The sequence below is a fragment of the Zea mays genome, chromosome 5, assembly GCF_902167145.1.
Source record: "Zea mays cultivar B73 chromosome 5, Zm-B73-REFERENCE-NAM-5.0, whole genome shotgun sequence".
NCBI classification, from domain to species: domain Eukaryota; kingdom Viridiplantae; phylum Streptophyta; class Magnoliopsida; order Poales; family Poaceae; genus Zea; species Zea mays.
The window spans coordinates 8,993,496-9,049,797 of NC_050100.1; the positions used below are offsets into that span (position 1 = coordinate 8,993,496).

Consider the following 56,302-nt stretch of genomic DNA (forward strand, 5'->3'; position numbering starts at 1 on the left):
CAATAGTAACTCCTTCAGTGTGAGCAACTATCCCCAGGTTAAGTCTTTTAAAATCCTCAACAATCTCATCGGGCAGCTGGGCAACAACAGCTGAATGAACATGCTCCTTTCGGCTCAAGGCATCTGCAACCAAATTTGCCTTGCCCGGGTGATAGTGAATCTCCAAATCATAATCCTTAATAAGCTCCAACCAACGGCGTTGCCTAAGGTTGAGATTCTTCTGAGTGAATATATACTTCAAACGCTTATGGTCCATGCATACTTGACACTTGTTTCCCATAATATAATGTCTCCAAATCTTAAGCGCATGCACAACGGCTGCTAGTTCTAAGTCATGAGTGGGGTAGTTCAACTCTTGTTTCCGCAACTGACGAGATGCGTAGGCAATCACATGTCCTTCTTGCATGAGCACGCATCCCAATCCTTGGCCACATGCATCACAATAAATGTCAAATCCCTTCTATAGGTCTGGCATATCCAACACTGGTGGCGACATCAATTTCAACTTTAGTTGGTTAAAACTATCTTGGTACTTCTCATCCCACTTGAACTCTGTTCCCTTCTCCAGAAGCGAGGTCATGGGCTTAGCAATCTTAGAAAATCCTTCAATAAATCTCCGATAATATCCTGCTAGTCCCAAGAAACTCCGAATCTCAGTAACTGTAGTGTGTACGCTCCGCACCACTATCTCCTTGACTTTAGCAGGATCCACTGATATTCCTCCATTAGAAATGATATGTCCAAGTAAGGGCGCCTCGCTAATCCAAAACTCGCACTTGTTGAACTTGGCATATAGTTGGTTATCTCGTAGCTTCTGTAGCACCAATCTTAGATGTTCCTCGTGATCACTATCACTCTTGGAATAAATAAGAATATCGTCGATGAATACCCCGACGAATCTGTCCAAATACTCCATAAATACCTTGTTCATCAAATTCATAAAGTAAGTTGGTGCATTGGTTAATCCAAATGACATAACAGTGAACTCATATAATCCATATCGAGTCGAGAAAGTCGTCTTAGGAATATCCGATGGTCTAATCCTCATCTGATGGTAACCCGATCGGAGATCAATCTTCGAGAATACTCTTGCACCTCTCATCCGATTAAATAAATCTTCAATGCGGGGTAATGGATACTTGTTCTTCATAGTGACACCATTAAGGGACCTTTAATCCACACACATCCCTTGCAATCCATCTTTCTTCTGTACAAACAAAACTGGTGCTCTCCAAGGTGAGGAACTCGAACGAATGTACCCAGCCTCTTGTAACTCCGTTAAGTGCTTCTTGAGTTCTTTTAACTCTTCTACAGACATCCTATATGGCCGTTTAGAAATAGGGGCAGTCCCAGGTAAGGGATCAATGACAAACTCAACTTCCGTATCTAGTGGCATCCCTGGTAACTCCTCTAAAAGACATCCGGAAAATCCTTAACCACACGGATGTTGTCACCAACAAACTTCCCATCGACCAAGCATGCCGCTAGTTTGGTGGCGGTAGTTACTGCAATTCCAACTTCAAATCTTTCTCCTTTGGAACTGGTGAGTTCTATGGTTCCTTTAGCACATTGTATAAACTGCCTTTGCCTTTCTTAACCACGACATACCAAGGATCAAGTCTATACTGCTCTCTTCTAACAGTATACGGGTAGCCCATCTGGGTTAGAACACAGGTTAAGAAAGAAAGAATTGTAGACAAGGTGAGTAATTACGAGGAATGTTACTGCGGGGGATTTATTAGCTAAGTAGATTAATATTTTACCTACCATAGCTAATTTATTACCTTATGGTGGTACATACTAAGATGCCCGTCTATACTATTTCAATCAATCAAAGAAGCAAATCAGGCATTGATCATCAGAACAATCAACCAACATTTTTAAAATAGAGAAAATAATTTTATTTTCGTCTTAGGTTCTCTATCTCTTAAAAATGTCATAAGGGTAGGGATTCCAAGGTGTGAAATCCATCTTGTCTTAGAGTAGAAAAGATAAGATTAACCAGAGTAGATTAGCATAAGGTGAGACAAGATCAAGATGAGATGAGTATAGAATGAGTCAGAGTAAGGTAAGTAGGAAAGGGTTTGTCCATCTCTATCTAGGTCTCGTCCTACAGTCAACATTTCCTCTGATACCACTTCTGTAACACCCGGCTTTAAGGAACAAAGCCAGGTGCATCTCATACATGCGCCAAGAAGACAACATATATAATAACAGAGTGTATAGAGATAAATGTCATAAAACATCAGAGAATTTATTACATAGCGGAAGACTTATTACAAAATAACATAATAAAGATAAAACGAACTAAGGATCGTCGGCGCCAATGTCGACTGGGAAACGCCACCTAGATCAGATCGAACTCCTCAGTGTTAGGCGGCTCCTCCTGAACCACCTGATCATCTCCTGTGGGGGGGGGGGGGTGTGAGACAGCAAGGGTGAGCTCACACATGATCATCGCTCAACAAGTTGTGGGGAATAATGTGACATGAACTCACCAAAGGTGGGAGCTCATGTGAAGTGTAAGGCTGATCAATGATAGGGGTTAAAGCTGAGCATTGCTTTTAAGTAGTTGGTCAAAATTTTATTAGCAGTTACTAAGTGTAAGTAAATACCAAACCATAAGTAAAGTAATGGAACAAAATTAATAACAAACCCATGCAATGCAAATGACAAAATTGAATTTAAGTTCCATAATTTAAACATCAGAGAGTCCTGAGCTGCTCATGACCGTGAGCTCGGCTAGTATACCAGTTTTACACTCTGCAGAGGTTGTACCCTTTACCCACAAGTCATGTTACCCATCTGCCAAGGGGTCATGAATCCCATACACCTCTACCTAGGAAGCGCGGCAGGGCAACACTACGAGGCCTTTACAAAGTTCCACTAGCTTCCGAAAACCCGCTACAGTTTATGGGAAGATCCAGTACAGGGTTCCTGGCTGACCGCCATCGCAGCAAAATCAACCAGGGACCTCCCCGCACTGACCTCTCCCCTACTGCCCTTGCCCCTTTCGGGTAAGGTAGTCTTCCACTAGATTTCCTAATTAGTCAGCCAAGGGCGTCCCATTAAACCCTTGTGGTGGCACGTGGTTCTCAAGTTAAGCTCTATGTTCCAATTAACATTAATGATCTCAACATGAACATAAATAGAATAACAAAAATAACTGGAACATAGAGGTAATAAATGATTATCCCAAAACCATGTAAAGCAATAGCAAACTACCCAAGTGATTCAGGGGTAAACAAGGTAATGAGATAAACAAATCTAGGGTGACATATTGGGTCCCATCAAAATTAACCTATGCATGAATAAGTGATATTAAGAAACATTATTGGGTAAGAAGTGGTCAAGGGCACAACTTGCCTTCAATGAGCTCCTGCTCAGCTACTTCAACCTGCTGCTCACCAGGATCCTCAGCAACGGGCTCTTCTACTCGCCACGATACAAACAAGCACAGAATATAGGGAAAATTAACATTACACCAAGCATGTCAACAAAATACACAGTAATAATCTACATGTTAAAATAAAAACCTAGGAACTGGAATCATAATTTTCTGAGTTATAGATTTTAAGTTATGCATTTTCAAAGGTTTAATGTGCTTTAAATAGGATTAAGTGATAAATAAATTCCTTACTGTTTTCATGACATAACAGAGGCTCTAGGTGACAGAGAATTAAATTACAAAATTTTAGGAACTGGAATGGACTAATTTGGAGTTAGTATGAATTTTCTATGAATTTACAAAGTTCTAGTAATTATTTTCATATTAAATATTCAATTTCTAATTTATTTATACACTTTATCCTGCCACAGGACTAGGCCTCAATTAATGTGAAACGCAGGGGGCTCGGGGTAAGTATCCAGAGACACAGTGCATAGTGACTAATGGACGGCGGGTTCTATTTCGAATAAACAGAGGGGTTCAAGTGTAAATCGCGCAGCCGAAGGGGTATGGGCAGATCTAAGCCGTCCGATCGTGGACCGAAGGCTCAGATTAGATTAGGACTTATAATGATTCGGGATGAAACCGAGACCGACCGATCTCAAATGAACGGCCCGGATTAATTTTAACATATAGCGAACCGGTATGCTACCAGAACCACAGGATCCAGATCCCACGGCCCATGATTGATCCGCAAGCATAAACATGAGGATACGATCTCACCCGTTCACGCACCGATCAACGGCTCCGGTTAACCAGCGCGAAAAGGGTATCTCACTTCTAATCTGGAGCCTTCATTTTGGATCCTACGGCTGACCCGCATCCAACCCAATCCCCCCATCGCCCAGAGGACCGCCGGAGACGACATCGGCCACGGCGGTGTGCTCATCGGAGTTCACAATACCGAGACCCTGGGGTTGTATTTCACCTAAGGGCAAGCGCTATACCAACTACGGAACCAGGCGAGATGACTAGGATACACCATACCAGCGTTGGAGCGCCCTGACGAGCTGGCCACGACGCACTGCGGGGCCGCGGCGGCGCTAGGTCGACGACGAGAAATTGAGGGCCAGCCCGGCCACCACCGCACGATTCGGCGAGCACGCAACGATGCCCAGATTCCGCCAGAGCCCCAGGGGCGACGATCCCGGCCGTGGCACTCGCAAAAACGTGGATTTGCTGGCGGCGGCACACTCAGTCACCGTGCGGGGATCTCAGAGCGTGGAACACATCGGTGTGGTTCAAGATGGGGGCGTGGCTAGGATGGGCGGCTAGGGTTATGGGCGCCGCGCTTTATAGTAGCCACGGCGATTGGTTGAGGCGCCTGCGCGGATTCCGCGCCCATGGCGCACCCCGCCATTCTCGCGAGATCTGTTGGAAGGGGAGGGAGCTGACCCGGGGGGTCCACCAGCCAGCGGCAGAGGGCGTGAGCTCGCGTGAAGCCGAGCCGTTGACAAGCGGGCCCCATTTGCCAGAGCCGTGCGCGCAGTGGAGGTGATTTTGGGCCGCGCGGAGGGATTGGCCACATGGGCCGAATAGGTGGTAGCTGGCCCATTCTGGAATAGTTATGTTTTTCTTTTTTTTCCCTGTTTTCTTTAATTGTTTTGAATTCAAATTTGAATTTGAATGTGAATTTATCCTTTGAGTCCATTATACAAATTCACACTCTAATGTTGGAATAGTATATTTTCATTTACTTATTTTTATCCTCACCATTTTTTTTATTATTACTTTCTCTTTTCTAGATTCAAGAATTTCTTTTAGGATTTAATTTTCCCTTTTTGGTCTTTAATATTTTCTTGTTACAAAATGCACACCACAAATAAAATATTCAGCATGATGCAAGGATTTAGTAGCATATCTTTTTATTAATTGTTCTTGGACATGGTGTTCACATGTGATGATGCACACAGGTTAAATCCACATAAGGAGAAATTGTTTTCTCTATTGGTATTCTTTCTAGCAAATTACAAAGTGGGTGTTACAGACAGAAGATGTGTTGTGGATCTCAGCTCGTCGATTTGTACATTAACGATCGCATACAGGACACAGATCCGAACAAGTCGCAAGAACCAAGACCAATTTCTCTATTCTCCCTCTCCACCAAAGCAAATGCCAAAAAGAACCAATGCGTTGTCTGCGTCACATGATATGGCAACCAACAATGTGCCCTTATACTTCCCAAGCAGAAAAAGTACCATCAATAGGTAGCACGGGACGACAATGCCTGAAGGCCTCTACGCACTGCGAGAAACACCAGAAAGCACGAAAGAAGATCTCTCTGTCGTTCCTCCATTCATTAGGTTTAGGGATGTACTCGTAATGCATGCATGGGTTTTTTTTGCCTTGATTGCATTGAACAATGCTGGTAACTTCTCATAACCTTCCTCCCAATCCCCGTATATCATCTTCCATGCTCGCTACTTTGCCCTCCATGCTTTCCCATACTTGATACTGTAACCAAACAGCTCCGAAGTCATGGTCATAATTGACTTCACCTTCAAGTTTGGCTGACCCTTCAATGTCCCCAATAGCCTTTTCGCAACTACGGTAGATGTCAACTGACGATGCTTAGAGCTCAGCTTTGTCTGGGCACAAGTGTGTGGACCTACAATTTTGGTGATCTTAAACTTTCCGGTTTCCTCCTGCCTTCGGACACATACCCTCCAATTACATTCCGACACCTCGCACACAACCGTGTAACAACGTTGTGCATATGAGTGTCTCACCTTGAACGACCTCTTGCGGTTCACAAAATATTCCTGTAGCCATCGTCTCAGTGTAGGCATGTCCTTGAAAAGTAAGCCTACCTTAATCTCAATGCTATCGGTGTTATCCGGAGCCTTTAACAGTTCATCATCACGTCCTTCTGTGTATGCACCGGTGGACTGACTTAGACTGCTAAATTCATGTACTGCAGGGTCACGCTCCGGACACAAACGTCTTATGAGTTCAATTTCTTGCTCGGTCATTTCTTGAACCGGACGGTCATCATCAGAATCTAAGGCCCGTGCAGCCTCATATGGCTCCTCCTCATCCTCAATCTGAACATCAACACTATTTGATGCCCTACATAGTTGTACATATTGTATGATACGAGCACATCAAGATAAGCACCATTATCTAGATGTGGAGATCCTACATCGCGTCGAAGGAGGAAATACTACATTAAAAAGTATAATCAAACGAAACAACGATGTATATGAACAACGTGTTAAAGACACTTACTAGGAGTCTAGGATGATCCTGAATTGGATCCTTGGTCAATGGGATCTCCCGGGAGTACCACCGGATTAAAAGCCCCACAAAACGCCGCGAACAGGACGAGAAATCTCATACTCGTTCGGGCCCGATTGAGCATCGGGCACAACAACCACTTCTTCCGGAAGCTCGGGCAAATGAACTTCAATACGAGATGCATTTGGCATTTGTGGAGACAACCCGAATGGAACATCACAATGACTAAAATATAACTTTCGAACAACCACATCCAAACATGGTGGAAGAATCGTCTTCACAATTCTGACATATCTCACCCATTCATCTTCTGAGGCAATGGAGATCAACCGGTAGACAACTGTCTCAGATGCAATATGGAACAACAAACCCTGAATTGATATTCTAGGGTTGTTTAAATTGAAACTAATCTCCTCACAAGCTCGAGCGAAAATCTGGCCAAAAGAGGGTCTTTCATCGAACATCATGGTCACGTTCTTCATACCATAAAAACTAACATTCCCATAAACATCTGTCTCCACGCTTCCTCCATGTATAGTGTCACTAGGGTGTCCATATATTGCAAACATGGATTACTAACTCAATAATGCCTAGGTACTTAAGCCTAAATAGTTACTAAGTAATAAATAAATAATAACTACTTATTAACTAATAACTATATAGTAAATATTAAATGATCACATCAAACAAAATTACATAATCTATGAATAATGTACGAAAACAATGTATACCTGAGATCGCGTACGAGTCAAGCTAACAGTGGCAAAGGTCAAGTCGGAATGACACCTATGTAAAAAAAGTACTTCTGCCAGTAAAAAATTCGACAACACCTCCCCTATACAGTGAGGTTTCTAAAACCTGCAAAGAAACAACAACACGATGGCTACCAACACAGAAAACTACACGATAGGTACATAATAAACAACTAGGTATGTGGTCGTGCATTGCAACGTCACACAAAACATTCAGCAAAATATTAATGCACAACAATTACAAGGAAACAAACAACACTTATATTATCACCAACTTTAATATCTTTAAAATTGTTTTCTATCAAATACAATGTTACCCTTATATGATTAGTGGCAGCGACATGAACACATCTGAGAGTAGCCATGATGTAAAACTATTTTGGTAGTTCTATCGCAAAGATAGAAATATCAGAAGTTGTGTAATCTGAAATGACAGGTAACACGACCCTTGATAAAAGATGAACCGAAACATGATCCTGAAAGGGAAATGTGCCCTTGGGCCATTTCTAAGTATTTTGGTGATTGAGTGCAAACACAAGTGCTTAATGTGAAAATATGCCCATTGATGTACAAAGTGCAAATCACAAGTTAAGGTATGTTTCTAAGCCTTAGTACATTGGTTTTGTGTACTAATATATTTGTCTAAGTGTTAGAAACAGATAAAAGAAGAGAAGAGAAGACTTGGCTGTGTACAGCCAAGGGGCTGTTTCGGTCTGGGGCACCGGACTGTCCGGTGGTGCACCGGACAGTGTCCGGTGGTGCACCGGACAGTGTCCGGTGCGCCAGGCTGCCTCGGCCGAAGAGGCCGCTCTCGGGTTTTTCTCCGGCGACTTCGGTTAAAATTCACCGGACTGTCCGGTGTGCACCGGACTGTCCGGTGAGCCAACGGTCGGCCGGGCCAACGGTCGGCCGCGCGATCAGCGCGCGACACGTGGCCGAGCCAACGGTCGGAAGGGAGCACCGGACTGTCCGGTGTGCACCGGACTGTCCGGTGCGCCAGATCTGCAACGGTCGGCAACGGTCGGCTTCGCTTTTTATGGAAACAAATCGGGCACCGGACAGTGTCCGGTGTGCACCGGACTGTCCGGTGCGCCCGACGACAGAAGGCAAGAATAGCCTTCCAGATGTGCTCTCAACGGCTCCTAGCTGCCTTGGGGCTATAAAAGGGACCCCTAGGCGCATGGAGGAAAATACCAAGCATTCCTTGAGCACTCTTGATCACTCACACATCAATCTTGCGCACTTGTTCGACATTCTAGTGATTTGAGCTCCGTTCTAGTGTGCTAGTCTTTTGAGCTCAAGTCTGGGTCTTGTGTGTGCGTATTCGCTGTGATCTTTGTGTCGTGTGTGAGTTGCTAATCCCTCCCTTGCTCTGTGATTCTCTGTGAACATCTTTTGTAAGGGCGAGAGGCTCCAAGTTGTGGAGATTCCTCGCAAACGGGATTGAGAAAAGAAAAGCAAGAACACCGTGGTATTCAAGTTGATCATTGGATCACTTGAGAGGAGTTGAGTGCAACTCTCGTCCGTTGGGACGCCACAACGTGGAGTAGGCAAGTTTTGTACTTGGCCGAACCACGGGATAACCACTGTGTCATCTCTGTGATTGAATTCTTGTGGTTATTGTGTTTTGACTCCTCTCTAGCCACTTGGCATAAACTGTGCTAACGCCTAATCAAGTTTTGGGGCTTAAAGTTTTGAAGTTTTACAGGATCACCTATTCACCCCCCCCTCTAGGTGCTCTCAATTGGTATCAGAGCCATTCTCTTCAAGAAAGGGACTAACTGCCCGAAGAGATGGATCCTAAGGGGAAGGGAATTGTGATCAATGACAAGGAGAAGGAGTCCTTCGTCAACGAGCCAAGGGATGACAAGTCCAATGACTCGGGCTCGGGCCACAAGCGAAAAGATGGGAAGAAGAAGAAGACAAGACGCATCAAGGAGATCGTCTACTACGACAGCGATGAGTCCTCTTCTTCCCAAAAGGACGACGACCACGACTATAAAAAGACGGTCAATTCGAACTTTTCATTTGATTATTCTCGTATTCAACATAGTTCGAATTCGCATTTGCTTTCCATTCCTCTTGGCAAACCCCCACACTTTGATGGGGAGGACTACGGATTTTGGAGTCACAAAATGCGTAGTCACTTATTCTCTCTCCATCCAAGCATATGGGACATTGTGGAGAATGGAATGAAATTTGATAGCTCGGATAACCCTATGCTTATAAATGAACAAATTCATAGAAATGCACAAGCTACTACTGTTCTCTTAGCATCTTTGTGCAGGGAAGAATACAATAAGGTGAGTGGCTTGGACAATGCCAAGCAGATATGGGACACCCTCAAGATCTCTCACGAGGGGAACGACATCACCATGCTCACCAAGATGGAGTTGGTGGAGGGCGAGCTTGGACGATTCGCCATGATAAGGGGAGAGGAGCCAACTCAAACCTACAACCGGCTCAAGACCCTTATCAACAAAATAAGGAGCTACGGAAGCACGCGTTGGACGGATCACGACGTCGTCCGCCTAATGCTCAGGTCCTTTACCGTTCTTGATCCTCATCTCGTGAACAATATTCGTGAGAATCCCAGGTACACGATGATGACGCCCGAGGAAGTGCTTGGAAAATTCGTGAGCGGGCGGATGATGATCAAGGAGGCAAGATACGTTGACGACGCATTGAACGGTCCACTCCACGAGCCTCAACCCATTGCTCTAAAGGCAACGAGGAGCAAGGAGTCGCTTCCTAGCAAGGTGGCGCAAATTGAGGCGGCCGGTCTTAATGAAGAAGAAATGGCCCTCATTATCAAGAGATTCAAGATGGTGCTAAAGGGTCGCAATGGACAGCCGAGCAAGACTAAGACCAAGGGGAAGCGATCATGCTTCAAATGCGGTAAGCTTGGTCATTTTATTGCTAACTGTCCCGATAATGATAGTGACCAGGAAAAGGGAAACAAGAGGGAAAAGAAGAAGCATTACAAGAAGGCAAAGGGCGAGGCGCATCTAGGCAAGGAGTGGGACTCGGATTGCTCCTCGTCCGACTCCGACAATGAAGGACTCGCCGCCACCGCCTTCAACAAATCGGCTCTGTTCCCCAACGAGCATCACACTTGCCTCATGGCAAGGGAAAAGAAGGTAATCACTCGTAATGCTAATACTTATGATTCTTCTAGTGGTGATGAATCTAGTGAGGATGAAATTGATTACTCTAGTTTATTCAAGGGATTGGATAGAACTAAGATAGCTAAGATTAATGAGTTGATTGATGCCTTAAATGAAAAGGATAGAACCTTAGAGAAACAAGAAGATCTCTTATATGAAGAACATGATAAATTTGTTAGTGCTCAAAATTCACTTGCTCTAGAAGTTAAAAGAAATGGAATACTTTCTTGTGAACTTTCTACTTGTAATGAAACCATTTCTTCTTTAAAAGGTGAAATTAAAGATTTAACTACTAAACTAGAAATAGCAAGTAACTCGTATGTTGAAAATATTACAATTTGCACTAGGTGTAAGGATTTTGATGTTAATGCTTGTAGTGAACACTTAGTTTCCATTTCAAAATTAAGTGATGAAGTGGCTAGTCTTAATGCTCAACTTAAGACTAGCAAAAGTGATTTTGAAAAACTAAAATTTGCTAGGGATGCCTACACGGTTGGTAGACACCCCTCAATTAAGGATGGACTTGGCTTCAAGAGGGAAGCCAAGAACTTAACAAGCCATAAGGCTCCCATTCCCGCCAAGGAGAAAGGGAAGGCCCCTATGGCTACTAGTGCTAAGAGGAACCATGCCTTTTTGTATCATGAAAGAAGACAAACTAGAAATGTAAGTCATGATGCTTTTGATTCATATGTTCATGATTCTCATGCCATGTTTGCTCCTAGTTCCTCTAATGTGTATGATAGAAATGTTACTAGGAGAAATGTTGTTCCTAAAAGAAATGCTATTCATCATGTGCCTAGAAGGAGTGTTGTTCATAATGCTCCTAGGAAAGTAGTAAATGAATTTTCTACAATATATCATGCTTTGAATGCTTCCTTTGCAATTTGTAGAAAGAATAGAAAGATAATTGCTAGGAAGTTAGGGGCTAAATGCAAAGGTGATAAAACTTGCATTTGGGTCCCTAAGAAGATTTGTGCTAACCTTGTAGGACCCAACATAAGTTGGGTACCTAAGACCCAAGCCTAAATTTGCCTTGCAGGTTTATGCATCCGGGGGTTCAAGCTGGATTATCGACAGCGGATGCACAAACCATATGACGGGGGAGAAGAAAATGTTCACCTCCTACGTCAAGAATAAAGATTCCCAAGATTCAATCATATTCGGTGATGGGAATCAAGGCAAGGTAAAAGGGTTAGGTAAAATTGCAATTTCCAATGAGCATTCTATTTCCAATGTGTTTTTAGTAGAGTCTCTTGGTTACAATTTACTATCTGTTAGTCAATTGTGCAGCATGGGGTATAATTGTCTATTCACTAATGTAGATGTGTCTGTCTTTAGAAGAAGTGATGGTTCACTAGCTTTTAAGGGTGTATTAGACGGCAAACTTTATTTAGTAGATTTTGCAAAAGAAGAGGCCGGTCTAGATGCATGCTTAATGGCTAAGACTTGCATGGGCTGGCTGTGGCATCGCCGCTTGGCACATGTGGGGATGAAGAATCTTCACAAACTTCTAAAGGGAGAACACGTGATAGGACTAACTAATGTTCAATTCGAAAAAGATAGACCTTGTGCAGCTTGTCAAGCAGGGAAACAGGTGGGAGGCTCTCATCACACCAAAAATGTGATGACGACATCAAGACCCTTGGAGATGCTGCATATGGACCTTTTTGGACCCGTCGCCTATCTGAGCATAGGAGGAAGTAAGTATGGTTTAGTTATTGTTGATGACTTTTCCCGCTTCACTTGGGTGTTCTTTTTGCAGGAAAAGTCCGAAACCCAAGGGACTCTCAAACGCTTCCTCAGGAGAGCTCAAAATGAGTTTGAGCTCAAAGTGAAGAAGATAAGGAGCGACAACGGATCCGAGTTCAAGAACCTTCAAGTGGAGGAGTTCCTTGAAGAAGAGGGGATCAAGCACGAGTTCTCCGCTCCCTACACACCACAACAAAATGGTGTGGTAGAGAGGAAGAACAGGACGCTCATCGATATGGCAAGGACGATGCTAGGAGAGTTCAAGACCCCCGAATGCTTTTGGACGGAAGCCGTTAACACTGCTTGCCACGCCATCAACAGGGTCTACCTTCATCGCCTCCTCAAGAAGACGTCGTATGAGCTACTAACCGGTAACAAACCCAATGTATCGTACTTTCGTGTATTTGGGAGTAAATGCTACATTCTAGTGAAGAAGGGTAGAAATTCTAAGTTTGCTCCCAAAGCTGTAGAAGGGTTTTTGTTAGGTTATGACTCAAATACAAAGGCATATAGAGTCTTCAACAAATCATCGGGTTTGATTGAAGTCTCTAGCGACGTTGTATTTGATGAGACTAATGGCTCTCCAAGAGAGCAAGTTGTTGATCTTGATGATGTAGATGAAGAAGATGTTCCGACGGCCGCTATACGAACCATGGCGATTGGTGATGTGCGACCACAGGAACAAGAAGAGCAAGATCAACCTTCTTCCTCAACTATGGTGCATCCCCCAACCGAAGATGACGAACAGGTACCTCAAGTGGAGGCACTTGGTCAAGGGGGAGCGCAAGATGAGCAAGTGATGGAGGAAGAAGCGCAACCGGCACCTCCAACCCAAGTTCGAGCGATGATTCAAAGGGATCATCCCGTCGATCAAATTCTGGGTGACATTAGCAAGGGAGTAACTACTCGATCTCGATTAGTTAATTTTTGTGAACATTACTCCTTTGTCTCTTCTATTGAGCCTTTCAGGGTAGAAGAGGCCTTGCTAGATCCGGATTGGGTGTTGGCCATGCAAGAGGAGTTAAACAACTTCAAGCGCAATGAAGTTTGGACACTGGTGCCTCGTCCCAAGCAAAATGTTGTGGGAACCAAGTGGGTGTTCCGCAACAAACAAGACGAGCACGGGGTGGTGACGAGAAACAAGGCTCGACTTGTGGCAAAAGGTTATGCCCAAGTCGCAGGTTTGGATTTCGAGGAGACTTTTGCTCCTGTGGCTAGGCTAGAATCAATTCGTATCTTGCTAGCATATGCCGCTCACCATTCTTTCAGGTTGTTCCAAATGGATGTGAAGAGCGCTTTCCTCAACGGGCCAATCAAGGAGGAGGTGTACGTGGAGCAACCCCCTGGCTTCGAGGATGAACGGTACCCCGACCATGTGTGTAAGCTCTCTAAGGCGCTCTATGGACTTAAGCAAGCCCCAAGAGCATGGTATGAATGCCTTAGAGATTTCTTAATTGCTAATGCTTTCAAGGTTGGGAAAGCCGATCCAACTCTTTTTACCAAGACTTGTGATGGTGATTTGTTTGTGTGCCAAATTTATGTCGATGACATAATATTTGGTTCTACTAACCAAAAGTCTTGTGAAGAGTTTAGCAGGGTGATGACGCAGAAATTCGAGATGTCGATGATGGGCGAGTTGAACTACTTCCTTGGGTTCCAAGTGAAGCAACTCAAGGACGGCACCTTCATCTCCCAAACGAAGTACACGCAAGATCTGCTAAAGCGGTTTGGGATGAAGGACGCCAAGCCCGCAAAGACTCCGATGGGGACCGACGGACACACCGACCTCAACAAAGGAGGTAAGTCTGTTGATCAAAAAGCATACCGGTCAATGATAGGTTCTTTGCTTTACTTATGTGCTAGTAGACCGGATATTATGCTTAGCGTATGCATGTGTGCTAGATTTCAATCCGATCCTAAGGAATGTCACTTAGTGGCGGTGAAGCGAATTCTTAGATATTTGGTTGCTACGCCTTGCTTCGGGCTCTGGTATCCAAAGGGGTCTACCTTTGACTTAGTTGGATACTCAGACTCCGACTATGCTGGATGTAAGGTCGATAGGAAGAGTACATCGGGGACGTGCCAATTCTTAGGAAGGTCCCTTGTGTCATGGAACTCTAAGAAACAGACATCCGTTGCCCTATCCACCGCTGAGGCCGAGTACGTTGCCGCAGGTCAGTGTTGCGCGCAACTACTTTGGATGAGGCAAACCCTCCGGGACTTTGGCTACAATCTGAGCAAAGTCCCACTCCTATGTGATAATGAGAGTGCTATCCGCATGGCGGAAAATCCTGTTGAACACAGCCGCACAAAGCACATAGACATCCGGCATCACTTTTTGAGAGACCACCAGCAAAAGGGGGATATCGAAGTGTTTCATGTTAGCACCGAGAACCAGCTAGCCGATATCTTTACCAAGCCTTTAGATGAGAAGACCTTTTGCAGGCTGCGTAGTGAGCTAAATGTCTTAGATTCGCGAAACTTGGATTGAATTGTAGCATACATGTGTTTATGCCTTTGATCATGTTCATTTTGCATTTTGTTGTTTATTGTGGTGCTCAAGTTGTACAAACACTCCCTGGACCTCACAAGTCCGTTGCAAAGTGATGCACAGTTTTAGGGGGAGATGTGTTACAACTTGACCCTTTGAGACTAACCATATGCTTGAGTTTGTTTGACTTAGTCTCGAAGGAGAATTGAAAGGGAAAAGGTGGACTTGGACCATGAAAGACTTCCACTGCACTCCGATGAGAGGGTAACTAATTCCAAGTTCATCTCATGAACTCTTATTGCCATTTGATCTTAATTGAAGATTTTTGTGAGGCAATGGGGTTATGGGGCCAAGATTGATCCCGTTTTGGTGCTTGATGCCAAAGGGGGAGAAAATAAAGGCCAAAGTGATAAATGGATCAGCTACCACTTGAGAAATTTTGAAAATAGTAGAATAGAGTTTTTGTTTTGTCAAAAGCTTTTATTGTCTCTTATTGTCTCTATGTTCAAAAGTTGGCTTCTTGTGGGGAGAAGTGTTGATTATGGGGGAGTTTTTGAAATCTTTGATCAATCTCTTTTGGAATGACTCTTTTTATGCTTCAACATGTGTTTGACTTAGAGATAGAGATGTGAGTTTGATTTGCAAAAACGAACCAAGCGGTGGCAAAAGATGATCCATATATGCCAAAATTGAATAAAACTCAAAGTCAGTTTTTATTTGAAGTGATTTTGCACTTGTTCTAGTTGCTTTATGTTGTGTTGGCATAAATCACCAAAAAGGGGGAGATTGAAAGGGAAATGTGCCCTTGGGCCATTTCTAAGTATTTTGGTGATTGAGTGCAAACACAAGTGCTTAATGTGAAAATATGCCCATTGATGTACAAAGTGCAAATCACAAGTTAAGGTATGTTTCTAAGCCTTAGTACATTGGTTTTGTGTACTAATATATTTGTCTAAGTGTTAGAAACAGATAAAAGAAGAGAAGAGAAGACTTGGCTGTGTACAGCCAAGGGGCTGTTTCGGTCTGGGGCACCGGACAGTGTCCGGTGCGCCAGGCTGCCTCGGCCGAAGAGGCCGCTCTCGGGTTTTTCTCCGGCGACTTCGGTTAAAATTCACCGGACTGTCCGGTGTGCACCGGACTGTCCGGTGAGCCAACGGTCGGCCGGGCCAACGGTCGGCCGCGCGATCAGCGCGCGACACGTGGCCGAGCCAACGGTCGGAAGGGAGCACCGGACTGTCCGGTGTGCACCGGACTGTCCGGTGCGCCAGATCTGCAACGGTCGGCAACGGTCGGCTTCGCTTTTTATGGAAACAAATCGGGCACCGGACAGTGTCCGGTGTGCACCGGACTGTCCGGTGCGCCCGACGACAGAAGGCAAGAATAGCCTTCCAGATGTGCTCTCAACGGCTCCTAGCTGCCTTGGGGCTATAAAAGGGACCCCTAGGCGCATGGAGGAAAATACCAAGCATTCCTTGAGCACTCTTGATCACTCACACATCAATCTTGCGCACTTGTTCGACATTCTAGTGATTTGAGCTCCGTTCTAGTGTGCTAGTCTTTTGAGCTCAAGTCTGGGTCTTGTGTGTGCGTATTCGCTGTGATCTTTGTGTCGTGTGTGAGTTGCTAATCCCTCCCTTGCTCTGTGATTCTCTGTGAACATCTTTTGTAAGGGCGAGAGGCTCCAAGTTGTGGAGATTCCTCGCAAACGGGATTGAGAAAAGAAAAGCAAGAACACCGTGGTATTCAAGTTGATCATTGGATCACTTGAGAGGAGTTGAGTGCAACTCTCGTCCGTTGGGACGCCACAACGTGGAGTAGGCAAGTTTTGTACTTGGCCGAACCACGGGATAACCACTGTGTCATCTCTGTGATTGAATTCTTGTGGTTATTGTGTTTTGACTCCTCTCTAGCCACTTGGCATAAACTGTGCTAACGCCTAATCAAGTTTTGGGGCTTAAAGTTTTGAAGTTTTACAGGATCACCTATTCACCCCCCCCTCTAGGTGCTCTCAGATCCCCCGCAAGCCAAGCACACTCTTTCTCCTTCAGCACGAGCAGAGTCAATCCCATATAGATCCACCAGTAGAGTCAATCCCATATAGATCCAGTCGATCTCTTGATGACACCGGAAAATATACAAACGAGTCACAACTCAACATTCGTCTTCTATTTGAAACCTTTTTTCAGCAAATTAAAGTAGTATGATAACAACAAGATGTGCCACTGTTCTTTTTTTGTGACAAAGCACAATGACTTGTGTGCTAAACTATGATACCTTTTGAACAATGACAATTGCTGCCTGAAAAGGTGTCATGTCTTTGTATGGAAGCTGAAAAGAAAAGGCCAACTCAGCAATTAGCAAAACCACACTTCTACTCTACCATTACAACGATGAAACAAAATGACGGCGAGAGAAAAATAACATTTGCACTGAATCCTAGTAACATGAGATCAAACTGAAAAGGGCAAGATATTTGCACCCAAGAATCTTGGCTAGTAACAATTTGAGCATAGTTTCTTGGGATTCATGGAATACAGAATAGCCAGGTGATAAGAAACACGTGTATTTTAATAGCACTAAAAAATCATTCCAACAAATTAGAAAATATCTATCTTAAACTACTGCACTGAATCCTAGTAACATGAGATCAAACTGAAAAAGGCAGGATATTTGTACCCATAAAGCTTGACCAGTAACAATCTGAGCATAGTTTTTTTGGGAAGATCATAGAATACATAATATCTAGGTGATAAGAAACATGTGTAGTTTAATAGTACTGAAAAACCATCCCAATAATTCAAGAAAAATATTTATCTTAAACCACTGCACTAAATCTCAGGAGTATAAGATCAAATTGAAAAAGGCAAGATATTTGCACCTACAAAGCTTGGCCAATAACAATCTGAGCATAGTTTCTTAGGAAGGTCACATGATACTAAATAGGCAAATGCCTCTCGATCTAGCTGATAAACACCCGAGATGCAGCTAGCTGTCTTCACCGGTATTTCCAAACGTCTCAGAGACCAGACGAGATGCGAGAGGAGCAATGGCAATTAAGGGATTTAAATTAAAATCCTATGTAGGGAGCCTGAACGATTTCGAGTTATCAGCCAATGCTTTTGAAACCCCAGTTACAAGCAAATGCACTCAAGGCTCAATTTAGATATGATCTTATCAGGTTCAAAGTGCTGCAGGACAAGATAATCTGCTCTAACCTGACCAATACACATATGTGGAAATCCTAAATCCTCATGAGACATCAAACTTTTCGATCCCAGAGTAGCCCTGGGGTTGTCATCCCTCATCGAGCTGCAAGTGAAAGCTTCCCGAGTTTTTGGACGAAAAAATAAAAATAAAAAACATATATAATTGGGTTCCTACTTTGAGTGAAAGGTCGGCAGACACCCATTCTTCTAATACTTTAGATCCGGAGTATCATTTTGAAAATTTTAATTATTTTTAAATCAAAATGAAAAAGGTACCTAAATTAAGGTCCAGCCAGAATTGTCAAACTAACTGAAAAGCATCTCTTCGGCCCAGAAACTCCGAGCAAAACAGGCCGATAATTCACCAGTCCAGCACATCCAATCAGCCCAAACCCAAAGAGTCCGGCAAGGAAAAAGGAAACGTCAAGTAGTAAAAAAAAAAGCACGCTTTTGCAGCTCACCCAAGCGCAGTACGCCGCGACAGCGTCGACTTTCTGAACGATCTGGCGGCGGCCGCGGCTCCCAAGTTCACGAAGCGGGAGGCGCAAGCGAAGCGGCTACCTCTCGCCGGAGATGCCGCTGGGGACCTCTCCAGTAGTGGCGGAGGCCGAGGCATGGACGTGGGAGAACGCAGCGGCTGGAGCTGCCGCCGGGTTCGCCACGGTCGCGGCCCTCCACCCGCTCGACGTCGTCCGCACCCGCTTCCAAGGTAATCCTCGCCTCAGGCTACATACTCTAGGATTTCAGAGACTAAGAACGACGAACGGTAACTGCTCTCTCTCTCTCTCTCTCTCTCTCTCTCTCTCTCTCTCTCTCTCTCTCTCTCTCTCTCTCTCTCTCTCTCTCTCTCGTGTTGGCGTGCAGTGAGCGGCGGAAGGGGGTGGTCTGAAGTGCCTCCGTACAGGAACACCGCGCATGCTGTGTACACTATCACACGATCTGAGGTATCATCAATCCGACCACATTTCCTTGGCATGTTAATGGGTGCGTGAACTTTTTTTTCCAGAAAATCACCCTTACCATTGTAAAAAAAGTTTGGGTTATTTGTGTATGCGATGCTTCCCAAAAAGTTGGAATAGAACTTGCCTTCTATATGTATAGGTGAAATTTCTTAATGGTTGATTCTTAGTTGAAAAATTTAAGTTGATTGGGAATGAGTTCAAATTCGTCAAACATGTGCTTATTTATGCTTGCTCAAAGTTCATGTAACATGTGAAACACAAATGCAGTACCGTGAATCATTACATTTTAGATGCGTACAAGTGACATGGTTAAGCAGGGGTTGCTGAGAAGTGTGCTCATCACATATGAGCTGCGACTCACTGTACATGTGAGAAATCAGCTGGTTCGAGAAGTTTGGTTCTTAGAAACTTAATGTTCCAGATTTTCACCAGCTGCATCTCTTGATGCTGCCGAAGTGTTCGTTATAAGATAGGATCTCCTAAGGATTAGGTTGTTCAGAGATTCTGATGTATTCAGTATAAGATTTTTTTTCTGATTTAATCAAGTTCTTGTAGGGCCTGAGAGGACTTTATGCAGGATTTTATCCCGCAGTTCTTGGATCAACTGTTTCCTGGGGCCTATATTTCTTTTTGTAAGTTACTATATTATTTCTTTGTCTTTGAATAATAGTGCTGTGTTCTTTTTTTTTGATCTACTAAAGTAGACTCAAGTAAATAACTACTTTCAGGATTTCACTTCCTATCTGAGAATTCAAGTGTCTCACTTACTGATTTGGGCTGCTTAACTTTTAGCAACATGAACGCTACCTATAATATATGTTTATTAGCATTTCAGATTTTCAATTGACATGAGATGCATTTTTTAAAGCTATAACAGAGCTAAACAAAGGTACTTACAGAGGAAGAATGACCAGCTTCATCCAGTCCATCATCTCATCTCAGCTGCAGAAGCAGGTGCTTTGGTTCGTACTATCTTTTCTAAAATGTCTATGTTATTGGATCGCTTTTTGTTCCAGTTTGTTCAACCTAAGATTCAAACATGACTATTTGATTATCAATGTGTATCTAGGCTTTTATGCATTACCTTTATGATTGTTCTAGCTACTAAAATGTGTACCTTTGTAGCATTATTTATTCATCTATATTGCTTATCATTTAAATGTGCATTTTTTTCTTCATGAAACTGATTTTATTGTTATTATACACTATACAGGTTTCCTTGTTTACAAATCCCATATGGCTGGTGAAAACAAGACTGCAACTACAAACAGCTAAACACCATACTTCTCAGTATTCTGGTTTTTCTGGTAATATGTGCTTTCTTTAAGCACTTACATATAAATGCAAATGTTGTATAGGAAGCAGTCACTCATATTGTTGGGTACATGTATTTAAGTCTGGTTTAGCAATTAACAAAACACATCATACTGGTGTAACTTTGAACTCTGTTCAGCATGATCTGTGCTCGTTCTCAGTTCTAGTAGAAGTTCTGGAAGCTATGCCTATTTATGTGGGTTTAGATAAGAAGGTCCTGCTTCTACTTCTACGAAGTATCTTTCTGAAGTTCAATTGCTGAGATGTTGGGTTGAATGGAATTGTAGTTGTAGTGTAGGGTGTAGCAATGGGAGTTTGCTTGACAATGGTGATTTGAGTAGTCCTCCTAACGCATATGATGCACCTAACAATTATGGATGTAATCAATCTAAATAATAACCTAGCTGTTCCATATATACATGCAGATAATTATTTTGTTTTCTCAAACTACAATAATTAATTCATATCCTAGGAAACTAACTACTTATTTTGGCAGAATGGACATTCTTATTGAGAAAGGTTCTTCCATTCTAATATTGTCTTGTCCACTGTTGTTTTATCTCTAGGATTATTAATGCAAGTTATCTGCCATTCCAGTACCTGCAGCCACAAAATTATTGATATATCTTTCTGTGAATTATTTCTGCTCTTACTTGTTCATGTTTTGTTTTGTCTATATTTGATTTTATACATCGGTAACTTTGCTTACTTGTTCGTGTAAAGCCAGATGCTTTGAAAACTATTCTAAGAGAGGAGGGATTTCTTGCACTTTATAGGGGAATTGGACCTGGTCTTTTGCTGGTATGTATTTATATTTACCTGCTGCTAGCTGAGTTTTATTCTCCATTTCTTTGTCAAACTACAACTATACTCATATAACTGCTAGTTACAATAGTGGAGTACTACAATTCATTCTTGAGGTTTGTATTCTCTAGCATTTCTTAGCTGTATGCTCCAATTACATGAGATTACATTACCAACACATAACACTTAATTCATAATTAACACTTGAAGTTTGAGGTTTACCCTCTTAAAATTTGTTAATCAGCCTAAGAAATTTATGGTTGTGTGCTCAAGATAAGATCCGTCTGCAACTCAACTTGGTGATCGTTGTTTGTAACTTCACATTAATAGTACCAATGGATAGCTGTGTGTTTTCTATATTACTATTCTGTTTGAACCTGACCTTATTATGGAGATCATTCTTAGTTCTGGGTATGGAAAGATTGAAGAAGTAAAGATAAATATTATGTTATTTGTTTCATATGCCTGTTTATCGCAAGAACTCCACAATTGCAAGCTTCTTTTCCCTCAATTGCAAGTGCTGTAGCAATTGGATCTGGAAAGTTTCATTTTCAATGTCAAAGAATGTTAGCTTTTAGAGTGCTTAGTTATTCTTTTCTTTTGTTTTATGCATATGGATGGTTGACAAATCTAGTTCATGCCTCCATGTTTGTTTATTCTGTCATGCATGAAAGGTCACCCATGGCGCAATACAGTTCACGGCCTATGAGGAACTTCGCAAAGCTATGATATTCTTTAAAAGTGCACAATCAAGGGCAGACGACGCAGGAGGCGGGGAGTCATTGGTAGTAACTGACCAAATGTGTGTTTGGGTGTTGAATATCGACTTTAGCATGGTTCAATAAAGACATTTCAGTTCCCCTGAATTCTTAATTATGTTGTTTTTATATTCTTTCCTTAAACTGTTATTGCCGGTATTTATATCTAGCATTTTCATGATATTTCACACATTTAGACACTGTTTCTCTGTATTATGCAATTTTTGAAATTATCAAACCTAAGCAAATTGAACATATAGTTATATGACTTATGAAAATAGTTCATGCAATATCATATTGTTTTTTGAAATTGTAAAACCTAAGCGAATTGAACATATAGTTATGTGACTTATGAAAATAGTTCATGCAATATCATATTGTTTGGCTCCACTCATAACGTATGTACAGTTGTAGATATACATCTATGGTATCATATTGTTTGACTCCACTCATAACATATGCAGAATTGTAGATATACATCTATCCTTGGGCCTTTACTACTTTGCCTGATATTCCATTCTCTTCACTCTTAATGCTTAGCTGAATTCCATCGATTTTGCGGCACTTGGGGCTGGTTCAAAAGTAGCTGCTATTCTACTTACTTATCCTTACCAGGCAATTTCCTCTGCTCCTACTTATATTCTCATAAACTCCATAAGTATATTCTACCTTTTTATTGAACATATGTTTTTTTAATCTGTAGGTCATCAGAGCCCGCTTGCAGGTTTTACTTTTGAAACTTTCTAAGTTTTCATGTCCATACTTATTTTTTAATTTTAATCTCTTCTGAGTTTTGATTATTTATAACTCTTATGTGTGGTTTTCCAGCAACGGCCTGGCACTGATGGTACTCCAAAGTACTCAAATAGCTGGCATGTAGTGAAGGAAACTGCAAAGTAAGACTTCAGTGGTGATGTTGAAATCTTCAATTATATAATGTCCAGAATAGGAATAGCATTACTATATTTGGCTTGTTCTTAGTCATATGTAGATACTTGATGCTTCTAGTATGAAGTGGATTGCTCGCTGGATTTTCCCAAGTTTGCACCTACATTTTTGCTTACCAATTGACAAGTCTTCCCTTCAGTAATTAGCATATTGAGAACCCTGAAATATATTTATAATTTTATAAAAGAGTGGTTAAAGTCTAAAGTGCCTTTAAAACACGACAGGAAAGAGTTTTGTTGCAAATTATTTGCCGGCCACATCTGCACACAATATTGGAAATTTGAAAATTGAATGACCTTACATGGCATCACAGGGGAATTAAATGCTTAGGGCTAGTTTGGGAACACCATTTCTCCAAGGGATTCCTATTTTTCTAACGGAGCGTTTGGATCCCTTCATTTCAGAGGAATTGGAATTCACTCAATAAAGTAACTTATTTAATTTGGAATTTTACATTCCACCACTTTCCAAAGTTCAGATATAAGCATATCTCAAATTCACGGGGTGGAGGATGGAAAATGATTTTATGCACTAATAGAATTTGTTTCTACTAACTTACATGACACTCTTTGTCTCAATCATTTATAGTAAAAATGTAGCACATAAATATCTCCGACATCTTGCTAATAATAGTATACAAATATATTTTGCAAAAAACTGAATTAGCTTTAATTGATATATGTCTAAATTATTATTATTAGAATGGAATTCAATTCTAATGATCCAAACGAGGCGTAAGGGAAAATGAACTAATTTCCTTTGGGAAAATGAAAATCCCCTGGGGAAATGAGGTTTCCAAACTAGCCCTTAGTGTGAAATTCTGAAGTCTGAACTTGAAGTCTGAACTTGGGGAAGGGATGGTTCTTCAATTCTTCTGAATATAGACTTTGTTCTAAGTCAAGGGATTGGTGTTCTGATGTGCTTTTGGATAATACATATCTCTACTGCAGGTATGAAGGCGTCCGTGGATTTTACAGGGGCATCACGTCCAATCTACTGAAAAACCTTCCAGCTGCGTCCCTCACGTTCGTGGTGTATGAAAATGTTATCAAACTATTCAAAGCAACCAAGGAGAAGACGTAGCTACTCATTAAATCCAGGAGTACTATGCATGGTCTGACATTTCTGAGTTCAAACGATGCCTATAATTTCCATTCCACGTCAAGCCCATATTTTATCCATTTAACATCGTATATGACAAATATGTAACAGTACAGGTTGTGACCAACCTGGGTCGTGGAAATTTTTTGTACTTGCATTTTGTAGAGAGAAAATACACATTTTGTTTCTTCCCAAAGAAATATGTCTTTGTTATATAATCCAGCCGGGACGCTGGCGTTGTAGATCTCCGTCCTGCTGTTCGGTTTAGGCTGTGTGGCCGAGCTATGTACTCCCTCCGTTTCTTTTTATTAGTCGCTGGATAGTGCAATTGCACTATCCAGCGACTAATAAAAATAAACGGAGGGAGTACCATTTATAAGTTATAATTCACGTCTTAAGAGTTACACTGGCACAATACAATGCCTTTCGTTATTTGTACTCTATCCGTTCCAAAGCATAAATGATACTATAGTATCCACCCTAAGGTGGACTGGGGCAGGTAAGTTAATTTAATTTACACCTTAATCAATTTAGGGTCGGACTTACCTTAATCAACTTAGGGACGGATTTACATAGGTTCGAGTGAGAGTCTAGGTCTTGTTCATTTCTATATTGTAAGTAGTAGAGTCTAAATTTTTATCATAAAGTCTCCCGCTCTAGTATTTTAGTGCTCATCTTTACAAGTATGCTCGCACTCTTATTTTATTCTAGGTTCGCCTCTGAATCAACTCAATATATATATGGATTGAGATGGATATTAAACAAAGCCTGAAGAGTCAAAGAATATCTGATGCTTCCACCTCGTGTTACATGGAAGATAAATTAAAGATACTAGGAAGCTCAAGCTTAAGCCGCCGAGCCCCCACGATCCAGAACACGGAACGGATAAAAAAACCGGAATATGTTGGGCTTCTCATGAGCCCAAGGTGCCAAATATGTTTGCACATACGTCTGACGCTTCAAGAACACCAAATCACCAACTTGAAAGGCTCCTCGTGATCTGGATTGTTTTGGAGGTCGGGCAAAAAACCGGAGGTGGGTGTTGAATCAAGATCGTTGGTGAAGAATCGGAGTTGCCTCAAATGTGGGTGTGCTGAGGCCTAGCAATAATGACGCATCGCGATCTTTCTATTTCTGTGCCACGTGTAAGGTGTAGGCGTTGTCATGTTCCTTTAGTTGTGTACGGTCCGTCTGATGAAGTCGGAGCTGCTCGTACCTTGTGTTGAGCTCGATAACGATGACTCTGGATGAACTTTGTGAGGTTGTCACCACTTGTGCTATTTGGGCACTCTGTGTAGGTTTTAAGCTCGTTTTTTTTTTAAAACTGAATCAATTCTAATCTTCTTCTTAATGAAAAGATAGAGCTAATGCTATTAGATAGAAAAAACTCACGTTCCGAATGGTTCTTGGCGCGATGGAGGTGGTGTTGCAGCAATTGGTCCATCCACAGGTGATGCAGGTGGTGTTTTATGACAAAGTTTTTAAAATAAAGTTTTGATTCATATTTTTTAAAAACTACAAATAAACTTTTCGTACATTTGTATTTTTATAAAAGTGTTTTAAGATAAATTTATGCATATAAATATTAGGTTTTAATACTAAACAATAAAACATTTATTTATAGTTAAAATTTTATAAATTTAACTCAAATCTTGTTCAAAACGATAAATATTACTCCCTTCATTTGACTTTTTATGCTAAATTTGATCGATTCATCTTATTTTTTTAAATAAAAAATTTAAAGACATACTTAAAGTATATTATATACTAATAAATATATTTTTTAATAAGACAAGTCAAGGACATGGGGGGAGTAAATTCATCGCAACTACCCGTCCAGTCGTCCACGCACCAGAGTATCAGAGACGACCGCCATTGCCCCCCGTGTCGAACACGGGGCGTAAAGTCCTTCGAGATCTCGCTTCTGCAAGCTTCCGCGCCGGCGCGGTGGGTGATATGAACCCCGCTCCGGTGGCGAACGGCGCCGCGGCCGGCGCTGGCGTGGGCATGAACCGGCTGGGCGGTAGGTTGTGGTACGCGGCCGCCGGCGCCCTCATCGTGGCGCTCCTCGCCGTGGCCGTGAGCTACCGCAGCTTCCCGGACATCCCTTCGTCGTCTCCTGGAAGCTGCGGCTGCCCGGTAAGAGTCTCTCCATTGGTACTGCGTTATGCTTAGCTGCTTTTGGGGGGTTTGATTTAGTTGATGCGGCTCTGACTTCTGAGGTGGCGGTGTGGTCTGTTTCAGGCTGCGAGGAAGTACACGGGGATGGTGGAGGATTGCTGCTGCGACTATGAGACGGTGGACGCCATCAACGAGGAGGTCCTGCATCCAATCCTACAGGAACTCGTTAAGTTGCCCTTCTTTAGGTACTTCAAGGTGAGCACGTCCGGATTGTTTGTTTTTCAACGCCGTGGACTGTGATTTTGGCACATTAGTTGAAATGTATGTTGTGGTATTCCAATGAGGCGATAGAGTCGTTGTAACTTGTAGTCATGCGTGCTTGATTGGAGAATTTGATGTATGATTATGGAGTTACGGAGTTTTACTTTTTCCCCCTGAATGTTCTTGTGTCATTTTATATGGGGCACTTTCGGATTGTTTTTTTCTCAATGTTGTGGACTGTGATTTTGGCGCAATAGTTGAAATGTATGTCGTGGTATTCCAATGAGGCGATAGAGTCGTTATAATTTGTAGTCATGTGTGCTTGATTGGAGAATTTGATGTATGATTACGGAGTTACGGAGTTTTACTTTTTTCCCCTAGATGTGCTTGTGCCATTTTATATGGGGCACTTTATTGTTTTTTTTTCAATGACGCGGACTGTGATTTTGGCACATTAGTTGAAATGTATGCGATTGTTATTCCAATGAGGCGATAGAGTCGTTATAATTTGTAGTCTTGCGTGCTTGATTGGAGAATTTGATGTATGATTACAGAGTTATGGAGTTTTACTTTTTTTCCCCTGAATGTGCTTGTGCATTTTCGGATTGTTTTTTCAATGCCGTGGACTGTGATTTTGGCACATTAGTTGAAATGTACGTCGTGGTATTTCAATGAGGCGATAGAGTCGTTATAATTTGTAGTCATGCGGGCTTGATTGGAGAATTTGATGTATGATTACTGAGTTGTGGAGTTTTACTTTTTTTACCTGAATGTGCTTGTGCCATTTTATGTGGGGAAGATAATCGTGAAAACTGTGTGATTATTTGTTACATTATTATTATTTTTCTTGAGAAGTTGATTGTGATTTTTCTGTTTTCTATTATTCTAAGGTGAATGTTTGAAACCTCAGGATTGAACTTTTTCTGTACTCTGCTTGTTAATGTTTGCCTTTTGATTAGTAATAATTCAAATAAACAAAAATCAACCCTGCTCTATATAGAATCAAAGCAGTATTTTCTCGATCAGAATGTGAAGGTTGGCTTACCTTATTTAGGGAATTTAATGATGTAAATAGTGCACAGTCTAGTCTTGTGGACCATCTAATAGTACCTGTTAGCTACCCTAATTGGACGCATAGTTCCTGTATTTCTTATTTCCCCCATTCTATTCATAAATTCCCTATAGTTTGAGAAGTTCGTGGCAGAGAATGGTTTTGATCTTTGTTGTTATTGATGTGTAAGCCTTTTGCATATTGCAAAATGAAATTGATTGGTGTGGTTACTATTTTGTAGAATTATACTTTCGTCTCATGTTCTCAGATTACTTTCATCATTTCACGTGAATTGCTTAACGAGGAATGGCGATGAAAATCTATCTGATGACATGGTTCCAGAAATGTGAATCCTATAAGTTCTGTTTCAAATTTTGTGCAGTGATCTATAGTTTTGTATTTGTTAGTCTGCCTACTATATATATAGCTAAATGTGAACATGTGATGCCACCAAAATACTCACATTAAAAATAAAAAATTTCTGCAGTGGCCAGTGGCTCATCTGTTCTAAGTCACGTGCTGTTCCTTGTCTTTTGTAAGGTTAAATTGTGGTGTGACTGCCCTTTTTGGCCCGATGATGGAATGTGCAAGCTTAGAGATTGTAGTGTTTGTGAGTGCTCAGAGAATGAGTTCCCCGAACCATTCAGGAAACCTTACAGTGGACTTTCTCCAGATAGTATGATGTGCCAAGAAGGAAAACCACAGGCTGCAGTTGATAAAACACTTGACAGCAAGGTTTTCAAAAGATGGGTTGAAACTGACAATCCGTGGACATCTGATGACGAGACTGATAATAGTAATTTATCTTTGCCTTGATCTATTCTATTGCACATTCTTTGTTTCTTGTTTATTATCATTCTTGACGATTATCAAATTGTTGTACTGTTTTCAGATGAGATGACTTACGTGAATCTTCAACTGAATCCTGAACGATACACTGGCTATACCGGTGATTCAGCAAGGAGGATATGGGATGCTATTTATAAAGAGAACTGTCCAAAATGTATGAAAATGTGCTCTTTCACATGCTTGTTCCGCTTTAGTTATACTAGTTTGATCAACCATGTTAAGTGTTACCAATAATTTGCATCCGAGCTGCTTATCTTATTTCATGACAACCTCCATGTTTTTTAATTAGGGCATAATGATGGGGACATGGATGACTTCCCGATTAGAATACGACTATATCAAGGGTCAACTTTGAGTCCTAGTCCTTACCTTTTTGTGTTGGTGATGGATGAGGTCACAAGGGACACACAAGGTTATATGCCTTGGTGTATGTTTCTTGCAGACAATGTAGTGCTTGTTGATAAAAGTCAGGTAGAAGTAATTAGGAAACTAGAATTGTTAGGAGACTCTAGATTAGTTATGACTTCAGCCCATCTGTTCTTCTTTAGTATCTTGTAGTGTAGTTCTCTAGTTGCATGCCTGTTCCATTAGATGTCCTACATAACATGATATAGAATCCTATCACACACTTCAGTCCTGCATCAGCAAGATTGTTTTGACACAAGTTTTTTAAATGCATTTTTTCTTCAGATCCCTCTGAAGAACTGTGCCATGAGAAGAAGGTATTGTACAAGCTTATTTCAGGGTTGCACTCCTCAATCTCGGTGCATATTGCTTATGATTACCTTCTTGATGAATCTACTAACTCAGTATGTGACCGAATTATCCTCCTTCATTATTTTTTATTGTGCCAAGTTTCGTAATTATTTTGACCACTTCTAATGTAAATGGTCACAGTGGGGACAAAATCTTTCTTTGCTGTATGACCGTGTCCTGAAGTACCCAGAACGTGTCCAGAATCTATACTTCACCTACCTGTTTGTTCTTCGAGCCGTGACAAAGGTTCCCTTATTTAATAGTATTATTTTGTTTCAACGCTATTGTGGAAGATCAAACTGTTAGGTTTATTTTGTTTAAAATTTGTAGTGGATAATGATTTGATTTGGAATATTTCAGGCAGCAGATTATCTTGAGCAGGCTGAGTACAATACTGGCAATCCTGAAGATGACTTGAAAACAGAATCTCTTGTGAAGCAATTGCTTTACAATTCCCAGTTAAGATCTGCATGTCCATTGCCTTTTGATGAAGCCAAACTCTGGCAAGGTGAAAATGGTCCTGAGCTAAAGCAAGAGATTCAGAAGCAATTTAGAAACATTAGGTTTGTGACATATTTCTGGTGTTCTTATTTCATAAGATACATATGAACCACTTGTATCCTTACCCATGTAACATTTTCTTGATTAGTGCAATTATGGACTGTGTTGGATGCGAGAAGTGCCGACTGTGGGGAAAGCTCCAAGTTCTTGGCCTTGGAACTGCTCTGAAAATTCTTTTCTCCGTTGATGGAGACAGCCATTTGAATCAGCCGGTATGTAGTCCATCTCTCAAATACTCACTCCTGCCATATTATGATCTAAGAGATATATGCTGTTAATTTTGTTGGCATTTGCTCGAAAACTGTTTGTTTTGAAACATTATCCATTTATCCTCATTTTAAGTTCCTAACACTAAATTCATCTTGATGTCTTACATTTCCCCTAGACAAAATTATGGTAAGCTGGCTAGGTGTCTTGTTACAAAAATGCTTCAATTGACCTCAATTTTTTTCTTTAAAATAAAGGGGAGTTGATTTTATGTGACTTTTGACTTTAGCTCGACTCGGTAGGCTGGGTATGAAGTTTGGTCTCAAACAACCTAGGAGATCATGACAAATAAGATTATGTTAATCAAAGAAAGGTCGAAAAAAAGTGTAGTCCGATATCCACCCTTACCTAGAACCACACATTGTCTCAAAGAGAAGAAGGGATGCACTATGAGTTCTATGCAAAGTTGCTACTAAACCAACTGAAGCACTTTGAGTTCTTGAATTGGCGAAAAATATTCTAAAACCATCAATATACATTTTGATTTCATTTTGTATGTTTAAGTGGATATTTGTTTAACAATACTTCTTGGCGATTGTTCAGTTGCAGCTGCAGCGAAATGAGGTCATTGCATTGTTCAATCTTCTGAACAGGCTCTCAGAGTCTGTCAAATTTGTACATGAAAAAGGATCATCAGTCGAAGAAGTCATCAACGAACAGAGCCCTTCAACTGTTCAAAAGGGTGCTTCCAAGACGAATCTTAAGGGCTTGTTCGGTTATTCCCAATACACATGGATTGGATGGGATTGAAAAAAATTGTGAAGAAGTTTGACTTGTTTGGGATTCAAACCCATCCAATCCCGCTCAATCCACATGGATTGAGAGCTAACCGAACAAGCCCTAAACTGGTACCCCCACCCCTCCCCGGCTTTGTATTGTTTCTTGCATTCATCGCTCGTAATCTTTCGTTATTGATTCTTCCGCAGGACTTCCTCTGAGATGTAAGGGTGTAATTTGTAGTTATAGAAGGACACGCTGGAAGATTAACATAGATATGCACGGATATACCGAAAGATTAACATGCGCTGGCCGTACGTACTTTGTTGCAAAGAGATACAAACCCTTTTTAGCTAAATGTGATGCCACAGTTAACCAAATATACAGCTAGAGAACTAAGGGTATGTACAATGATGTTTAATGTAGAGTCTTTTAAGGTGTTTAAAGGGGGCATTTGCAAAAAAAAAGTGGAGTTGTCTCTTCGTGAAGAGACGTCTCTGTCTCGTAACCTAATTAGCAACAGACGCCCTGGGATAGAGCCAGGATTACGATATAAGAGGGACCGATCAATTTATCAATATTATATGATAAAAAATATTGTATAATATTATCAAGTTTAAGCACTCGATATGTAATAAGAATTCTAGATGTTCATAAACTATTTTAGTTCATGAGTTCATTTTCTAACTAATTGATATATTAAACTAAAGTTGTGACGCAAGAACAATACCAAAATAATAAAGACGACATAACGATGAATATCCGACGGATGAGATTCAACTTCTATATAATGACTCTAGTATTCATGAGGGCAACTAACAAAATTGTGAGAGAATTCAAAAATCTAAAGCCTCGAGGATCCATGAAAATTCGTCAACCTACGCAGGTGGCAGGTATATGTCAAATTTGTCGTGTACACACAACTATCAGGTGACAACTTTAGTTAAAATCTGTTGATTTTATTATCAACAAGATCTAATGTATTGTGTATATAAGTTGTTGACGCTCATTCTGCTGCTTCGCGTGATCACCTTTGTTGACTTGGTTGTGGGGCTATGGTAGAGACAAGTCAAGTGGTCAGCGGAAATCGATAGCTGCCTAGCCAGATGATAGGATGAATCATAAAGGGGTGAGGTTCAGATACCATCGTCACAAGCGAATTAGGTTTGACGTTTCATGCAAGCATCGATTGGTCATTAAACAAATATTTTATCTTATATTCTTTGTCTTTTTTTAGACTTTGGTTAGCATATACTACAACAAAGTTATGAATCATGTATTACCAATCACTATATTAAACCCTTGATTAATTATGTTGCACAAAATTTAGAGAAAAATATTTAGAAACACAAAATTTAGACTATATATACACATAATTCTCTTGTTTGTGTCTCAGCCTTGGGAGGGGCCATGGCCCCTGCCGGGCCCCTTGGCTCCGCCCCTGCTGACGTCTCACTTCTCATTATACGAATTCGTCGTCTATTTTATCGATCCGATGTTGTACCAGCATATTTACTTCTGTATTTATTAATAGACTATATTTATAGACAGTTCATTGTTTATTAAAGTCTTTTAATTATCTCTGATATTTAGAGAACTATTTTAATGTCCCTTCGCTATACATGTCCTAACGGAGACACTAATAACGTTCAACAAATCCGGAAAACCGATGTGTTCCTAGTTTGCGATAAGCAAATTTCGAGAGTAATACCCGGGGCGACGCATGGCCGGCCCGGCAGTCTCCTATGCCTCGCACGCAAGGACGGACGGGCACGCGAGAAGGGGATGGGCCGCGACCAGTGACCGTGAGCCCATTGAAACGTCACAGCCCCGGCTCTCTGTCCCCGCTTCGCATTTCCTTTCCACCCAAAGTCTCCCTCACCTGCCAGTCTGCCACTCGCTCGCTCTCTTCCACAACCCGCTTCCCCCAAAAACCAGATCTACCACCTGCTCGGCCTTAGGGCGCTTCTTGGGCCGAGCCCTAGCAGTCCGGAATTCCGATCTCGGCCACCACCTCCTCTTCTCTCCTCTCCTCTCCTGAAAGCAGTAAGCTCCTCCGTTGCCATACTCGTCCGCCCGGTCTCCCTCCCCTCCCCTGCTCCAGCTCGTCTGGTGGCGTTATGATTTCCTCGCGCTCGCGAGTTCATCCTAGATCTGCATGGTCTGGGCTAGATTCCGCCGGATCTGTGGCGGCCGTTTAAATCTGTGGGCTTTTATTTTGCTGCGTTTAAGCGCGATTTTGAAAGGTTTTCGCCCGTCCCGATTTGGGCCTAGTGGGCCATGCTGGGATTTCTTCCGATTTCCTGAAATTTTACCGGTCGGTGTGCGGTCTACAAGTCCAGGCCATAGAGGAGCTCCCGTGGCTGCTGTTCATAGTAGGATTTCGAATTTGGGGCGCGAGGTTCTGTTCCGCGGGCCAGATGAGATCTGTAGTCTCCTCCATGCGCCATGGCAGTAATTTGGGGAAAACTCTGCGGCGAGCGGACTTTTGATTCTCAGTCAGCTGTGTCGACTGGGAAACGCTCAGGTGATTGAATTCAGAAGTTTGCGGGTACATAATCATGTGGCACATTCTTGCGAGACCAAGGATGCTTAGGGTTTGAGCAGCTGTGGACATGGTCTGAAGCTCTGTAGCTTAACCGTGTCATGCAGCCCCCTTTGAAGTTCTATAGCTTAAACCATGGCATGGTGAAAGCCCAAGCTCAATGGCGCTCCAGTGTCTCACGCACGAATTGAAGATGGCACTAGCAAGTAGTGTTTCGTCTAAACAAGGAAAAGAAAGTTAGGATTTTGGTGATTTATGAGCTTGTTCAAGAATACGAGTGGTTGAGGAAGTAAGGGCATACGTTTTTGGCTTTTATGCATTTTGTTTGACGGTATGTCTTATTAAAAACATTATAAGCATTATTTGTTTTGCTATAACTTATTTTATCATTAAAGATAGTTTAATAATGACTTGTTTATTTTATTATCTGTAAAAAAATGAATAAGACAAACTGCCAAACATGATATCTAAAAACCAAAAGCGTCGTCTATTTTAGGATGGAAGTTGTAGTGCTTAATTCTTAATAGGAACAATTGGATCTATACCATTAAAAGATCCAAACTTTAGATATATACTATGGACCCCACATGTCATTGACTCATGTGGACCCACATGTAAGTGAGATAGTAATGGTATGGATCCAAAGTGGTGATCTTTTAATGGTATGGATCCAAATTTCCCTTCTTAATAATAATACAACTTACTGGAGTTGTGCGAGTTCCTCTTATTACTAGGCCTTTTTGTTGCGAAACTATGATGTATTTGTCAGTTCTGTTATGTTCAAAGATTGAATCCTATTTTGATGTCATTTTCGCGCTTCCACAATGTCCTGATTTTACCATTGCCATGACTTACAGATCTCAAAAGTTCAGCGGGTAGCCTATCAAGATGGCCGAGGAAACTGCCAATGACGCTCAGGTGGCACAAGATAACGAGATTGCTCTCAGCAATGAGGCAATCCAAGGTGATGAGTTGGTCCATGTTGAAGAGCTGTCCCAAGGTGATGATTTGGTTCAAGGAAATGAGCTAGTTGTTTCTGAGGTGACAACTCCTACTATTGGAACCAGACGCAGGAGAAAGAAGTCTTTGGTATGGGAGCACTTCACTATTGAAGCCGTCGCAGGTGGGGCCACTAGGGCATGCTGCAAGCTCTGCAAGCAAACCTTTGCTTACAGCTCTGGTTCAAAGATTGCTGGGACTAGCCATCTCAAGAGGCACATCACCTTGGGCTCTTGTCCTAAGATAAAGAATCAAGAGCAGAGGCTGGCGCTGCCTTCAACTGGAGGGACTGACAATGATGGCGAGGGAACTATAGAGCGGCGAACCAAGAGACGCTACAGATACACTGGTTATGCAAATGCTGCTTTTGATCAGGACCGCAGTTGCTCATACTTGGCAAAGTTGATCATTCAGCATGACTACCCACTTCACATTGTTCAACAGCCGTCATTTGCCATTTTTATTGAAAGTCTGCAGCCACGTTTCAAGATTGTGGATGTTGAAACGATGGAAGGAGAGGTATATGCTGTTTATCAGAAAGAAAAGGAGAACCTGCTTCAAGCATTCAACAGTATGCCTGGAAGGATCAGCCTCACTATAGGATTGTGGACAACTAGTCAGACTCTTGGGTACGTTTCACTTGCAGGGCAGTTTATTGACTCTGAGTGGAAAGTGCACCGAAGAATGCTTAACTTCATGATGGTGTCATCTCCTCATTCAGAGAATGCACTTAGTGAGGCAATTAGCATGAGCCTTTCTGACTGGAATATGAAGGACAGGCTATTCACCATCACATTGGATAATGAATGCTCCTCACATGATATCTACAGTGCAAATCTGAGGGACCATCTCTCCAACAAGAACAATCTCATGCTTAAGGGACAGCTCTTTGTTGTGAGGTGCTATGCCCATATCCTTAATGCTGTTGCCCTAGATGTCATTGCTTCAATTCATGGTGTTGTATACAGCATTCGTGAAAGCATAAAGTTCATAAAAGCTTCTTCTGCCCGCGAAGAGAAGTTTGCTGAGATTGCTCTGCAGCTGGAGATTCCCAGTACCAAGACCCTCTGTCTGGATGTTACAACCCAGTGGAACACCACCTATCTGATGCTGCTGGCTGCTTTGGATTATAAGCAGACTTTCACTACACTAGAAACATGTGATGATAACTACAATGAAGCTCCATCAGCAGAGGATTGGAAGAAAGTTGAGGCTGCCTGTAATTACCTGAAACTGCTATACGATTCTGCACATAGTATCATGGCGGCAGCAAACCCAACTGCAAACATCTTTTTCCATGAAGCCTGGAAACTTCAGCTAGAGCTGGCAAATGGCACAGGCCACGAAGATCCCACTTTCAGTAGCATCGCCAAGGATATGCATGAGAGGTTCGACAAGTACTGGAAAGATTGCAGCCTCGTGTTAGCCATTGCTGTTGTCATGGATCCACGTTTCAAGATGAAGCTCGTTGAGTTCAGTTACTCGAAAATCTATGGGGCTGGGGCTGCAAAGTATGTTAAGGTGGTCGATGATGCTGTACATGAGCTGTATAAGGAGTATGTGGCTCAGCCACTCCCACTGACCCCAGCCTATGTTGACCAAGGCGAAGGGAATAATGGACCAGCCAATGCGAATAGCAGTCAAGGGGCTCCTGCTTCCACTGGTGATGGGCTTCTAGACTTCGATATGTACCTTTCTGAGATCCAAAGTAGCCAGCCCTCGAAATCTGAGCTGGAGCAGTACCTAGATGAATCCCTCACTCCACGTATCCAGGAGTTTGATATCCTGAACTGGTGGAAGCTAAACACGGTCAAGTTTCCAACCCTCTCTAAAATGGCCCGTGATATCTTGGCCATTCCAGTGTCCATGGTAAGCAGTGGCAGCTCTATATTCTGTGCTGGAACAGGAAGTCACATGCTCGATGACTACAGAAGCTCTCTGCGGCCTGAGATTGTGGAAGCACTTGTTTGCGCGAAAGACTGGCTCCAGTATTCACCACCTGCCACCGAGGCACCGAGTTCTGCACTGGTGAAGGCTCAAGGATCGTAGGTTTGTCGTGGTCACTGCCTGCCTTGTGGAAGCAAAGCAAGAATCCATTTACCCATCTGTCGTATCTCTGAGTGTAGTTAACTGTAGGTGTATTGTAGGCTGAGATTGTGAACCGATTTTGATATATTCTGGTATCTATCACGTAAAGGTGTAACATGTGTTGAACTCTGCTGAACTCGTGGCTGTTCTGATGTCGTCTGACTTTGCAGTTTGCACACTTCCCTATGTGCTTGTACAAGCCGTGGGATGTATCTTGTTTTTGTATTAAATTTGTTTTATACCGTGGATTGATGTCTCAGTCTATATATAAGCAGGAACATCAGTCGTCCACAACATAAAATTTTAAAATTGTAAAAAAAATTCAGGTCTATCGCTTCGTCCGGCCGAAGCCCAACCCAAGACTCGATCTGATCCAGCGCCGTGCTGCGGCCGTCATCCAATCCCCACGAAGCCCCACACCCCGATCCACATTTTGCGTGAACAAACCACAGACAAGGAAACTCCTCACGAGACGAGGAAACCGCTCAAAGACCCAGCGTCCCAGCCTGCTCCTTGCGGGGAGAGGCCCCCACCTGGTCCACTGGCAGCCTCACAGCTCGCGCCAGCTCACTCGGCCCATCGCCGTGGGCCGCTAGCCCATTAGATCCCCGCACCGGGCGGTTCCGCGTCCGCAGCCACGAGTACCCTCCGGTCCCTCTCTCTCCACGGGTCGAAGCCCCTCTCTCTCCCGGATCGTCCTCTCCCCCACAGGATCTAGGGTTTGCTCGCTCGGCCTTCGTCCTTCTTGGGCCGAGCCCTAATTCTTCTGCACCGCCACCCAGCAGGCTTCGGTTTGGTTCGCATCCGCTGCGCCCGCTTCGTCCCCGTACGTAAGCCCCCCAGTTCCAACTCCACACCCCTCTTCTGTCTCCTGGCCTCTTCTACTCGACGACGACTCCTCCCGCATGTTCCGTCGTCTTCTAAATCCGAGCTTTAGAAGACGACGGAACATATTGTTTCTGGGCAATATTGTTTTGTTATGAGGCGATTTTTTTCTAGTTTCTCTTTTCCGGTGGGCGTCAGAGCGCTGTTGGCGCTTTCCTAGATTATGTGCGTTATATTGTTAGCCTCTTTAGCGTATTCTGGTACGAGCAAATATTTTCTCGTGGCTTGAATTGTTGTGCAGAGGTAGGACTTGGTTATCGTCTGTGAAGGTGAAGAGTTTATACGAACCAGTTTGACTTTGTTCTTTGGGAAACATTAAACCATTAGGGTTTCAGTCTTGTTAGCTAGAGGATTACTAGTACAATTTGAAGCTTAAATGATTCATCGCATAGTGCTGCATCTTTGTGAATCTTGTACCTCGATCAGGGTACTCGTAAACTCATACTTGAGTATGATTTCGAAGTCCAGTAGTCCTGCTAGGCTCGATTCCTGTAATTATCTCGTTAGGAAGTTCCAGCAACCATGACTTGTTTTCTGTCAGGAGTTTAAGTAAACGATGAGCATGATTCAGTTTCTGCAGAAAGGCTATGTTACCAGTGGCATTTTATTATCTAGGTATTTATTTGCCCGGTTTTGCTGGAGGCTATGGTTCTGCAGAAAGGCTATGGGTTTGCTGAAGGGCCTGCCTTGAATTTCGTATTTATTTTCTGCTTCAACTCCTCAGCACGTTTAACTACTTGCATTCAGCATTGCGTTGCATGGCTTGGTGACATTGGTCACTTTTCTATTGTCTTGCTCGTGCTATATCCATACACGTTTAAAAACATAGTCTCATTCCTTACATCTCTCTCATACATATAATGTTCTTTTTTTTGTACTTTTGAATACCATCATGATTGAGACGTCATCATTATGTCATCTAGCTTAACAAAATATAATCCTCACTTAGCTTTTGGAATGTTTCTGCAATGTTGGTGGTGGTCTCTGAACCTCAACTTGAAAATAAGTTCCTGTGGACTGCTGCCATAAACAATCAGATCTTGTTAATAATGGTAGAGCATCTGCTGTCCGTCTATTTTTGTCATGAAACTTCGATGGTGTGCCTATGAAATTTTATTTCTTTTGAGTCACTTTTTCATGAAACAGTCAAGTGATATGATGTGACTGAATTGCACCTAACAAGATTGTATTTACTTATTAATTCAAATTGACAGGTATTCTTGGATTCCATTGGCTTCTATCTTCAGTATGGATGAGCCAAACAACAATTTTAATGCAACGGTGCATGCCAATGAGATGTTTGATAGCAATGGTGTGATCCATGAAGATGAGATGGCCCATGACGATGAGATGATCCATGGCCATGCGATGTTCCTTGGCGATGAGATGATTCGTGGGACCGAGATGGTTGAAGGAAGTGAGATGATCCATGGTCATGATATGGTTCAGGTTAATGATCTCATCCACGGCAATGAGATGGTTCCAGTTCACGACATGGTCAACGGTGACAAGATAGCCCATGGTAATGAATTGGTTAATTCTCAGATGACCCCACGAATATCAAGACGTCGGAAGAAGAAGTCGCTAGTTTGGGAGCACTTCACTATAGAACTCATGCCAGGGGGAAGTTCAAGAGCATGCTGCAAGTTATGCAAGCAAACCTTTGCGTATAGTTCTGGCTCAAAAATTGCAGGCACTAGCCATCTCAAGCGGCACATCACACTAGGCTCCTGTCCTGTTATGAAAGACCAAGACAGGAAGCTAGCATTGCCACTTGCAGGGGGCCATGTCACTGATAATGATGGTGAGGGTACTGCAGAACGTCCTACTAAGAGGCGTTACAGATACACTGGTTATGCAAATGCTACTTTTGATCCACAGCGGAGCACCTCTTATCTGACAAAGATGATAATTTTGCATGACTACCCACTTCACATTGCTCAACAGTCATCCTTTATTAATTTTATTGAGAGTCTGCAGCCTCGTTTCAGAGTTGTAGATGTGGAGACAATGGAAGGAGAGGTGTATGCTGTTTTCCAGAAAGCAAAAGAAAACCTGTTGCAAGCATTCAGCACTATGCCAGGAAGGATCAGCCTCACTATAGGACTCTGGACAACCAGTCAGACTCTTGGCTATGTTTCTCTTGCTGGGCAGTTTATTGACTCCGATTGGAAAGTGCACCGAAGAATGCTCAACTTCATGATGGTGTCTTCTCCCCATTCAGAGAATGCACTTAGTGAAGCTATTAGCTCAAGCCTTTCTGAGTGGAATATGAAGGACAAGCTGTTCACTATCACATTGGATAATGATTGCTCTTCCCATGATATTTACAGTGCAAATCTTAGGGATCACCTCTCCAATAAGAACAACGTCATGCTTAAGGGACAGCTCTTTGTTGTGAGGTGCTATGCACATATCCTGAATGTAGTTGCTCAAGATGTAATTGCTTCGATTCATGGTGTGATTTACAGCATCCGTGAGAGTATCAAGTTCATAAAAGCTTCTCCAAGTCGTGAGGAGAAGTTTGCTGAGATTGCTCTGCAGCTGGAGATTCCCAGTACCAAGACTCTTTGTTTAGATGTTACAACCCAGTGGAACACAACTTATCTGATGCTACTGGCTGCCTTGGACTATAAGCAGGCTTTTGCTACACTGGAGACATGTGATGATAATTACAATGAATCTCCTTCAGCAGAGGACTGGAAGAAAGTTGAGGCTAGCTGTAATTACCTGAAACTGCTATATGACTCTGCACATAGTGTGATGGCTTCAGCGAACCCTACTGCAAACATCTTTTTCCATGAAGCTTGGAAAATTCAGCTTGAACTAGCCAATGGCACAGAACATGGAAGTCCCTTTTTCAGCTGTATTGCCAAGGATATGCATGAGAGATTTGACAAATACTGGAAAGATTGCAGCCTGGTGTTAGCCATTGCTGTTGTTATGGATCCACGTTTCAAGATGAAGCTTGTCGAGTTCAGTTACTCTAAAATTTATGGTGCTGAGGCTGCAAAATATGTTAAGGTTGTCAATGACTCTCTGCATGAGCTGTATAAGGAGTATGTGGCACAGACACTCCCCTTGGCTCCTGCCTATGTTGAAGCTAATAACGTGGCTGCCAACACGAATGTTAACCAGGGAAATCCTCCTCCAACTAGTGATGGTCTTCTTGACTTTGATATGTACCTTTCTGAGATTCAAAGTAGCCAGCCTGCAAAATGTGAACTGGAGCAGTATCTGGAGGAATCTCTCACTCCACGCATCCAGGAGTTTGATATTCTTAACTGGTGGAAGCTTAATACACTTAAGTTTCCAACCCTGTCGAAGATGGCCCGTGATATCTTGGCAATCCCAATGTCGATGGTTAGCAGTGGCAGCTCCATATTCTCTGCTGGAACTGGGAACCGCATGCTTGATGATTACAGAAGCTCTCTCCGGCCGGAGACTGTGGAGGCACTTGTATGCGCAAAAGACTGGCTCCAGTATTCACCGGCCGCAACTGAGGCGCCAGGTTCTGAGATGATGAAAGCAGAAGCATTGTAGATTGCCGATACTGCTTCCCTGTTGAAGCACAAATAAGGTTGCAGTATCTTTGAGCATAGTTAACAGTAGGTATATTTTAGGCAGCAGTTGCAGACATATATTTCTTCTGGCATTTATCTCATAGTGGTCTAATTTGTCATGTCGAACAAAGTTTAACTCATTGTAGTGTGAGCTGAGTTTATCTGTGGTCTGACCCGGCACACATGGTGCGGGTGCAAACTGCAAACTGCGGGATTTTTTAGGGATTCAGGTTGTTGAGCACCATTTATGGCACTGGGCATGGTCGGACGGTTCGGCCCCGAGGTCTGCCCCGAGGTCTGAACTGCGGACGATGGTCGCGTGACGGTCTACGAATAGATCAAATCAGGCTGTTAAAACTCCTATCTCCTCACGTGTTGAGCCCTCTAATTCCACGGGAGCCGTTGGAGAACGCCTAGGAACGAGTCTAGACCTTCCCTTTGTATATTTGAATGTGTGTGGTCGCTTGAACAACCAACAATCGTTCAAACAATCAATTTACCTTCAGTTCTTTACCTTTTGCCTCAGGAATAGACAATAATATAGATTTCTTTCTCTAATCTTCACCTATTTCTGGCTCTATGTCGTTTAGAGACGTCTTAGGTGGTCCGTTGATCCCAAGACAAACCCTAGGATCTCTTCTCACCGACGGGGTCTCTCCCGGGAGCGAGATCCAGGTACTGTTGGCGAACTCGTCGCCTCTGCGCACACGTGGACCGCCCGACCACCAGGCGCGGACCGTCCGACTCGTCGGGAGGCGGACCGTCCGACTCGTCGGGCAGAAACCCTAGCCTATGTGCCAGGTTGTAGATCGTTCGGCCCTCTATCACTGATTGTCCGTCCTTCCACAGAGAGCAACGCCGCTGGTACTTGCCGTAGTGATTGGCGTCCAAATTAGTGCCAACACACTTTTTGACGACTCCGCTCGTAGATGTAGACGGTCCGAGACACCGCCGGACAGTTCGGACCGATCGAGCGGACGGTCCGGTAGCGCCCAGGAGCAACGACAACTATGTACCTTCAAATCTCGACGACCCGAAATAGGTATGTGGAAGACAAACACATTCAAGGCATCATGTCAACTGGTCAAATCTAGCCTGACTTTTGATTAGTTATTATCTAAATATGTGAAAAAGAAGGCCAGTCCAAGTGACCGGCCAACAAAGCGACCTCGCTCACCTGCTCAGAAGTGACAACTGGTAAGACCGTTTGGATGATCTGACCAACCGGAAATTAGCAGGTCATAAACTCATAATGTCCTAATGTATCTACATGGACACCTCCACCCCCATACCCACATGTGCCATATCAATATGCATACATACCACCGCCTTATGTCCCCAATAAAATGTGGGGCATGCCACCATATCCATATGAGATGCCACAATACCCCCCCCCCGCTTGGGGCACCCCAAGCGTCTGTGTTTGACTGGTTAGCACCTCCAGTACAAGACCGATTAAGCGCACCTCAATCTGGTCAGCAGGCATAGGTCCAGCAAGATTGCCGGACTACTCGGCCGTAAATGCCGACCAATCCGGCAGGGGCATAGAGAGAAAATATCTACAATCGCCATGAGAACCATAAAAGAGGCACAACAGATGTCTTCATGCAGGGAAATAATGAAGGGCCGATGATTTTTGGTAAATCGACCAATATAGGCAAGGAATAAGACACGACTACCAGCAAAACAACCGACCCAAAATACTCCATGCCCCGATGGTGTCCATCGAGACTGACACGGTCTCAAAAGCGAAAATTGCAGCGCTTGAGAGCAAAGGAGAGCAAAGAAAAAGAAGCAGAAGGAATATTTAACGATACAAATCCATAGTACCCACCACTGCAAAAGAGGTGGAGTCCAAAGGCCGTCGAAGCAAATCAAACGACCAGAAATACAAAGAACAAGATAGCAGCTGCACAGCTCTCTGTCGGTACGACCGACAGTCCGATCCTCAAGTTCGGACCATCCGCTCTACACCAGAACACCTCCGATGACGCGCCAAGACCGAGGAGGATGACCTGCTAAGAGAAGACTTGGTCGACTATAGAGCTATGCCAGAACATCTAAGTATGGATGTAAATGTTATTATATTCTCAATCGATTGTACTATTATAGGTGACGATGAACCTGTCATTGCTCAATTCGGTTTTGGTCCTAAAGAGGCCACCTTCACTAAGCCAAAATAATCGGTCAACCATTTAAAGCCGTTTTTCGTGCGCGATCATATCGATGGAATAACGATTGCTAAAATGTTGGTAGATGGAGAGACGACCGTGAATTTAATGTCTTACTCATTGTAAAAAAATTAGAAAAGCAAAATGACAAACTAGTCAAGACCAATATGACGCTCAGCGATGTTGGGACCGACAGTTAATCAAAGCCAAGGGAGTCACATCCATTGAGTTAACCATCGGGACTAAGACCCTTGTTGCTGCATTCTTTGTCACCGATGTAGAAGGAATTTATAGTCCAATTTTAGGCAGAGATTAGATCTATGCTAATCAATGTGTACCTTCTATTTTACATCAAATTTTGTTACAATGGATAGACGATGATATAGAACAAGTACATGCTGATGCATCGGCCTGCATCGCCGTGACCGATGCCCTTATGCTTTGGACCTATGAGACTGCTATATGTCTCACAAGAGTTGATTTTTTTTATTATCGTTCATAAGTATAGATAGGAAAGACTTCATTCATGTAATGCTAGAGCCGATGGAGAATCGACTAAATCCCAAGTAAAATTTAGATGATGAGTACAACCAAAAGGAACATATCCTAGGTTGCGGACAGTTCGGCTCCCAAGGCCGGACGGTCCGAGGAAAAGCAAGGAGATTTGCATGTCTCAACCCCTATCATGGATAGGGAGGCCCCTAAGGCCGGACTGTCCGGCTGCTGTCAGAAAGTGCTGCAGCACGGGTCTGGTGTCGCGGACGGTCCGACCTTTGAGGCCAGATAGTCTGCAGCCACACAGAGAGCGTCTAATTCCTTTGAAAGAAGCATAATAGATGAATTTAGGTATTTCAATAAGTTAGGTCAGGGATTTACATCGGTCGATCCTTTGGAGGAGATTGACATAGGAGATGGTAAAACTCTAAGGTCGACTTTTGTAAACAAGACCCTGAAGACCGATCCTAGAGGTGAAATGACTGGTCTATTGAAATAGTATTCTGATTGTTTTGCTTCGAATTACGTTGAGATGTCAGGATTAAGCTGAGAGATAGTGGAGCATTGGCTGCCTATTAAATCTGGTTTCAGGCCTTTCAAGCAGAGACCATGATCATCTTGTCCGGGCTTACTCCCACGGATTAAGAACGAGATTCACCGGCTCTTAGAAGCTAATTTTATTAGACCTTAGAGATACGCAAGTGGGTCTCTAATATTGTGCCGGTGGAGAGGAAAGAGTCAGGTAAACTTAGAGTGTGTATTGATTTCCGCAATTTAAAATAGAGCAACTCCTAAAGATGAATATCCAATGTCTATAGCCGACATGTTGATTAATAATGCATTAGGAAATAGAATTTTTTAGCTTTCTTAATGGTAATGCCAGATATAATCAGATCTTTATGGCTGAAGAAGATGCGTATAAAACGACTTCATTGGTTTATTTGAGTGAGTTGTCATGACATTCGGCCTAAAAAATGACGGTGCCACTTATCAGAGGGCTATGAATGTGATCTTTCACGAGCTGTTAGGAAACACTTTGGAAGTTTGGTTCTCATATAGTTGATTTGCGCAAATCCTTTGATAAAAATGTTTTGATACGATTTAAAAATGAACCCGTGTAAATGTGCTTTTGGAATGTTGGCTTGTAAGTTCTTAGAATTTATCATTCATGAACATGGTATAGAGATAGATCTCGACCGAATTAAGTCCATTAGGAATGTGGGAGCTCCAACCTGTAAGTTTGAGATGCAGAAGTTCCTCGGCAAGGTAAATTATTTACGAAGGTTTATTTCTAACTTAGACGGGAAGATTGATGCCTTCACTCCTTTCCTCCGGCTTAAAAATGATGTCGAATTCAACTGGGGATAGAACAACAGAAAGCATTTGATCTTATTAAAAAAATATTTGTCTTTGGCTCCCGTATTGAAGGCACCACAAGAAGGAGTGTCATTCAGGTTATACATTGCAGCCGAAGATAAAGTTATTAGAGCTGTTCTGGCACAGGAGACCGAAGGAAAGGAACACATGGTAACCTACTTAAGCCGAAGGCTGATAGATGCTGAAACAAGGTACACCTTCATTGAAAAGTTATGCTTATGCTTGTTTTATGCATGCACCAAATGTAGGTGTTATTTATTGTCTACTCATTGAACCGTTTCTGATCAAACCGATGTGATCAAATACATGTTGCAAAACCCAATCATGAGTGGTAGAATTGGTAAATGGGCTTATGCACTTATAGAATATGACTTGGCCTATGAATCGCTAAAATCTATGAAAGGACAGGTCGTAGCAGATTTTATTGTATAACATCGGATTGATGATACTCATAAATTAGATGTGTTATATCTCACTGTTACTTCTTGGACTCTGTATTTTGATGGATCGGTTTGCAACGAACGACAAGAAATTGACATCGTGCTTGTTTCACCAAATAACGTCTCATTCGACTTTTCTAGCCGATTAAAAACTTATTGCACTAACAATCAAGCCAAATATGAGGCCCTCTTATTCGGTTTGGAACTTCTAAATTATATGTGAGTAAAGCATGTGAGGGCATTTGGTGATTATCAGCTGGTTGTCCAACAGATATTAGAAGAGTATCAATGTTTATATTGTACTCTAAATTACCTTGAGAAATTTTGGGACATAATCCATTCTTTTGACGAAAATCAACATTCGACATATATCCAGGGTTGAGAATTGCAGAGCTAACAACTTGGCACAAGACGCATCAGGTTATCTGATAAAACGAGGGAAGTTTCACAATACCGAAAATCTAATAACCGGTGTCGCGCCAGATCCCCGGGTATGAGGTCCAGACCGTCCGACGGTGCTAGGAATGTTTTCATAATTGATTCGGCCGATAACGCAGCCGATGCAATTGATTGGAGGACACATATAATTATTTACCTATGCAATCCCAGTGTTAGAACTGACAGGAATGTTCAGCGTACAACTTTCAAGTATATTTTAATGAATAATGAACTCTACTGCTGAACTGTCAACAGTGTCTTGCTTAAATGCTTGGGCCCATGCTATATTAGCCATGGCCAAAGTACATGAGGGGATTTGTGGTACTCATCAATCGGATCTGAAGATTAAGTGGTTATTGCGAAGATCTGGCTTCCATTGGTCTAACATGATAGCCGATTGTTTCAAGTAGTACAAAGGATGCCAAGTGTGTCAGAAATTCGGCAACTTACAGTTGGTCCTTGCAGCCGAATTACATCCTATCATCAAACCTTGGCCTTTCAGGGGACGGAGATTGGACTTTATAGGAGAGATACATCCTTCATCATCAAAAGGGCATCCGTTCGTGTTAGTCGCCACAGACTACTTTACCAAATGGACTGAAGTCGTTGCTCTGAAGAATATGACGCACATAGAAGTAATTGAGTTTATAACCGAGAATATTATTCATAGATTCGATATTCCTCAGACTTTGACCACATACCAAGGGGCTTATTTTATGTCAAAGGAGGTACGCGAGTTTGCTGAATCATATAGAATTAAATTCATCAATTCATCTCCATATTATGCTCAGGCCAATGGGCAGGCCGAGTCTAGTAATAGGATATTGATTAGCCTGGTAAAAAAGAAGATATATGATCATTCTAAGCATTGACATAAGGTCTTTCTTAAAGTTTTATGAGCTCATAAAATATCTAAATACGTGCTACTAAAGTGTCTCCGTTTGAGCTTGTTTGTGGGCAGGAAGCAGTGTTGCCTGTAGAGGTAAGCCTAAATGCTGTCAGGTTCGCCAGACAGAATGATCTAACTGTCGGTGATTAGCATAATTCGATGATGGACAATATTGATGAGGTGACCGACAAGAGGGCGATAGCTCTCGGAGAGATAAAGAAAGACAAGATCATGATCGCTTAAGCTTACAACAAGAAGGTCAAGGCTAAGTCATTCCAGGTAGGAGACCTGGTATGGAAGACCATCTTGCCACTAAGGAGCAGAGACCGAAAGTTTGGGAAGTGGTCGGCAAGCTGGGAAGGCTCTTACAAGATCACACAGTTGCGAAGACTTGCAGGGCGTTTTCTAAAGCAATATCATCTTGAGTTGGTTCCAGCCTGTATCAGTGCTTTTGGTTCGCTCACCTTCTCCAAAAGGTAGGGGCATGTGTTGAGCACCATTTGTGGCACTGGGCATGGTTGGACAGCCCACGAATAGATTAGATCAGGCGGTTAAAACTTCTATTTGCTCGCGTGTTTAGCCCTCTAATCCTGCGGGAGCTGTTGGAGAACGCATAGGAACTAGTCTAGACCTTCCCCCGTTATATATTTGAAGGGGTATACGAACGATTGAACAACCAACAATCAATCAAACAATCAATTTACCTTCACTTCTTTACCTTTTGCCATAGCAGTAGACAGTAACATAGATTTCTTTCTCTAATCTTCACCTCTCTTTGGCTCTACGTCGTTTAGAGGTGTCTTAGGTGGCCTGGCGATCCTAAGACAAACCCTAGGATCTCTCCTCCCCGATGGGGTGCCTCTCGAGAGCGAGATCCATGTGATGTTAGCGAACTCATCGTCTCTGCGCACGCGCGAACCATCCACCACCAGGCTTGGACCGTTCGGCTCGTCGGGCAGAAACCCTAGCCTCTGCGCTAGGTCGCGGATCGTCCGTCTCTCTATCGCCGACTGTCCGCGCTTTCCCAGAGAGCACCACCGCCGGTACTCATCGCAGTGATTGACGCCCAGATCGGTGCCAACACATGTGTTATACTTACTTCTAGATTCTGGTTATTGTTGGCTCAGGTAATTAGGTGCTAAACTTATTTCCAGATTTTGGCTATTGTTGGCACTGCTGTTTATTTCCCTTTCTTTAGGGCTTAATTGTGAGAAATGAATTAGAGGAAATCTCTTGCTATTCAAATTTAAACCTCTGTTTTGTGTTAGTGTGTTCCATGCCGTGGATTGATCCTCATTTTTTGTCCGTTCGTCGCACCTTAGGGGGTGTTTGGGAGTGAAGTTTTTTCAAAGTTTTGGAAGAATACTGCAGTATTCTCAAAAGCTGTAGTATTATATACCAAAAGGTGTTTGGCAAGCCAGCTAAAATCTCTGTTTTTAAAACTAAAGTATTACAAATACTGCAACTCTTTTGAAGTATTCTAAACTTAGGTTTATACCTCAGTTTTCTCTGTAAAACGCAACGCGCGCATCTCTACTGCGTGCAAAAAAATACTTTGCTTCCAAACACCTCTATGTATCCAATACTGTGGTATTCTAAAACTGTAGTATTTTAAACTATGATATTGTCATAACTAAAGTATATTGTAGTATTTCAAAAACCGTGGTTTCTAGGGTCTTATCTGTAAAAGGTTAAAAAAATTGGTGGTGATGACTTTGGTAATTAATGCTTTCGTTTGTACTCTGTCGTCTCACCATGGGTTCATCTCACGCGAAGGTACCAATGCTAGCCAAGGTATCTGTCGAAGTTACAGATGCCAACCAAGGTGACCAATTCTTTTTTTCTTCTAACCCAAGGTGTCTGGAGGCAGACAGCTCCGTTGCAATTACTTGCTGCATCCAGTCTTGGAGAAGAAATAAAAAAGGGGTCTGGTCTGGCGCACTTCTCACACAGACGGTCATGTCGAACTGGCTGCTTTGAAATTGGACGGGACTTCTAAGGTCCCTTTTGTTTCATCTTTTTTTTCAGCTTCTGACCATTAAAATACTTAGTTTTTTAGTCCTCATCTATGATAATTAAAACCATCTAAAATTAACAGGAATATCAAATCGGTAGAGTCCTCACGATAGTAGAAAACCATCACTTTCTACATTCTAAACTTAGACTCTTTTATCTTTCTTCACATGTAATCTATATGATACTCAAATTCTTTTCACAGTCAGATTCTCAGAAAAACTAACCAGAAAAAAGTTAAACCAAACAAGTCACATGACAGCTAGAGACAATATTTAAATAGTCACTAAGGATCGTCCAATCCCATTTCATCGTTAGCCAAACGCAAGTTACAGGAACTACCAAATTGTCGCCAACGTCTCGCAAACACCAGAAACAACATATTTTGAACTTCTATAAGCAGCACCACTGCCTACAGCGCACACTTGACAGCAGAAAATTACAAAAAAAATATATCACAGCACGGCAGGGAACATCGATGTCTTCACTGCCTGGTGGAAAAGATCACCGACAAAATTGTATCAGAATGCAAGAAAGAAAGCTGTATATTGAAGGAACAGCGTATGGTGGTTTCTCCGCTGAAGTTTTACCAGGGAACAGAATTCATCAGAAGACAAGTAAGCTGAAAGCCTCAAAGTCTACTTTCAGATAAAGCAAAAAAGATCAACTGGCCCATATAAATCGCAATCAAACCTCAAAGACTTGGATTGGCTGGATGTAGTGGTGAGAGCTAGGTCACCACTACGACAACGGAACATAGCAGTATATGTGTGGGTCTAGGTCATATGAGTATGGACTGTGAGTAACTAAGGGTGTGTTTGGTTTGACTTTTGGCTTTGGCTTTTGCCCTCCTAAAAGCTAAAAGCCAACCAAATGGCTAGATCTAGAAAGCAGTTTTTTTTAAAAGCCGACTTTCTCGTAGTGCAAATCTGAAAGCACCTCTGGACCTGCTTTTAGTGGCTTTTTGGATAGAACTGTGAAAACATATATCGAATAATTTTTAACGACTTTTAGTGGTTTTCACCAAACGGTTTTTAGCTTTTTAACAGCTTACAGCCTACAACAGCTTTTTTCACAGCTCACAGCAATTTTTTTTCACAGGCACAGTCCAACCAAACAGACCCTAAACATAGCATATTGTTACATACCGAATGTGGAGTACGTGATCACTCTAAAATATCTTAACAAAAATTACGAACGACTTAATATTTAATAAAAAATGTTAAGCTACCTCAGGGTGTGATCATCACGTAGAATGACCAATACGCTGCCCTAAAAATTAGAGATATAGCTATTTTTAGGGAAATTTTGAATTTTTTTTTGTCATCTGCATTGATCTATGTGTGGGAGCCTAAAACGTACGGAAGGAGTATGTTGAGAAAGGCCAGGTGTTTCTTCTCCGTGGTCATTTCCCAGTGAGTTTCGTCATAAAAATTTAGACAGATGAAGACTCGGTGAAACAAATTTAGATTATACTAAAGGGGTGTTTGAATGTACTAGAACTAATAGTAGAATTAGCTAGCTAACAAATAACTACCCAACTATTAACTAATTTACCAAAAATAGCTAATAATTGATCTATTAGTTAGAGTGTTTGGATGTCTCAACTAATTTTAGTCACTAACTATTATCTCTAGTGCATTCAAACATCCACTAAGATGATCGATCGATAATGCCCTAAACTGCTATTACAAGCTTCTAGTATTAGTATATGCGCAACATCAGCTGACACAAACACGAAAGCCTATCTAGCTTTACATGCACGTCTATCCATCAAACCCGATGGAAGAAGATACTAAGACCGCCGTCAAAGCCGCCGCCGTTGACTCCTCCTCCCGGCCATCCAGTGAGGTGGAACGACTCCGCGTCCGGCGAGGCGACGATCCTCTCGAACCTCCCGCGCAGGTATTCCACCCCTCCGCCGGGTAGGCGGCCGGCGCCGGCGGTTACGGCCCGCAGCTTCTCCAGAAACCACCCCTCCGCATCCGACGGCCGCTCCCGCCTCGCCGCGTACCCGACGCGCGTGCCCTTGCAGTACACCAGCCACTTGGGCGAGTCCAGGAGCGCGCTGGGATCGTCAACGGGCGGCGTCCACCGGCGCTGGTACTCCAGCACGATCCGGCCCGCCGCCGCGATGTCCGCGCCGCCGAGGCCCGCCGGCAGGTCGAGGACGAGGAGGTGCTGCTCGTGGTCCACCGGTTGGTCCGTGGCGGCGGGCCCGTGCTCCTGCAGGAAGAGGCGGACGCGCCGGTCGCCGGCGGAGGGTACGATGAGCGTGCCACGGACGATGGCCGGTTTTGTGTTCGGCGCCGGGTGGCACGGGAGGAACGTGGAGGCGAGGAAGCACCGCACGTTCTTCCACCACGCTAGCCACGCGACGTGGCAGCTGTCATGCGTCACCTCCCCGCCGGCGGCATCGCCGGCGCCGCCGTCTTCAACTGGCACTACTGCAGGCGGCATGGGCCACGTAGTGCGTCTGTGTCCCGAGAGGTCGTGCGCCAAGAGTAGTTTGTTATGATGACCTTATGGTTGATCTATGCATGCATGCCAACAGGGGCTTCGGGACTCGACCCAGGAAAATCGGGACTATATGGTTCACGCGATAGTTATCTAAAAACCTAGTTTTGTAACTTTTGTAAAAGCTGTTGGTTAAAAAAAAATACTCCCGTCTCTTTTATTTGTAATAAAACAAAATTACCTAACGAAGGACCGAATAATTTGCAGCATGGCTGGACATCCCGGCACTACCGGAATTTGGCTCTTTGCCGAGTGCCATATTCTTTGCCGAGTGTTTTATTTCGGGCACTCCGCACTCGGCAAAGAGCTCTTTACCGAGTGCCACGCAAAAAACCCTCGGTAAAAGAAAACACTCGGCGAAGAAGCTTTTTGCCGAGTGTTTTATTTTTAACACTCGGCAAAGAATTTCTTTGCCGAGTGTCTTTTTTTGACACTCGGCAAAGGGCTCTTTACCGAATGTCATAAATACAACACTCGGCAAAGAGCTCTTTGCCGAGTGTTTTTTCTCCAACACTAGGCAAAGACAATTTAAAAATCACATTTTAAAGTAGTAAATTAATTCAAATGAAAAAAATTTCAACTACAAATTTGTATAACTCATCATGATGTACAATTTATATATTGAATATTTCTTCATATGACAAAATAAAAATAAATTTGTTCATAAAACCTATATCTCCCTCGTAGTTTATGAAACTACGAGAGAGACGTATAGAATTTGTGAGAACCATCATCTGAGATAAACAAATTATCAAACAACCAAAATAAACTTTGTAGATCTTGAGAAGTTATAAAAGTTTATAGTTGACAACTTTTTCATTTGAAGTCATATTGTCAACGAAAACTACATCTGAATTTTAAAAATTTAAAATTTGAATTTTGAAAACGACTTCGAAAGGAAAAACCACCAACATGAAAATTGTAGGTATTGAAGAGTTATGAAACTTTGTAGTTGACAATGTTTTAGTTTGAAATCATCTTGTTATGCAAAACTATGTTTAAATTCTGAAATTTGAATTTTTCAAACTGTCTCGGATGGAAAAACCACCAAAATAAAAGTTGTAGGTCTTGAAATGTAATGAAACTTTGTAGTTGACAATTTTTTGATTTGAAATCATCTTATCATTGAAAATTTCGTGTGAAGTTTTTAAATTTAAAATTCAAATTTTATAAACGGTCTCGAATGTAGAAACTATTAAAATAAAACTTTTAGATCTCAAAAAGTTATGCAACTTTATAGTTGGTCACATTTTCAAATGAACTCATTTAGTGCCTTAAATAATCAAATTACTCTCGATTTGTTATAGTACATGGGGAATGGAAACGTAATATAAACACTAGGTCAGTGCACGTGCGTTGCCACGGAAGTGAAAAAAATAGTATGATACATATATACGAACGACAAATATTATTATAATAGATATGTGCTCGTGTGTTGCCACGTAAGTTAAATTAGTATAAAATATAGATACGAAACGACAAACATCACTATGATATGTAAAATCTAGGTCGTTGTGTGATGTTTTCCATATGGCATAACAATATAGTTACATGGCAAAATGAGTTTTCGATCAATCCTCTAAAATAAAATGAAGTTATATTCCAAAAAGACACTACAATGGCTAATGTACTGAACATATAATCGGGTTAAGTGTACAAAACCTCGAACCAGACACCACTCTCTCAGAGATCAATCGAAGTTCTCAATCTTGATTGGAGTAATATCGTCTGCCACCTTAAATTACCAAACTAATATTGCAAAGAACATATGTTGCTCCAATGTGAATTTGATGTTCTTGGCCTGTTCAAAATCAAGGGAGAAGTCACAAATCCATGCAGGTTGACGGTAGGAATAACAACAGATCAGATTAGAATCGAGTATGTTTCATACCCACCCACAACCATACTCATTCATACCCACTCATGGATGTACCCATGGATAAAAATTTATACCCGTGCCCGTACTCGTCGGGTATCGGATACCCACAGGTACATATATCAAAAAGCTTAACAACAATGGTAATCATGTAATACAAGCAACTAAGTTCACAAAGCAGCAATTGTAATACATACGATACAAAAGGAGTAGTTCTACTCATAGCTGAAAACTGAAATGGACGTGAGGAAATGACTTGAACGTGTGCAGCAATCATAACAAGCAACTTTAGTTCACAAAAATTCCAGAAACTGCAACTGAGTTGACACCTCACAGTAATAGTCTAATTAAGAATACAGGCATACAACCAAGCGCCCAAGCCAACACGACAATAGTACCCATGACTTCACTTGCGAACAGTAACAGGCGAATAGGAAGTACCCCAGTACCCCACACAGACAAGAACATGCGAACAGGAACAGACAACACCCATGACTAATACAGAGCCAACAGGTTAAGGCAGCACCAGACAACAAGGCGCTAGCAACACTTCACTTGCACAAGCGCCAGCAACACTTCACTTGCACAGCAGCTTCACACTTAAATACTTGATCTTGTCACTTGATAGACAACACCACACACCACTTGGCCACCAGACAACAAAGCAAAGAAATTAAGAAAATATAAGTATTTAGTAGTTAATCAAAGTAAAGAAAATGATACTAAAAATAATTATTACCTTGGTTCGACATCAAGCCATCAACTTCAAAATCTATCAACTTATTAACAATCTGGTTCATCCTAAAAAATAGTGAAATATAAGTATTCAGTCAAAGGAAAGGAAATGAATGCTAAAAAATTCACTATTACCATTTGTTCCTCCTCATCCTCCAAAATTGAAACATATTTTTTGTGATATGGATGATATATCCTTTGCTCTCTGCACATCTTCGCTACTGTGTTACAGACCACACCAGATGTGGCTAAGGATACTCCTGAGCTACCACATCTAGAGGTTCAATGCTAACACTAATACGAGCTATGTGGAATGTGATAGGCAAAAAAATAATAAAACAAACAAGAATTCTCTCAATTCTAACTGCCAGTCGAACCTAGAAACTTGCCAATCCTTTGAACTAACTAACAATCCTTCGAACTAACTGAATATCTAGATTAGTTCTCAAGTAGTGTTCCTGGCTATGGCGACAACCAGCACAGGTGCCTTTGGCAAGAAAAAAGAATTCTCTATTAGTATCTACTTTCATAGTTCTATCTCAAACAACAAATTCTGTTAGTATCTATATGTGTTGTCACGTTGGCAAAGAATTGAAAATCGTCCTGAACTAAAACAACATAAGAACAGGAACACATATAAGTTATTGGCAGGAGTCAAAATATTTTGAAGCCAGAAAACCTCTATAACTAACACATTACATAAGAATAAATATATATATGATTAACTTCTGAGAACCTCCCCTTGGCCACAAATACGTGTTCCAAACGAAATACCTCGAGATCGAGATTTAGATACACATCTAAATAAGAAAGCAGTAGGATTTGGATAGTGACACTAATGCATGCATCTATGGCAAAATATTAGCAATAGGTAGTAAGTCAAACAACATGGTCTGATAAACCTAGGATTCTCTTTTAAGACATCTTAACTGCAAAAGAAAAAGATAGTCAAGGAGAAAAAATATAGAGAAATCAAGAAACATCAAGCCGATGGATGGATTAGAAATGATAAACAGTATAGATAAGAAGATAGGGCAAGAATCGTACCATGTCTGGCCTAAGGAAGCCAGTCTTGCCGAGCACGATGATGGATCCAGACTTATAGAGCGCGCGCGACGGAGGGGCCCGTGTCCTAGTCGGCAGCGTCACAGCAGAGGTGCAGGATGTCAGCGTCATCGTCATCTGCTCCACGAGGTTCCACCAGACCAGCTTTGACGTGGCCGTAGTCGTGGGCTCACCATTAGTCACGACAAAACTCACCATAACCTCCTCCTCTAGCACTCCCTTGCCGATGATCGGTACAAGAGGCACTGGAAGATGGTTCCCTGTAGATGATTGGTACATGTAACATTAGCGCATCAAGTGAAGAGTGAAGTTGATGATGTTGTGACATAGATATAGAGATTAACCTGCTACAACTAATCAAGACATCAGCAAATGCATCTGATGTTAGTAGACAAGTACTGAAGCCTCATGCTCTCGGTCTCACTACATTGCTAATAAAAACTGAGCCAGGTACTGAACATTCATGATTTCTAATCAAACTCACCGGGACTGGGAGTAGATCTCTGCACTACATAACTGTTGGCCTGGTTCTTATTCGTTGAATCGCTGTCGCTAGGGAAGTCTAGTTTGACTTATGACCATTCCAAATATTACTGAAACTGTTAAGATAAAAAAATCAGAGAACTGGATAAACAAATTGAAGGCAAGAAATGTACATCACTGCATATAGAATGTCACATTAGGATTCAATAAAGTCAAACTTCATAAAGTCTGACCAACAATTATCTGCAAAATATGTGCATGCTTTGTAGGTAAAATCTGTATCGCTATATTCACATCATGAACATCTTCTAAATATAGATTGTTTTTGTAACAATTACTGATTATTGTCAGATGGTCAAAGTACACTTCTAAGGACTTCTCCAAATTGTAATGAACCTTATAAAAATAGAGGGAGTAGTGTATAATTGAAAAGAACACATACTTTATCTTCACTACAGATTGAGAAGCAATGGAACAGTATTGGTTATTGGTTATGCGTCATCTACGTCAAAGCGAAGGATGTCCTCAGAATGAAAAAAAAGTTGAACTAATAAAGGAAGAAGTTTACCTTGATGTTTGGCCTCAAATGCTTGTGCCATCTTTCTCTGCATCGCTTCCCCACTCTTGCTGGCAGCAGTTGTGCTATGTAAGACCACTTCCTCGGTCCAAATTGTTCCACTAATTTTACCAGTGTCCTATCATTTTTTTCATTAATAAATGGTGGAGAACAAGTCACGACTAACAGTAAACAGTAGAAAAAAGAAGCAAGTATGGATGGAATTTAACTTTTACCTCAGGAGCTATGTAAGATGGAGGGAGGGAGATTTGAGTAGCAAGTTTGTTATATGTCTGCATGTCGTAGACAGGAGAACTGACCTCATGACTGAATATATTGCTAATGGTACAATGTACTCCTACTTCCAGTCGCGGTGGGGAGGCCTGCGTCGAGGTTGGGCACTCGCTCCACCTCTAGTAGCGACAGCATGCCCTAGATAGGGAGAGAGCGCAGGTCTGAACTTGCCATCGATTGATAACTTACTAATTTCTCCTCAACACTGAATTTTTGCAGCTGCAATTTCTACTACTTGCTCAAGAAAACCGATTGTAAAAATTCCTTCCTCCTAGTTCCTAGCAGGAGATCCACGCTAGTAAAAAATGTGCAAAAGCCCCTTTGTTCATGAGTAAAAGACAATAGCTCATCAC

At 42.2% G+C, this 56,302-nt stretch overlaps 4 protein-coding genes across 10 annotated transcripts; all 4 read left to right on the top strand.

Moving 5' to 3' along the window:
• The first annotated feature begins 18,571 nt into the window (after positions 1-18,571).
• LOC100192670 (uncharacterized) lies at positions 18,572-24,149 on the top strand. The gene is made up of 11 exons (NM_001137878.1): positions 18,572-18,759; positions 18,915-18,994; positions 19,568-19,644; positions 19,881-19,974; positions 20,226-20,319; positions 21,054-21,127; positions 21,805-21,915; positions 22,429-22,503; positions 22,592-22,612; positions 22,717-22,784; positions 23,787-24,149. Exons 1-11 carry the CDS (start codon positions 18,624-18,626, stop codon positions 23,917-23,919), a joined length of 963 nt encoding a protein of 320 aa, NP_001131350.1. The 5' UTR covers positions 18,572-18,623; the 3' UTR covers positions 23,920-24,149.
• A 1,600-nt stretch (positions 24,150-25,749) lies between these two features.
• Positions 25,750-30,853, top strand: LOC100383981 (uncharacterized). Of its 3 annotated transcripts, XR_004849238.1 has the most exons (10): positions 25,750-26,076; positions 26,182-26,313; positions 27,911-28,166; positions 28,263-28,373; positions 28,910-29,028; positions 29,117-29,221; positions 29,336-29,538; positions 29,625-29,748; positions 30,347-30,651; positions 30,730-30,853. XR_004849238.1 is itself a non-coding variant. In XM_008645912.3 (9 exons), the coding sequence occupies exons 1-9, from the start codon at positions 25,894-25,896 to the stop codon at positions 30,551-30,553; spliced, it is 1,440 nt and encodes a 479-aa protein (XP_008644134.1). In that variant the 5' UTR covers positions 25,750-25,893; the 3' UTR covers positions 30,554-30,837. The 3 variants fall into 3 exon arrangements, 2 of the variants coding, with proteins under 2 accessions (XP_008644134.1, NP_001170065.1); XM_008645912.3 differs by having other exon boundaries at positions 30,347-30,837; NM_001176594.1 differs by lacking the exons at positions 25,750-26,076; positions 26,182-26,313 and having other exon boundaries at positions 27,950-28,166; positions 30,347-30,820.
• Positions 30,854-32,365: 1,512 nt separating this feature from the next.
• LOC100281046 (uncharacterized) lies at positions 32,366-36,404 on the top strand. 4 transcript variants are annotated; one of them, XM_008645366.4, is made up of 2 exons: positions 32,366-32,566; positions 33,923-36,404. In XM_008645366.4, exon 2 carries the CDS (start codon positions 33,954-33,956, stop codon positions 36,111-36,113), a length of 2,160 nt encoding a protein of 719 aa, XP_008643588.1. In that variant the 5' UTR covers positions 32,366-32,566; positions 33,923-33,953; the 3' UTR covers positions 36,114-36,404.
• Positions 36,405-36,575: 171 nt separating this feature from the next.
• On the top strand, positions 36,576-40,844 carry LOC100285178 (Zinc finger BED domain-containing protein DAYSLEEPER). 2 transcript variants are annotated; one of them, XM_008645583.4, is made up of 2 exons: positions 36,576-36,978; positions 38,252-40,844. In XM_008645583.4, the coding sequence occupies exon 2, from the start codon at positions 38,286-38,288 to the stop codon at positions 40,578-40,580; it is 2,295 nt and encodes a 764-aa protein (XP_008643805.1). In that variant the 5' UTR covers positions 36,576-36,978; positions 38,252-38,285; the 3' UTR covers positions 40,581-40,844.
• The last annotated feature ends 15,458 nt before the right edge of the window (positions 40,845-56,302 follow it).

What these genes read in the sequence shown, in the direction of transcription:
- LOC100285178 (XM_008645583.4), top strand. Translation starts at nt 38,286, where the DNA reads ATGGATGAGCCAAACAACAATTTTAATGCAACGGTGCATGCCAATGAG.
- LOC100281046 (XM_008645366.4), top strand. Translation starts at nt 33,954, where the DNA reads ATGGCCGAGGAAACTGCCAATGACGCTCAGGTGGCACAAGATAACGAG.
- LOC100192670 (NM_001137878.1), top strand. Translation starts at nt 18,624, where the DNA reads ATGCCGCTGGGGACCTCTCCAGTAGTGGCGGAGGCCGAGGCATGGACG. An exon ending in CGTCCGCACCCGCTTCCAAG is followed by an intron (nt 18,760 to 18,914) that starts GTAATCCTCGCC and finishes GTTGGCGTGCAG; the next exon opens with TGAGCGGCGGAAGGGGGTGG. An exon ending in TACTTACTTATCCTTACCAG is followed by an intron (nt 22,504 to 22,591) that starts GCAATTTCCTCT and finishes TTTAATCTGTAG; the next exon opens with GTCATCAGAGCCCGCTTGCA.
- LOC100383981 (XM_008645912.3), top strand. Translation starts at nt 25,894, where the DNA reads ATGAACCCCGCTCCGGTGGCGAACGGCGCCGCGGCCGGCGCTGGCGTG. An exon ending in CTGGAAGCTGCGGCTGCCCG is followed by an intron (nt 26,077 to 26,181) that starts GTAAGAGTCTCT and finishes GGTCTGTTTCAG; the next exon opens with GCTGCGAGGAAGTACACGGG. An exon ending in ACAGCCATTTGAATCAGCCG is followed by an intron (nt 29,749 to 30,346) that starts GTATGTAGTCCA and finishes GCGATTGTTCAG; the next exon opens with TTGCAGCTGCAGCGAAATGA.